The sequence below is a fragment of the Acomys russatus genome, chromosome 16 (genome assembly GCF_903995435.1).
Source record: "Acomys russatus chromosome 16, mAcoRus1.1, whole genome shotgun sequence".
In the NCBI taxonomy this organism is placed as follows: domain Eukaryota; kingdom Metazoa; phylum Chordata; class Mammalia; order Rodentia; family Muridae; genus Acomys; species Acomys russatus.
In genome coordinates, this window is record NC_067152.1 from 42,290,308 (window position 1) to 42,347,692 (window position 57,385).

Here is a 57,385-nt window from a genome sequence, read left to right on the forward strand (position 1 = left end):
GCTGTGCCCAGGCTTTGCTCCCACGGCCTTGCAGAGTGCTAGTGCTGCTGAACCCCCGAGGTGGCAAAGGCAAGGCTTTGCAACTCTTCCAGAGCCATGTTCAGCCCCTTCTGGAGGAGGCAGAGGTATCCTTTAAGCTGATGCTCACCGGTGAGTACTGTCCCCAGGGGTGGAGGGAGCATTTCCTGCCCCCAACCCAAAACCCAAAACCCCGCTCTGAGAACACCAAATCTTCCACCAGAACGGCAGAACCATGCCAGGGAGCTGGTGTGTGTAGAGGAACTGGGCCATTGGGATGCCCTTGTGGTCATGTCTGGTGATGGTCTGGTGCATGAGGTAAGGGCTAAACCAGAAGGATGGCCCAGAGGGCTCAGGATGGCTTCCTGGGCTGAGGCCACTCTGCTTTCATAGGTGGTGAATGGGCTAATGGAACGGACTGACTGGGAGACTGCCATCCAGAAACCCCTGTGTAGCCTCCCTGCAGGCTCTGGCAACGCGCTGGCAGCTTCCTTGAACTACTATGCTGGGTGAGAGCTGAGGGTCGGAGTGGGCATTCACGTCCCCTACCACCAGTGTTTTCTAAGTTCCTGTGGGAAGCCCCACTTTCTTCCGGATTCTCATCCTCAGTTTACTGGTCCTAGCAAGTCTCCATCTGCTGCCACTGGCTCCACTCCCTACGGACAGGACCACTGTTGCATTGCTAACCCTCACTCCTCAAAGAATAAAAAGAGGGTGCACGGCAGCTCCTCCCGTATCCCACCTGACCTTTAACCTTGCAGGTATGAGCAAGTGAGTAATGAAGACCTCCTGACCAACTGCACACTGCTGTTATGCCGTCGGCACTTGTCACCCATGAATCTGCTGTCGCTGCACACCGTCTCTGGACGGCACGTCTATTCTGTGCTTAGCCTGTCCTGGGGCTTCGTTGCCGATGTGGACCTGGAGAGCGAGAAGTACAGGCGCTTGGGAGAGATTCGTTTCACGCTGGGAACCCTCTTCCGCCTAGCAACCATGCGTATCTACCAGGGCCAACTGGCCTACCTTCCTGTAGGAAATACTTCCTCAAAGATGCCTGCTTCACCCGTACTGGCGCAGAAGGGCCCTGCGGACACACACCTTGTCCCCCTGGAGGAGCCAGTGCCCTCTCATTGGACTGTGGTGCCAGAACAGGACTTCATCTTGGTGTTGGTGCTGCTGCACACCCACCTGGGCATGGAGATGTTTGCAGCACCCATGGGCCGCTGTGAGGCTGGAGTTATGCATCTGTTCTATGTGCGTGCGGGGGTGTCAAGGGCCATGCTGCTGCGGATCTTCCTGGCTATGCAGAAGGGCAAGCATATGGAATTTGACTGTCCGCACTTGGTGCATGTGCCCGTGGTTGCCTTCCGCCTGGAGCCCAAGAACCAGAGGGGCGCGTTTTCTGTGGATGGGGAGTTTATGGTATGTGAGGCGGTGCAGGGCCAAGTGCACCCAAACTCCTTCCAGATGGTCTGTGGCAGCAGAGAGGGCGCACCCAGATGGAAGCCCTAGCAGAGGCTGCCGCCACCGGAAGCTTTCTGTGCCTTTGTCTACTGTCTACACTGAGATGGGACCCTCTCCTGCACCTGGTATGGGAGGTTATTTTTTAAAACTCATACGGAGGTGGTGGGAACCGCTACAAAGAAAGCGGGAAGGCGGGGCTATGTTTTAGAAAGAAAGGCTCTCTACCCTCTAACAGCCAGAACGAGACCCTGGCCAGGAGCGCCCCCTGGCTGGGCCACTTGCATTTAGAAAACACTCCCCATTGCTCTCAGAGGCCTTCTCTGAGAACCAAATCCAAATAAAAGTGATTTTTCCAGTCTGCTAATCCTGACTGTGAAGGGGGTTTTACCACCTGCAAGGGCTATGGAATCGAGGACTGAGCCCAGGGTCTCTGGTATGCTATAAGCATGTTGCCCTTTAGTTATATCTACATGGCAGAATCATGCTGGTGTTGGGTGCATCAGCTCCCTAGGGACTGCTAATCAGGCACCCTGAGTGGACAGAGCAGGGAAGGCTCCTGAGTTGGAAGCCTTGACACAGATCAGCTGCACCTGCTTCCTCAGAGAAGCTAGAGCCTCCTCCTAGTCACTTACACATAACCCTGCCCTGATTTCCAGAGGCCTCGGGGAGTGTGACAGGCTTCTTCCTGTCCAGTAGGCTCACTGGCTCCCCAGGGGACTGTGGTGGATCTGTACTTTGCCGTTGGAACCTTAGGAGGGAAAGGACAGTGGATTTCAAACTTTAAATTGACAGGCAGCAGTTCTTTAAAAAGGAACTGGGTTACCCTGTGACATCTCCTTCAGGTCCAGCCAGGGCCCTTCCCTTCAACTTAACTGGATTCCAGGCAGGACTAAAGAGGAAGCAGCAGAGAGGGACAGAACACGTGCCACTCCCCAAAACTGGGCAATAATTTCTGCTTGTAGCTCAGAATGCTGACACCGGCTCATCGCCAAGATGCACTAGTATCTGTTTCCCGAGACTCTTGAAGGAACTGGACAGCCAATTGTAGGCGGCTCGTGCCCACTGCCCGGTGTTGCTGAGTCCACTGCTGTCTGAATACTCACCGCTTACCCCAACAGACTGGAGAGGCAGTGGAGGAGGAGACCCACTGCCAGTCTCCTTTGGGGAAATAGTATGGGAGGGTGAGTCCTGGCACACAGAAGGCAACAAGAGCCTGAGTGAATGGCAGAGGCGGGTTTAATGGTCTTGTTCTTGTCTTGTTAATGAGCCAGCCCCCCAAAAAATGCAAGTAAAAAAAGTTTAACCACACAGCACTTTATACAGGCATTATAAGCAGCGGGCACTCACACCTCCACATGAACGACGCCCTGGGACGCACAGCCCCATCAGGCACCCATGGGTCTTGGTGACTGTTGCAGTTTCTGGCTTCCCAAGGCGTTGCCGCCCCAGTGGTCCTGGCGCAGCACAGGTGTGGAGCCCACTTAAGGCTGACAAGACGCATCATGCTTTGGCTTTTTTTTTTTTCTCCTGTTTTTTTGTTTGTCTCTTTTTTTCTAGTAAGAGTTAGTATCTTTGCTTTTGAGATTTATTTTTCCAACCTTAAATATTACATACATACACAGAAATGACATAGCTGCAATGTGCTCAACGGCATTTTCTCTACCTGGAGCTTCACATTATCCACAGCTTAGAAACTTGTAAACCTTTGGGCCTGTGGGGTTGGGGTGGAGCTCCGGCTGCCTTCCAGCCTCCTCCCTCAGCCTGCCCTTACAGAGAGTCTACTATAAGCCAAGGCTGACGGAAGAGACTGAGCCACTGGATGGGAAAGGCCCTTGTTGCTGGCCTGGTTTGTGCAGATGCTCCTGTCACCTCAGTGGGGATAAAATGAGGAGCAGATGACAGTCCACACAGGCAGGTCTGGGCAGAACTGCCAGTGTCACCGCCATCTTGGACTGAAGAGCAAGGCACCTACAGCCGTTTCTTTCCAAGCAGCACACTGTACTCAACTCCGTGTTTATATGCGAGGGCTACGACCTCTCCTGGGTGTCACTCTGAACCTTAGCTTAGTCCTAACCTCTCTTAGAGAGTAAGTTCAACAGGCCTAAGGGCTGTAGCACACTGGCAGGCCAGAGCAGCCACAGCTCCAAGAGATGGAGGTAATGGGGGATAAAGGACCCGGTGTGGCAGCAGGAGGGTCTGGGATGTGGGAGGCTACAGTCAAGCTGAAGAGGAAGGGGACCGGGAGCGTTGCAGGAGCAGCCACACTTCATGCAAGGCACGTCCACCCTCCTGCCATCTGCGGGTTCCTCAACATCCCACCTCTGACCTGAGAAGGGACAGCTAGGAACAAGTGCCGGGACATTCTACCTGGGCAGCAAGAGGAACACCAGTAGAGTTCCCAGAGCCTCAGGGACCTGCCTTTGAAACGTCACTGAGGGACAGAACGCAGCATCTTGGGACACTTCTTGCACGTCAGCATCAAACTTGCCGTAGGGAGGAGAAGGCAATAGAGGCTCCAACTGGGGACAGGAAGGGGCAGGAAGAGGGGCAGGATCTCGGAAAGAGGGAGCAGGCAGCGTTCGCCTCTCCTGTCATGACACTCCTTTTTCAAGCGCTGCCAGCTACTTGCCCTCTGTGCTCTCTGGCATGCCTGCCTCCAGCAGGGCAGCACGGAACTGTGTCAGGACCCCCCGGATGCTCTTGATGAAGCCCTTGGAGAGCGGGAAGAGCGGGAAGCCGATGTCAGGGTAACCGCTCTTCTCAGGCAGGAAGCTGCGGTAGCTCTTCCTCCTCCTCTTTGGTCTAACGCTGGGCGGTACTGATGCATCAGGGGCTGTCTCAGTCTGCTCTGTGTGGTCTCTGCTGGCTGAGGCAGGACCTTGGGCACCACCCTCCGAGTCTGAGCCCTGGGAGGCCTCCCCAGGAGCCATCCCGACATCCTCAGGCTCTTCTGAGAGTTCAGCTGCAGCCAGGGGCTCCAGAGAGCTGCTGTCTTTAGGGACCCCATTGGGCAGTGCCTGGGCCCTCTCGAGCATGGCGTGGGTTTCCAGCCAGGACTCAATTCGGTTCACTAGCCGCCAGCCACCCACACTGAAGTGCTGCCGGATCTCCTGCTCGAAGACCTCAGGAGGCCGTCGTACCAGCTGGGTCATGGATTGCACCACACGGATCAATGCCATCTCGTTGTAGCAGCGACTGTTCTCATAGCCTTCCTGCAGGCCCCGGTCACTATCAAAACCAGCTTCATTGTAGTACGGTTCATTCACCAGGATCAGACCTACCAGAAAGATCCCTTAGTAAGTGGGAAGCCCCAAGGGCAGGTTTGCTATCAGTGTGTGCAGAGGCCCATCATACCTTGGATGGAGATGAGCACCTGGAGAAGACTGGATTTGCTTGTCCACCTCTCTGTCCCCTGAAATACAAACAGAACCTTCAGGTGTGTCCCACACGGACACCAGCCCCACTGTGCTACCATGTTCACTGGGGGATGGGCCTTTCCTCACCTTTCCAATCCAGGTACCCAGGAGGCTGACGCACACCTTCCCATTGTCATACAGGTTCGGGTTCAGGCGGCCGCTGCACTGGGAGAGGTAGCAAAAGTGGGGGGGCACTGCTGGGTAGATGTTAGGCAGCTGGATGTCAAACAGGTAGAGGCCATCTTCATAGGGAGTCCGAGTGGGGCCCTTGATCAGCGCTGAGAAGAGGTCCTGGGGAGGGGATATGGGAACAAGGCTAGCCAGAGCCAGAGCCAGAGCCATAGCCAGCTAACCCAAGCATGTGCACTTGCTTCCAGGGGCAGGGACAGAGCTCCGTAGACTACAGCCTGGATGATGGCACTGACAGGCAGAGGTGAGAGAACTATGGTATCCAGGACACAGGCCCTGTATGTCTATGTGTGTATGCACGTGGGCACACCAGCCAGGGTACTAGGATAGAGCTGACAGTAACTGGGAAAATGGAGAGAAAGAAAGACCTTTCTATGGGGTTCTGAGGTGCCCTGGGTAACATAGTGAAGACTTTGGGAAAAAAGCATTAACAAAACAAAAGGTTGTTTTCTTTTGCTTCTTTTACTTCCTCAGCAGAGCTGCAGCAGGCTGGAACTTCCTAAAGGAATTTTCCCTAAACTAAAGTGAAATAGGTGTTCCTGGGATCCTCAAGCAAGGGCTGGGTATAGCAGCTCCCACCTGTAATCCCAGCACTGGGGAAGCTGAGTCAGGAGGGCCACTCTGAGTTCCTGGCATGCATTTACAAGGGCAGCTGTGTGTCAACAGCAAACTACACAGAAGACCACATGCTGTGGTAACACTCGGAGGGCAGCACTGTGTGTGTGTCAGACAAGGTCCTCTGGAAGGAGCCCATTGAGGGTGAGCTAAGGCCTTGGATTTGGGGATCAGGGAAGGGATAGCAAAAGGCAGCTCTTCCTACTAGGTTTCAACCTTTCAGAGAAGAGCAGACTTAGAATTACACTGGTGCAGTGCTTCTTTTTAAAGGATGGAACACCTGGGTCCCAGAAGGGCTCCATGCTGATACCTCAGGTGACTGACCTGCCATGCCTAGAAACATGGCAAAGTGGGTGCTATTATACCTCAGTGCTCCATGGGATCTGGGATCTGTACCTGTCTCCCCCAGTTCCCAGCCACCCACTTGCCATTCTGTCCTCGAAAGTCTTGACCATGATGCCGTCCGGCAGTGAGGTGGCCAGCAGAGCCATCTCCTTCCGTACTGTGCTGAAAAACTTCTTGGCTTCTGGAGGTTGGAACTCAATCTTCTTGAAAGAGTGGTTTGCTGCAGGGGAGAGAACTGTCAGGCTCTGACCTGAAGCTGTCAGCTCCAACCACAAACCCACAAGGCCCTCAGAGTATGGTCTGGATGGAGTGGCCGCCTGGGAGATTCTAGAGGAGGAGCCCAGGTGTCTCTCATTAGTATCCCCTAGGGCAGGGACGGGGGCGGGGGTGGGGGCGGGGCAGGATAAGCCACTTGGCCTCCAAGTGTGATGGCAAAAACAGGAACTCTGGGGAGGATGGAGAAGGATGGCCATCAGGGGACTCACAGGGAGCAAACTCCAGCACAGAGAACACTTCGCCCTTGGCACTGGTGAAGGTGACACCAGGTCTTCCACCACACTGTTGGCAGAGCACTGGTGTCTCACTGGGCCACTCAGCCTTCACTGGTGACTGAAGCTCAGGCTTATCTTCCTTGCGTTCTGTGTCGGGCACTGCCTCCATCTTCTCCTCCTCAGCAATGGCCACATTGTCTAGGGTCTTCTTGAGGTTCTCCTGTAGCTTCTTGATGTCATCCAGAAACTTCTTCTCCCGGGTCGGCTTCTCAGGCTCCACAGTGGGTGAGGTCGGGGAGCCTGTAAGCAGCTGCTCCACGGTCATGTTCTTGAGGCTTTCTAGGATCTTGATAGCCTCTTTCAGCTCCCGGAAACTCTTGGGAGGACCTTCCTTACCAGCTCGCTCCATCAGCCCTGCCACGGGGGCAGCCATGGCCACAGCTCCCTGGATGGCAGCTGTGGCTGCCTCTTCACTGATAACGACCCCTTTGTCCTCCTCAGGGGCTGCCGGCTGCTCCGTGGGTAGGCTGGCAAGGTCTTCTATCTTGGGGTGCTCATCATCTACCAGCCCGTTGTCTGTCTCCCAGCTGTCACTGTCATCCTCCCACTCGTCTGAAGATGCCCCACTGGTGCTGCCTTCTACTGAATCGTAGTCTGATTCCTCAATCTCGGACTCGATGTTGTATAAGTGCTGGGGACAGAGGAGAGCAGTTCAGACAGAACTCACCCACTGCGGAGCTCCCCTCCTTCCTGTTGTTGGCTCAATGAAGCCTTGGTGATCTCTTCCTCACTTCCCTGTTCTCACCTTTGCATCTGAATTCCTATCTACGCTGCAAGATCCCCAGTTCTCTGCAAGGGGCCCTTTGCCCAACTTGGACCCCAAGGGCTACACGGAGCCCAGTTAATGCCTGTACCACTTCTTCTCAGACTCTGGACATCTGGTCAGCATCTGGCAGCTGGTGTGAGTGAGGGGCAAGGGGGAAAAATCTCAGCAAAGCCATCTCTACCTCAGGGGTGAACAGAAGGTTTTTGTGGGCTGCAGCAGGGAGTGGGAACCCTTAGTGGCAAGCCAATCAGGTACACTAGAAAGTGCCCTTTCTCTGCCCACTTGGCTCACCTTCTTGTGTGCACCAGAAAGGCAGAGTTGGACTATGGGGTCAGCTCAAGTATTGCAGGGGAAGGGGACCAGCTAGGGACAGCAAGAACTGGGCCAGCCTTTTCTTACTCTTCATCTGTCAACAACTGTCCTAGGAAGGGGGGCGGGGGGGGTGAGGGTGGGCAGGAAATACCTGGCATTTCTCAGCACAGTATGTGGAGAACCGAGAGCAATAGAGAGGTTTGGGGACCTCACCCTGAGGGTTAGAAAGCCTGTCTCCTGACCTTGGAGCTTATGTGGGAAAGCTGGAGAGACGCTTTTGGGGGTAGCAACCAGCAAGGAGGCCAGACTGTAAGTGGTGAGTGGTCGGGGCCTTGCCAGCCTTACCTGTGGCAGGATGATGGTTTTCGAGTTGTCGGCCCACACCACTTCCACCTTGCTGCTGACGTCTACTCGGGCCACCTGGCCCACTGATGGCTGAAGTGCAAAGTGGAGAGAGTCAAACAGGTGGCAAGGGATGAAGCTGTGAGCCCTGATGGACATGAGCAGTTGAAGGTTCCGCCCACCCACCTCCCAGGCTTCCCGTCCATCGCGCCCACTCCCAGGACTGGCAGCAGACACTAAGTCGCTTTTCACAAGTCTGCAGCAATTCTTTCCCCACAGGCACTGTTCTGGCCTCCCTGGCTTTAGGAGCCTCACATACCTGGCTTTGCACTCTTCCTAACATGGGTATCCTGCCTCCAGAGTTTCTGCCCTTCTGGCTAGATTCCGTCTTGACCTCTCCCAGCATCCCCAGCTTAGAGAGAGCTAAGGTCTGGGCTCTGCTGCAGTTGGGGGTAGTGGGGTGGGGTGTGTGTGTCTGCAGTGGAGTGCAGTCCCCATCTGGGCTCTGCTGCAGTTGGGGTGGTGGTGTGTGTGGTGTGTGTGTGCGCGCGCGTGTGGGGGTGGAGTGCAGTCCTCATGGGAAATGTAACGGGCATGGTCCAAGTAAGCCTGGGTTCTGGCACACTCAGGTCTTAGCTCCTGAAGCCACTTGGTGGCAGTGACAGGGAGCAGCTGTGCGGAGTATGAATTTGGAGGACACCTACCTCATCCTCCTTGGGCAGAGCCCCATCCTCAGTGTTGCCAATGCGGATGACAATATCAGTTGTGCGGAAGCGAAAGTCAGGGTGGTCAGCAATGTCATAGACACTCACGTCCTCCTCTTCTCCAATGAGCTGTGGCACAAGCCAGGCTGGGATGAGCCAGGGCCCCACTCCTTTCCCCAGAGCCCGCCCAGGAAGCAGGAGCGCATACTCACCTCAACGTCATCCCCACTAGGTCGCAGCCTGAACCACTTCACCATGCAGGTGCGGCCAACATGGTCCCCAGACTGCACCACACCATACACAGCAGGGTCTGGGCAGCTCTGGACTAGGGAAACCAGAAGGGACATGACTAGCTGAAGAGCCCTGGGGTGCTGACCTGCTACCACACTTCAAACCACACAGGCTTCCCCTGGCCTGGGCTGTTAAAAGACCTTCCAAAGGCCACTCTGAGATCAACACTACCTCGCTTGTCCACCACGAAGTCTCCAGGGCAGAACTCGTTGTTGTCCAGGTGGTGCACGGGGAAGAGGTCATTGGAACGGATATTGCATTCCACAGAGCCATCCTGCCACATCACATCAGCTGAGGTCATCGTGGTCACCACCTCCACGGCCACCCTGCCAAGGACAGGCCCATGAGGCAGGCCACACAAATACGCTCCATCCCTTCCAGGCCTACCTGACTCTCAGGTATGGTCCAAGGAAGGCAGGTTAGGTTAGCGGCCATCCTAACACCATACTTTCCCCATCCACCACGGCCTAGGCTAGCCGTGGGGAGGGGAGCTCCATAAGCACGAGGTACACAGAGCCTGGGAGCTCCTGAGTGCACACAGGAGCCCAGTGCTGGGCTCCCTCCCTGCCCCTAGCTGGGCACTGTAGGATGAGGAAGGCACTCGGACGTTACCTGTCTCCAGGCTTGAAGTCACGGGTGATCTTATTCTTCTTCCTCTTGTGTTTTCGCTTCAAGTTTTTGATGGACAAGGGGATGCTCTTTTTACGACTAGTGCCACTGCCGCTCTGGGAGGAGGTGGTAGAGCTGGCAGAGGAGGTCACTGAGCTGGTGTCATCTGTATCATCCGCAGCCTCATCATCTGCATCCTGCTCTGCTGAGTGCAGCCCATCGTCTCCACCCTCCTTTAGCAGGAAGGGGGGCAGGGGCTCTCCTGTCTCCTGAGGCTCCTCTGACCCCTCGTCCTGCATCTCCACCGGGCTGGCTGACCCATCAGGTTGCTCATCGGGGCTGGCAGATCCTCCTTCACTCCTGGCTCTGGCTTCCCCTTTCTTGTCTGGGTCCTCCATGGAATGGTCCCTAGGACACTGGGTATCTGGGGCGCAGGACATGATCCTCACAACCTGCCTCTTTAGCAGGCGCTTCACCTACAAGAGCAGAGCAAAGAAGAGGGAGTTGTGGAGTGAGGCAGACAGGGGCCTGCCTTGGCCCCAGGCACTTCTGTCTTGGGGAGCAGAACTAGACACACCTAAGTGGCCAGCAAGGGTCATCAGGGATGCTCCCCAAGGCCTAAAGCCCAGACCCACCTTGCTGGCTCATGGCCTTGAGTGCCCACACCCATCCACCTCAAGGACATACCTTCTTGGCCATAGAGCCCTCCCCCTGGGCGCAGTTTTTTTCTGGACATTCCCAGGCAATCTTGGCCGGCTCTACCTTGGCTGGGAAGACATACAGACAGCGCTCCCCAAGCTGCCGCTGAGCATGGTCAAAGCATCCGAGACGCTTCACCCTGGAGAGAAAGAATGGGAGCTTGGCTGTGCTTCTGAGAGGTTGTGGGATGCTTGGGCCTCCTGTGCATTTACAGCCACACCAAGACATACTCACCTGCCTAGGTTTTCCTGAGTGATGACAGAAGGTGGGGGGCTGACGCTGTCCGTGCCCCCAGGGCAGAAACTCTTGGTGATCCATGTGACTTTCAACTCTACAACCTGTACCTAAGGACAGTGGGTGGGGCACTTTAACTAGCTGTCCAGAGCTACCTAGAGCTGACCCCACACACTAAATAAATAATAGTATATGAATGAGCAAACAGCAGGAACTGGACTGTCAAGGTCTGCTGTGCCACATACAGATAAACTGTGGCCATCCACCCAACAGGAGTCAGAAAGTGAGCAGGATGAGGGGAAGGCTCTGCTAATCAGTCACCCCATGACTAGAACTTGGGCTGCCTTATGCTCAGGCCCTTTCAGGTTGTCACGGTTTGGGTACTGGGAACAGGCTGGAGGGCAGCGGCTTAGCGCTCTGCCCTCAGCCCAGTGTGTCCTTACCTCCTCCACTACTACACGGAACTTGCTCTTGGTGCTGAGTACAGGCTTGACCCCCGAGAGCCACTGGACACTGGAGAAGATCTTGGCAGGGCCAATAAGCACTTGGCCTGGGTAGAAGCCATAGGAGTCATCAAAGAAGAGACCCTGCAGGGTGTGGGGCAGAGGCAAATGCTCGTGAATAGGCCTCCTTGGCAGTGGTGGTCTGTGCCTGGCCTGCCTTAGGAACTCACAGAACATAGCCTCAGGCTTGCTGCAGCAGTCTACAGAGAATATACTTCCCAAGCTTGGTGCAAACCACACAGCTGCAGACTGTTCTGGGCCCCAACAGGCCTCACTCAATGCAACCCTGGGGTCAGGGCCACACACATGTGACCACATACCCCTTGCCAGACTACTTCCATGTGCTACATACACTACTGGTACGTCCTGCTGCACTAGGAGCCTCTGTACCTGAAGGGAGAGAGAGGCCAACAGCATGGTGGCACAGCAGCTTTCCTAGCTCCAGAACTGGTACTTTGTGTTAGAGGTTAGCCTGAACTACAGAATAAGACTCTGCCCCAAAATCACCTCTAATTCCAGACCCGGGGGATCTGACACCCTCGCCTTGCCTTCACATGCTCCTATAAACACATGGCGTATATGTCTTTCTCTTTGATTCTCTCATAAAATAAATCTTAAAACACCCCTCCCCCACACAACCATCCAAATAAGACTAACACAACTCAAATAAAATCCTGCCTCCGGCTGCTCTGCTACACACCAGTCCCCTGCCCTATCATCTGGTCTAGCCTCTGGACAGTCCTCATCTGGTCTAGCCTCTGGACAGTCCTCATCTGGTCTGGCCTCTGGACAGTCCTCATCTGGTCTAGCCTCTGGACAGTCCTCATCTGGTCTAGCCTCTGGACAGTCCTCATCTGGTCTAGCCTCTGGACAGTCCTCATCTGGTCTGGCCTCTGGACAGTCCTCATCTGGTCTGGCCTCTGGACAGTCCTCATCTGGTCTAGCCTCTGGACAGTCCTCATCTGGTCTAGCCTCTGGATAATCCTCATCTGGTCTAGCCTCTGGACAGTCCTCATCTGGTCTGGCCTCTGGACAGTCCTCATCTGGTCTAGCCTCTGGACAGTCCTCATCTGGTCTGGCCTCTGGACAGTCCTCATCTGGTCTAGCCTCTGGACAGTCCTCATCTGGTCTAGCCTCTGGACAGTCCTCATCTGGTCTAGCCTCTGGACAGTCCTCATCTGGTCTGGCCTCTGGACAGTCCTCATCTGGTCTGGCCTCTGGACAGTCCTCATCTGGTCTAGCCTCTGGACAGTCCTCATCTGGTCTAGCCTCTGGACAGTCCTCATCTGGTCTAGCCTCTGGACAGTCCTCATCTGGTCTAGCCTCTGGACAGTCCTCATCTGGTCTAGCCTCTGGACAGTCCTCATCTGGTCTAGCCTCTGGACAGTCCTCATCTGGTCTAGCCTCTGGACAGTCCTCATCTGGTCTAGCCTCTGGACAGTCCTCATCTGGTCTAGCCTCTGGACAGTCCTCATCTGGTCTGGCCTCTGGACAGTCCTCATCTGGTCTAGCCTCTGGACAGTCCTCATCTGGTCTAGCCTCTGGACAGTCCTCATCTGGTCTGGCCTCTGGACAGTCCTCATCTGGTCTAGCCTCTGGACAGTCCTCATGCCTAAGCAGCTGAGAAGCAGAGAATGGGACGCCCTTCAGGCAGAGCACGTGTACCGAGTCGCTGACATGTGGGCAGACATCGTAGAGCTTGGCACCATCTTCTGTGTTCATGGAGCACCTGCAACAGTAGACAGAGCTTGGTCCCCACCAGGGCACCCTGAATGCCAAGACTAAAACATGCTCTAAAACTCTCCATGTATCTTCCATCTACAGCTGAGCCTCTGCCATGGGACAGGACCCCTGCCTGAGTGGCCACCTGCATTAACACATCCAGAACAGAGCAGGACCCTCAGACAGCCCACAGCCTGAGCTGTAGCAGGACAGAGACAGGGCTAGCCTTGGGATACAGGTGCTGAATGCCAGCAGCATCCTTCACTGTCCTGGACCACATTGACCTCACAACCTTCAAGAAGCTCCCTTGCACCCACTGTGGAGCAGGCAGCTGCCCCACTGCCACCTACCTGGCACCGTTAGACAACTTGAGGATGATCTGGTTCTTCAAGTCGTACACCTTCCCCAGCCAGCACTCATAGGCGATGTAGTCTCCATACATGAAGGGCTGCGGACCAAGGACACGAGTGAGGGCAGACACCACAGGGCCTGCGGCTCAAGCAATAAGGTGTCACCACTTATTCCCTCATCTATGATCTGTATCCGCATTTTAGAAAACACAAATCTAGTGAGCAGGGTGGCCAGGCTTTATGTGTACCTTGCTTTCAAATGGCTCAGGAGATGAAAGACTAGAGGAGGGTGTTGGATGAAGATGACAGGATGAGTGCAGAGGTCAAGAGATGCAGAACTGCACAGGAACTTAACACTTTTGGGTAAGTTAAAGTTATTTATGAAATAAATTACTTAAAAGAAAACTTTAGTTATTATTTACGCTTATTCTTATGTGTATGTACTTTGCTGCATGTGTGTGTGTGTCATGTGTGTGCTTGCCTGATGCTCTCAGGGGTCAAAGGACAGAGCCTCTGGAACCACAGGTCCTTAGTAACAAATGCACTCTAGCCTGCTGAGCCATCTCTCCAGACTGTCTATCATTTCAGTTCCAGGGAGTCCAAATCCCTCTTCTGGTGTCAGACATGTGAGCGGTGCAAAGACTGTATATGCATGGAAACAAACAGGCCTGTGCTCCGTGAGGAAACAAGTAGCCACATTTGTCAGTGATCTGTGTTGATGCCGAGGAAGAGCACACTCGGACTTTGTGTCTAGCAGCTGATTTGCAAGGGCAACACTGAGGCTGCAAGAGCAGACTGGCCACAGTGACCAAGCACTGAGCATGTGACCCCATCAAGACTACACTAGGCAGGAGTAGCACAGATACCAAACAGCCAAGATGAGAGAGGCCACTCACCCAGATGTGCTGGAGGTCCTTGCTGTTGACAGGGTAGATGATGCAATTGGTGCCAATGAGCTTGACAGCACAGTCAATGTTGACGTCTATCACGGTGCCACACTGACTGTCCTGGGGAGGGAAGAAATACCCCACAAGGCTGCCACAGAAGACCCCACTCACCCACCCATACATTCCCTAGTGCCCTCCACTCCCCAACCAGGCAGCTCTCTTCCAAGCAAGAGTGGGAGCAGACAGGCTCAAGACCCAGGATGACATGGGGACCAGACTCACAGTTGAACGCATGTGGCGGACCACATCCCGGGGTACCACAGAACGGTCCTCTAGTTTCAGCTGTAAAGAAAATGTGAGTGAGAGGCATGGAGGCAGCAGATCTGAAGGCAGAATGCTTCCCCCCAAGTGCCCCCAGTGCTCCTGCAGCCATGCCTCCCAAAGGCAAACAAAGTAGACTTTTTTTTTTTTAAATCCCTATCCTGGCCTCTTGCTTGTCCCTTCCTCTACACAGGAAATATTCTTGTGCACTGGAAAGGATAGCTATACCACACAAGGTCTCACTCTAGTACAGGGTTTAGCTCATGCTACAAAAGCTAACACCTTGAAGAGTTAAAATCCTTTTCTGAATGCCTGCCCTCTGACCCTGACTGATCAGTGCTCAGGGGCGGGTGGGGGGCTGATTTGACACTGGGCAGTGGCCGTCATGCTGAAGCCAGCTATCACTGGACACCACCCTTCTAATCTGGGTTATCCCGCCTGCACAGCTGTAACCTGCCCCTTATCTGTGGTGCTGCAGAGCCTGTCCTGATCCATGTGAAGCAACGGCTTCCATGCTGCTGGGTGGCCCCAAAAGCCTGGGCAGAGCTGGTTCTCTGTTCTTGTGTCTCCAAATCTGGACTGCTTTTCTGCCATTTCTTAAGCAACCCATAAGTGGTTGCTCCCTCTCTGCTGCTTAAAGATACATACCAGGGAGAGCTATCCCCTCAAATTCCACCCAAGTCAATACCCTCAGCAAAGGCCTCAGCTGTGGAAGGTGACTACCAGAGGAACAAATAGAAATGCTGAAAAGGAAGATTCTAGTACAAGGTCACTGAAGCTTTGGTAAGGACAACCAAAAACAAGCTCCAGAAGTAGGATATGAAGCAATAACCCACATCACCAAGCAGAAACGCAGAAATTCCCACAGGGACCCAGGACCTGGTCCTAGGATCTCATGTAAAATGACAACAGCCTTGTGATTGGTGTCAGCCTGGTGTTTACATGTTCGCATGGTACCTCAGCAGCAAACTCTGGGGCCTGTGACAGGATTGAGGCCACAAAGAAAGCACTGGATGGCACCCAAAACCACTACACTCACCCACAGCTGCCTGACTTCCTACCCCCAGGGACATGGGCTGAGGTCCTGAAAGGCTCTTCCTTTCTCTGCTTCAAGGCTATTAGGGGTACGTGGAGAGGAGGCCAATGCCTTTTTCTAACTGTAAATGTGCTTTGTGCCTGTCCCACTCTTAGCATAACCTTAACTGCTTCCTTAGCTTTAGACTTCAACAAGCCACCAAGTAGGAGCCTAAGTCATCACAGAAACCAGAAGCTGCATATGGGACACCCAAGAGGGAGAAAGTCTTTGAGGAGAACCTTGAGCTGAGCCTGCAGATCACATCCCTGCTGGTCTGACAGGTCCAGGCACTGCCAGAGGAGGAAGGGGGGCAAACACGTGTATGTGTACACAGGCACACACAGGCCTTGAGTGGCACAACCTCATACAGGGCATGGAAATGAAGGCCCAGCTCTATGGCTGTACCAGGAGGATCCTACGCTAAGAGGTGATCTCCCCCTATGCCTCCTGGATCAGAGCGTGGTTCTGCACCTGGAAGCTGTCTTCAGGACCTCTTCTGGTCCTACCATGACAACAAGCTCCATCCCCCAGAGACCTGCTGGCACTGGGAGAAGGAGGGTGGGAGTTATGATGTGGCAATCCCCTGGCTTTGCCAGTCTGGAAGGAGGACAAGCAAGGCTTCCCATCATCCTTTGTGACTTTCTCTCTGCACTCCTTTGTCTCTCTCCAGCACTTTCTGTAGCTTGGTGCTGCCACAGCACACAGTTCTGCCCTAATGCCCCTTTCCTTTCCTTCCTTGCCCTAGCATGGGCTGTCTGCTCCTCAGAGCCCTCAAAGTCTACTCTTAGTTAGGACCTGCTGTGGCCCTGGAGGGCTTCCTCTGCTCCACTTGCTCTAGGTCCCAGGCTGGTTTCTCAATACTGCACGTGTCACTAGCCAGGACGTGTCCCACAACTTCATGAAGTACATGCTACCACCATGCTGAACAAAACCATCACAGAGAAAGCTGCATGTTCAAGGTCACACAACTCACAGAGCCTGGACCAGAACTTGGCAGCCTGGCTCCTGTCCTTTCTTTCCATCACAGATGCTGCATGCTAAGAGCTGCAGAGATCAGACAGGGTAAAGCATACTTCTAGTGGGTTCACACACTCTCAGGGCTTTGCAGTTAGAGAAGCATCTGAGGCACTTGGAAGGCAGCTGTGGTGGGTCTGACTACAGATGTCACAGCCTCCCCTAAGGCTCACCCAGGGCCACAGGCAGTGTGCTTGCTCTCCAATGCCCCTTCCATCTCAAAAGGCCAAGTACTTAAGTCACAGGTGCCAGACATCACCAGGAAGTGAGCAGAGAGTACTGCACCTGCTCGAGTTGAAAAGGAGTTTCTACCGTACTAGAGGTATGAAATAAAACTTCCAATGACACTGTCAGAGGTGGCCAGCCAGTGCCTACCATTTCCTGGAAAGCACAGGTGAACAGAAGTTTTGGAACAGCAGAGAGAAGTTGTGACACCAAATGCTAGTCTCTTCGTGGGAGGAGCCATGGATGGTGTGAAATACGCGCTGGTCATTTTGGGTACATATAACAGAATGGGGCAAGGGCAGTCTGCTGCCTTTTCTGGAGACACCTCAGGGCCATGCTGTGAAGGAAAGAAATTCGGCTTTAAGGTGTCCATTGTCTAGACAACACTGACGCTGTCTAACAACATCTGTGTCCAGCCTCTGCTCTGCCTGGCTCCAGCTCCAGGGCAACGAGGGAAGCAGAGCAGACTCAGGCCAGGCCGTGTGCAGAGCCATAATGTAACGTGGGGGTTATACAAGGTCGCTGATCACATACTTGTGTGAGTTAAGGCAGTGAGTGTCCAGAGATAACAGCCGTATAGATGCTGGGCTTAAGGGGGCCTTAGGAGGGATCCTGAGCAAGGCAGAGTCCCTGTAGGCCCTGAGCCAAGGTAACATACTGGGATCATCTGCCTACTAGCAAGGGAAGGAGCTGGCTCTGCGATTTTTAGCCATTGTGTCCTCTCCTAGGGACGTCTGGAAATGGCTGGTGACTGTCACACATGGCAGAAGCTGCTGAGACCAAGGTGCAGTTGCACACCTTATGATAAACAGCACAGCTCCTGCCACAAGGATACAAGAATGATCAGCCTGCATATACAGAGTCCAGGCTGAGACAACCCGCCCCACCACACACACACACACACACACACACACACACACACACACACACACACACACACAGAGCTTCAGACACTGAGAAACAAGGTAAGTCAAAGGTCATCTCTACCTCTACTGTACCCACTTCTTGTGCCCAATCCTCACCCTCATTTAAGACAGGATCTTAAGGTATAGCTCAGGGTAGCTTCAAATTCAGAGGTTTATCTGCCTCTGGGATTAAAGCTCTGTGTTACATGCCCCACCCCACCCCACCCCACCCTCCTCTCTCTTGTTTTTAGAGACAGGGTTTCTCTGTGTAACCCTGGCTGTCCTAGTACTCACAAAGATCCTCCTGTCTCTGCCTCCTGAGTACTGGAATCAAAGCCATGTGCTACTACAGCCCAGCTAAATAAAAATTTTAAAATGTAAGACTTTAGTATATGTGTATCTGTGTTTCGGTGCACACATGTGTGGAGGACTCACAGAGGCCTGGCAGAGGGTACTCAATCACTTGGAACTGGAATTACAGGCAATTGTGAACTGTTTGCTATATGTGCTAGGAACCAAATTTTGGTTTTCTGGAAGAGCAGCCATCATTCTTAGCAGCTGAGCCTTCTCCCCAGCCTATTTTACTTAAAAACAAAAACAAAAACAAAAACAAACAAACAAACAAAAACAAGTAAGAGCCAGGCGTGGTGGCACACACCTTTAATCCCAGCACTTGGGAGGCAGAGGCAGGCAGATCGCTGTGAGTTTGAGGCCAGCCTGGTCTACAAAGTGAGTCTAGGACAACCAAGGCTACACAGAGAAACCCTGTCTTGAAAAACAAAACAAAACAAAAAACATTAAAAATGAAAATTCATAGGCTCCCTAGCACTCCCATGGCAGTCATAACCATCTATAATTCCAGTTCCAGGGATCCAATATCATCTCTGGCTTTCTGGGCAGGACATTACACCTAAGTGGCACACACATATACATGCAGGCAAAACAACCTGCACATAAAATAATAATACATAAAGTGGAAAATGACATGAGGCCATCTGACATTGACTTCTGGCCTCTGCAGGCACAAGCAGGAGTGAGTGCACCCACATACACAACTGTACAAAGGATGAGCGAGAGGCTGCTGGCGGCAGTCCCAGGGAAGAAGCGCTGCTGCAGTGAGCAGGCTCTGTCCTCACTGTGGAGGGACGGACGAGGCCACCTTGCGGAGCTGTGTCACTGAGCTGTGCTACTCCCAGTCTAGTCATTCATTTGTAAAACTCACCTTGGCGGACCAGGCATACTAAAACTTTCCTGTACAAACACTTCTAAGACTAAGCAACTGAAACATATGGATGTCAAAGTAAGACAGTTCTAACTAATGGGGTTCCACATGCAAGAAGAAGCTGCCAGAAGGCCACAGGAAGAATTACTTTAAATTTTATTTTTAATTACGTGCATATAAGCACATCTGTGCGTGGGCATGTGCACATGACTACAGGTGTCCACAGTGTCCCTGGAGCTATAGTTACAGGCAATTGTAAGTCACCTGACACCAGCCCTGGGAACCAGGCTTGGATCCTTTGCAAGAGCCCTCTCTTCAGCCCAACACAAAGGGTCTTAATAGGCCTAAGTATGTATGTCTCATAAAAAGGAGCCAGGCCAAAATGAGAGATGTGGCTGGGCTTCAATCTCAGGAGGAAATTTGTATTTCCTGGGAGCAGTGGTGTATCCAGGGCCAGGGTTCTTAGTTACTTGGAAGTAGGAATGCCCAGCGGCAGTCAGGCTTGATAACCGAGAATTCAAGGATCAGGCCAACAAAACAAAACAAAAAACAAACAAACAAACAAAAAACAACAAAAAAGAATCAGCTGCCTGCCAGCCCCTCACTACACCCCTGGTGAGTGGAGAAACAGGGACAGTTTATAGTGAAGCCCTGTTTTTGTTTTGTTGTTTTTTGTTTGCTTTGGTTTGGTTTTTTGAGACAGGGTTTCTCTGTGTAGCCTTGGCTGTCCTGGACTCACTTTGTAGACCAGGCTGGCCTCGAACTCACAGTGATCTGCCTGCCTCTGCCTCCCGACTGCTGGGATTAAATGCGTGCACCACCACGCGTGGCTGTTTTGTTGTTTTTTGAGATAAAGAGTTTCTCTGTGTAGCCCTGGCTGTCCTGGAACTCGCTTTGTAGACCAGGCTGTCTTCAACTCGGATCGGCCTGCCTCTGCCTCCAGTGTGCTGGGACTAAAGGTATGTGCCACCACTGCCAGGCTCTCTTTTAGACTTGTGCTGCCCCCTGCTGATGGAGCTAGGCCACATAGGTACTGAAGCTATTCACTGGGCCAGGACTCCAACCAATACCTTAAGGGAACATCATGCCAGACTAGATTTAGTCCTAATGTGGCCTCCACAGTCGAGCTGGGTCTGAGTCACAGAGACACAGATGAAGAGAGAAGCAAGGACTAGGGATGTATTCTAAAGGTAGAACACTTGCCTTGCAGGATCCCCCCTAGCAATCTGTCCCCCAAAAGTGAAGTAAGACAGTGGTCAGCTGTGGCTGAAGAGGTGGTCTTGCTCAGCCTCCTGTGGGCCCTGGCAAGGTACCTGAGTCTGGGTCTGCTGTTGCCCGCCTGTAGCACCACTCCACAGCACACTGCCCTGTCACAACGCAGGGCGAGTTCAGCCTCACCCGTACTAACTAGGGGCCTGGGAAGCTCCTTGTGCTAGATGGCAGGGTTTGCTCCTCTGTGGACATTGGAAATGGCAGACTCTCTTCACAGCATTGGTTTTCAATCCTGTGAGGGCCATAGATCAACTTAGTGGGTCACAGCCAGCATCCTGTCCGTGTGCATTACATCCACACAGGAAGGATAGAGGCCATTTTGAGGAAGTCCTTTGGGTTGTATGTAATGAACACACACATGTCCTGTGTCACACAATAAACTGTTTACTGTGGGTCGCTATCAAAGTTTGGGAAGCCTGAAGATCCTCCTCCAAGTCTCTGCCCAGACCCCACAGGGAGAGCCACCCTTTTACCAGCAACAGAACACCCTCAACTGTAGCACCTACTTGCCCACACCTAGACATTTTCTATAGAAACTCACAGTTTTTGCCTTCCTTGAACTGTCCCTCCATCAGCTAGAGCAACAAATGAAGGAGAGGCAGGAAATAGGCTTCCTGTTTGCGGGAGCCAGGCCCCTCTTCCAGTGTCTTCCCAACTCCATGCTAGAACAGTCATGCAAGTGGTCAGCAATTCCAGCTTGTGCCAGCCAGAGTAAGCACTTTCTAGGAGCAGTTGGCCTGGGAACTCAGCTCAGCACCTCCACATGAGGATGGAAGACTTGACCAACAAGACACACTTGGCCAGAGGAACTAAAGTGCTTGGGGAAAGGGAAGAAGGAAAGAATAAATGCTGGTGAAGTGTGGTGATATGCACCTTTAAACCTAGCACTTTGGAAGCGGAAACAGAAGGATTTCTGTGAGTTTGAGGCCAGACTGGTCTATATTTTGAGTTCCAGGCCAACTGAGACACCATAGTGAGATCCTGCCTCAAAAAAATAAGCAAGTAGTTGGGCGTGGTGGCGCACGCCTTTAATGCCAGCACTCAGGAGGCAGAGGCAGGTAGACTGCTGTGAGTTTGAGGCCAGCCTGGTCTACAAAGTGAATCCAGGACAGCCAAGGTTACACAGAGAAACCTTGTCTTGAAAAACAAAACAAAAAAAGTAAATAAGCAAACAAATAGTTTTAAAAGTACTTGAATTATTATTATTAATGTTGGCATCTTTGGCTAGAATATTGCAAACACACAATTCAGGAACCATCCCTCAGATGCTCTGTGAAGGCATAAGCTGGGGTCCACTGCGTCGGTCCATAGTTTTTTAAGGTGTCCTATAGTTCAGGGTGACACAAGAAGATCACTTGCAGAGCCGACCACGCACAAAGCCCTGAGTCAGATCCCCCATAGAAGGAAGGAGGAACAAAAGAGTGGATTAGGCTCAGACAGCATCTGATGGAGACCAGTGAAATTCCACCTGAACCTTTCTTAGGACTGAGCCACTGCTAAGCTGGGTAACACGGCAGACTCCCGTTCCACATGGCAGGAGGAGCTAGGCTGTATAGAACCTACGTCCCTGAGATATGGGAATAGGACAGGCACAGCACCCCAGGGCACTCCCTTTCCCCTAGGAACCTCTGTTCTCATACTCTGAGACAGCCTACAGTCAGGAGCTGGGCAGCAGGCCGTGGCACGGACACAATGGCATCACTGCCTGGGATCTGCAACAGTCAGTTACCAGCCTGGCAGGGATAGCGAGGGGTGCAGCCTGTGAAGGAGACAGAGAGAAGACTGAAACCAGCCACTTGCTAAGTGAGAGGATGAGAAGAGGTAAGCCTGGAAGGCGGCTGGTCTCTATGATGTAGTGTTTGAAATGACTGGGGACTTGGTGACAGAGTTGGAAGCAAAGAATATGCCATCAGGAGGAGCAGGTCTCTCTCTCGAAGAAGCACACTGAGTGGTCTGTGTGGGGGTGCATTCCTACAGAACCTCAAAGCCAGTCACTGTGGCCCGCAGGGACAAGAGCTCCGAGGCAGTCTTCTGAGAAGCTCAACTGGAGAAGCCACATGCACATGAAAATGACATTTACAAAGGATAGAAGGAGATGCGGAAATTAACACAGTTGTATCATGACTTACTAACTGAAAGGATTTAGGCCTGTCTATCAGGGAAGACTCATGAGTAGGCTCAGGAATGTGTACTACTGAGCCTTCTGGCTCATGTGGTCAACATTTTCTACCCACCCCTGTCCCCATCAGAGTGACGGGCTACGGCTGGAGGTTCAATCAGAATGCACAGGGATATGATGTGAGCCTGTCTTCAGAGGTCACTGCTAAGAACTCTCAGCAGTATCACAAAGGGATCTTGGCTACAGGTAGGAACAACAACACTCAAGCTGGAGGGAAAAGGACCACATTTGGTCTGATCCCACTCAGAAACAGGAGGAGCAGGGCTCGGCTGAGCCACAATGAAGTAAGCCTCACAGCCAGGCCCACTGCAGGGACAGGACAGCAGTCTTGTGGTACCCTATAGGGACAGGTACAGTACAGACAAGGGCATCAAGAGCAGAACCAAGGATGATGCTTCCTATACAATTACACACGAAACACCCTTTCCCTGGGAGCGCACAGCCTTTAGAGGACTCTCTGGTCTCATGAGACCTGACAGAGGATACAGGTCCTGAGGGCACAGCTGGGCTTCGAGATGCTGCTTTTTTTTTTTTTTTTTTTTTTTTGGTTTTTCGAGACAGGGTCTCTCTGTCTCTCTGTGTAGCCTTGGCCATCCTGGACTCACTTTGTAGACCAGGCTGGCCTCGAACTCACAGCGATTCGCCTGCCTCTGCCTCCCGAGTGCGAGATGCTGCATTTTACATTAAGCAACCACAAGGTGGTGCGTGCATGGTCACATGCTGCTGAACTGAAGGTGGAAACAAACAAGGCACCCCTTAAAATGAGAAAGGAGTCTTGCAATAAACTGAGCACTGACACAGCAACGTCATGGAGCAGTGAAGAGTGGAGGCAGCCAACAGAGCTCTCAGGAGGAAGAGGCTGTTTAGGGTGGCTGCTGATCAGAATCCCCAGGGAGTGCTTTAAAAATAATTCTATAGCTAGAGAGATGGCTCAGTGGTTAAGAGATCTGGCTGCTCTTCCAGAGGACCCTGTTCAGTTTCCAGAACCTACATGGTAACTGACAGCAGCCTGTAACTCCAGCTCCATTGGATCTAACACCCTCTTCTGGCCTCCTTGGACACCAGACACACATACCATGCAAGCCACCCATACACATAAAAATTAAAAAGGCCAGGCAAAGTGGTGGCACACGCCTTTAATGCCAGTACTCGGAAGGCAGAGGCAGATGGTCAGCCTACAAAGGACAGCCAAGGCTACACAGAGAAACTATGTCTTGAAAAACAAAACAAAAGTTCCTAGCTGCTAAGGCTACCAAGTGAGACTCTGTTTCAAAAAGAAAGAAAAGAAAAACATGAAAGAAAAAAAAACTAAATAGAGTTCTGATTTTTCACTTCAAACCTACTGAATGAGTGTGGATGAAGACAGCAATGTTTATCTATTTTTCCAGGCCTGGGAACTGAATCCAAAGCCTCATGGGTGCCAGGCAATCACTCCACCTGACATACAAACTGGAAATACATTTCTTTTCTTTTGTTTCTTTCAGGCCTCACTACATAGCCCAGTGCAACCTCACCTTTTTTCTTTTTGTTGTTTTGGTTTTTCAAGACAGGGTTTCTCTGTGTAGCCTTGGCTGACCTAGACTCACTTTGTAGACCAGGTTGGCCTCAAGCTCACAGTGATCCACCTGCCTCTGCCTCCCGAGTACTGGGATTAAAGGTGTGCGCCACCACCTTGAACTCACGATCTTTCTTCCTCAGGATGCTGAGTGCTGGGATCACAGGTGTGCGCTATCACTGGAACATTTGTTTTTAAGACTGGACTGTAGATCAAGGTGTTAAAACACCGTGCACTACTCAGAATTCCCTAACAACCCTTTCTGTGGTTCAGCACTGGGGACAGACACACTGGCACCAAGTCCTCAAAAGGATCTGGCCTGAGCTTTGAGAGAACGATCAGGTGGGCCAGACTCCAAGCTGGGCCAGTGCTAGGGGGATGGGAAGTGCTAAGAAAGACAGAGACAGAGGTAAGGACTGGACCCAGCCAGCTGTTACCATGGAAGCAGAGATCAGATTCTGCCAGCATGCAGAGGATACTGTTTTGATAGCCTCAAGACTTCCAGGTGGAAGGAAGGGCAGCTTCCTGCACAAAAGTGCAGTTTTAGAGGTAGGTCATGAGTAAGCTATGTCCATGATGGGAAGATGTGGTCTCAATCGCTGGGACAGCCCTTCGGACCTCCTTGCAGGTTCCTCCTGCTTTATCTCCTACCTGTATAAGGTGACCTTTCGGCAGTATCAAGCCCATCACCCTACCCGAGAGGCTATAGCACAGAGTCTCAACTCACCCCGGCAGCGCGGTGGTTTGCTGTGGCCATGCTCCCCCAAAGCTGTGAAATGACAGCTAACCAATAGCCACTCTACAAAGCGCATTACCCTGCCTCGCTAGGCAGACTTGCCCGAGAAAGGATTCACTCAGCACTGCTATTTTTAAAAATGCAAATATGGTAGGAAAAGGCAGTAAAAATAATCCATGAAAGCCTTGAGCCGAGGCTGTGAGGGACAGAGGCAGGTTCGCACTGAAGGCCGATGGGCTGACCAGCCTTTCTATGGCAGTCTCATTTCCTGAATGGTCTTCTTTTTGTTTGGGATCATTTCTGGTGGCCAAACAAGACCCCACTAGAACTTTCCAGTGACATGCAGCTGAGCAAACTCACACATAGGCAGGACTCATGACCTCCCAGAATGACTGTGCATCAGCAGTGCTGGTTCACAGCCCTGTGTCCTGCTGGGGCCCGTTTCTAGAAGAAAGCAGAAGCTTAGGAAAGGCGTAGAAAGCCAAGAATGAGACGTAAGACCTGAGGATGAGAGCAGGCTGTGACAGTGCTGTCCCCTGCCTAGGGACAGGGTGGCCTTACTGAGCTGACAGAGGTTCCTGGCCACTTATTCTCCTGGGCTCTCAACACTGACCTCTAACCTGTGCCTTCCCTCCCTCCAGCTCCCCACACTACTGTTATTTGGTCAGAACAGGACAAGAACCTTTTAAACCAGTGTTTCTAACTTGTGGGTCGTGACTCCTTTAGGTGTTGACGGACTCTTTCATAGGGGTTACATATCGGATAGCCATATATAGGTATTCACATTAGGATTAATAATAGTAGAAAGATTTAGTTATGAAGTAGCAACAAAAGTAATTGTATAATAATTTAGTACAACATGAGGTATTGTACTAAAGGGTCACAGCATTAGGAAGGTTCAGAACCACAGTTCTAAAACTTTCCAACAAATTAAATGGAAATGTACAGCAATGGCAAGGCTGGGAAAACTGTAAAGACTGGCCATCACCCACCTGAAAGCAGGTGGAGAGAGAATTCCCATGGGTGCTGTGGGCTTCCTCCAGCAGGCCCCTTTCCCCTTGATGGAACAACACGATAAAAACAGTGACAGCCGACACTCTAGGCTTCTGGCCGACCCACAGTATTATACCTCTTATCCGCACTACAGCCAGCAATATCCAAGCTTGAGTGCCCACCTTCTATTCCCACAGGCCAGAGTCAGCCTCACTGCAGAGACACGCGGGGCTCAAACTCCTGGAACGAAGGTAGACTCCTTCTTTCAGAGTAAATGCTTTGGCTGTCCTCTCTCCTACCTGGGCTAGCTCTGTGTGCCTTATTCCTGGGCCCTGAGGAGAGGAGGGTATAGGATGTGTGCTGAAGCAGGCCTGGAGGAGCACCAGCCTGACTGTATGTCTGCAGTGGCCCTGCACCCAAGGACCACAGAGGCCATCTCAAGGCCTCTTCTACCTCTGTTAAGGAGGGTGATGGCCCACCCTGCAGATCTGTCTGCTATGCTAAGCCAGGCAGTGGTACAAGCACAGAGATTCCATCTCTTGCTCTCCCATGTACCCACCCCTGCCCAAGCATTCCAGTGTGAACGGCCCAGGAAGGCAGATGATATGCAGAAGCCCAGCTTACACCAAGGCGCAGGGACAGGGCATGAGCAGGAGGCAACTAAAATTAAGATGGTGGTCTCCAAGTCTAAGCTCTGAGCTCACCTCTCCTCCCCTAAGGGCTGGGTAGAAACGTCTAGATTCCGCTGGCTTGCTTTCTCTCATTTACTATGCTGTTCACTTGCTCCACGGCAGACTGTCCACTCATTCATTCTTTCACTCACTCACTCACTCACTCACTCACTCAATCAATCAATCAATCGTCACTCTACTGGGTGCCTATGGGTTCAACAGACCCTGTCCTAGCTGCTATGAAACACTGGGAGACTATCCTGGGCAAGCACGGAGGAGGGAAACAACCACTCTCCACATCCAACATGTCCAGACACACCTTGTTAGAAGGACTTCCCTGACAGCCCTGTCTGGAAGCACTCTCCAGACCTTTGCTTTCCTTTTCTCCACATCACATTATGGCCTCTGAGTCCCTATACCTCTGTCTGCTTCTGAGTCCAAGTGTGAACCCCATATGTGTATGCACTGTCCCCACAGCATCCGCAAACAAGTTCCTCCAACACCGGATGATGTACTTAGGAGGCAGCAGGAGACACACTGCAGGGCAAGGCCCAGAGAGAGAGCAGTGTCAGAGTGGTAAGCAGTGCTGAGTGCTGCTCACAGACCCAATGACACAGAATGGGTACACTCAAGCCACTACAAAGCTACCACAGGAAAGAGGGATGGGGTAATGCTCCTTGGAGGACTAGGGCCAAAAAAGAGGGGGAAAGGAGGAAGAAGGTGAGGAAATGCAGGCAGAGGAAGGTCTCTACTTGAGACACTAAAATCAAGGGCACAGGCCGGGAGAAGTGGCTCACTGGTTAAAGTCAGAGAATGCACTGAGCGGCTCACAAATGCATGTAATTTCAGCTTCAGGAGATCCAGTGCCCTCTTTGGGACTTTGTGGGCACCTGTGCCCGCCCATGTGCCTGCCCACTTACCCACACCCACATATCTACATAATTAGATATAAAATTGGAAAGGCCAAGTGGTTAGGCAGGAAGCTGCAGGGGAAGCTGGGATAGCTGAGCAGTAGCTCTGGGGGCAAGTCTAGAACAGTGTCTACAAAGAACCCGTGCACAGGAACAAACTGCTGTCCATGCCAGGTTTTAAGGCAGAAAATACTCCCTTTGGGAAGCTGGGTTTCCAGGATTCTCATAGCTGAGAAAGGCCATGGCCAGAGTAGCACCTGCTGCTATCAGCCAGGAGGCCACAGTGGCTTTACACTAGAACTTTAAAGGCAGTTATCAGGTCCCTGAAAGTCCCCCAGTAGCAGGCACATGCACCTTCACAGCACCTCTGACCAATAACCTGCCCAGTTCTTTTTTTCTTTTTCTTTCTTTTTTTTTAACCTGCCCAGTTCTTTATCTTCTGCATTAGTTACCTTTCCATTGTCGTGACAAAACATTATGACCACGGTAACTTATAGAAGTGTTTAATTGGGCTCAGTTCTAGAGGGCTAGCATCCATGACAGCGGAACAAAAGCATGTCTGCAGGAACAGCTGAGAGCTCACATCTTGATCCATAAGCAGAGAGAGCATACTGGAAATGAGGTGAGTCCTTTGAAATCTCCTCCCCAGAGATACACCTCCTCCAACAAGACCACACCTCCTAACCCTTCCCAAACAGTTCCACCACTGGAGTCCAAGTATCTAAACACAGGAGCGTAGGTTGGCCATTCTCATTCAAACCACATCTTCCAATCCCACCCTGGCCGCTTATTGGACTATTGTAACTGTATGACCCGTGTCTGTGGTATGGACCCTGTGGATGGAGATGTGCCTGGATACTTAAAACAACCATTTAAGCCAGGCAGTGGTGGTGCATGCCTTTAATGCCAGTCCTTGGGAGGCAAGCCAGCCTGGTCTACAAAGCAAGTTCCAGGACTGCTAGAGCTATACAGAGAAAGCCTGTCTCGGAAAACCAAAACCAAACCAACATAAAAACACAGTGATTTAAATCTGAGGGTTAAATTCAAGAATCTATATAGAATTACAATTTAGAAAGAGACTTTAAATTCTAAGAGTCAACCATGATTCTTAACTCCACAGGTGCAGTATAGTCTCCAGAAGGGCTGACCTGTCTGCCTACCCACTGGCAGAATAACACATACGGCACCATTCTAGCACACAGGTGAGCCAGCTGAACACTCCAGCCAGGTGAACATGGCGGGGGCCACTGGACAGACAGGATCTATAGGGGGACAGAAAAGCCAACACTTAGAAAAAAATGGGAAAACTATCTTACTAATATCTTTATCTTCCTCACATTGATTTAATTTGTGGGAAGGGAGAGTAATGTGTGCCCATGTATGGGCATGCATGTATGTGTGTACACACGTGTGTGGAAGCCAAAGCTTAACCTTCAACATTTATATCTTAGAAGCTGTTGTCCACTCTGGTTTCTGAAAGAGGGTCTTTCAATGAGACCGCTCTCAATCTCACCATAGGCAAAGCCAACTAGCCACCAAGCCTCACGGATCCTCTTGTGTCTACCTCTGCAGTGCCTGGATTCCAGGAACTCATCACCACGTCCCCTTCACATGGGACTGAACTGGGGGTAAGTAGTTATCTCCTCAGTCCCGCTTGTTTTTTAAGACAGGCCTTGCTATGCAGTCCAGGCTGGCCTAGAACTCTCAACCCTCCTGACAATTTCTAGACTGAAGGGATTACAGGCATGTAACCCTGGCTATATTCACTCACTAGATTTCCTTTCTTTTTTTATTTTGTTTTTTTGAGACAGGGTTTCTCTGTGTTAGCCTTGGCTATCCTGGACTCGCTTTGTAGACGAAGCTGGCCTCGAACTCACAGCGATCCATCTGCCTCTGCTTCCCAGGTGCTGGGATTAAAGACGTGCGCCACTGCACCCATCTCTTTCTTTTAAAAAGATTTATAAACCGGGCATGGTGGCGCATGCCTTTAATCCCAGCACTCGGGAGGCAGAGGCAGGCAGATCGCTCTGAGTTCAAGGCCAGCCTGGTCTACAAAGTGAGTCCAGGACAGCCAAGATTACACAGAGAAGCCCTGTCTCGGGGGAAAAAAAAAAAAAAAAAAAAACACAAATAAAGAGATTTATATCTTATGAATACGGTATTCTGCCTGCATGTACACCTGCAAGCCAGAAGAGGGCACATTAGATAGTGTGAGCCATGTGGTTGCTGGGAGTTGTACTCAGAACCTCTGGAGGAGTAGCCAGTGCACTTAACCTCTGAGCCATCTCGTCAGGCCCATTCCCAGTATTTTCAAACTACAGCCTAGATGTATAAATGACAGCGGACAGTGGTTCTCAGCTTAGCCTCAGCTGTTGGTGGCTGGGGACTGCCTCAGCGTCTAACATCCTATTTTTGTGCTAAGATCAGAGTCTCTGGAGGGAAGCCTAGGTGTTGAGTTTTCTTGTTCTGTATTTTGAGATAGGTGTGTGTGTGTGTGTGTGTGTGTGTGTGTGTGTGTGTGTGTGTCTGACAGTCCTGGAACTCGCTCTGTAGATCAGGCTGGCCTAGAACTCACAGAGATCTGCCTATCTCTGCCTCCCAAGTATTGGTATTAAAGGCATGCACTACCACCACTTAAAAAAAACATTTTTATTTTATGTGTATGGGTGTTTTGCCTACCTGTATGGTCTATTTGCCACATGCATGTCTGGTGTCCACAGAGACCAGAAGAGGGTGACATATCTCTTTGAACTTAAGTGGGTGCTGGGATTTGAATCTAGGTCCTCAGTGCTCCTAACTGCTGTGTCATCTCCCCAGCCCAAAAAACCATGGTTTTAGTTGATACCTATGTATCAGTCTGTACGTGTACTTCATGTGTTCAGGTGAGTCATTCTGGCAGGCACGGAGAGTCAACACTTTACACACTTATAAAACTAAATCAGAATCTTAAATGCTAAACTAAAAACAATCCTTAACAAAGTCACCACACATAAATAGCAGCACACGTGCTCTGAGCAGACAGCTGCCCTGCTTGTACTGGCTGCAGATGGATGATCTGTCAGGCACTAGCAGCCAAGAGACCCACTGGGGAAATTCAGGGCTTCCACCCAAAGCACACAGGCAGGGCCCTCTTTCCCATGACTGTCAAGTGCCAAAGGACCCAGGAGCGCTGCAGTTCCTTAAGTGCTACGCTCCTTCCTGCCAAGCACAAACTGCTCATCCTAGCACACAAAGATGGTCACACTCCAAACTACAAGAGGCCAACGAGCCCAGGTGTATGATCTCTGCCTTTGACAAACAACACTGGGCATGGCACACTACATGGAGTGACAGTACACTGGAAAGCTTGCACATCGTCCAAGAAGAAAGACCCAGGGAAGGGATATAGCTCAAGATTTAGAAGAAGAACTCTGCTGCTAGAAAGATGTTGAGACCTGAGGCAGGTGCAGTGGCGTTTACCTAAAATCCCAGCACTCAGGGAAGCAGAGGTCAGCCTGATCTGCAGAGTGAGCTCCAGGACAGGCAAGGCTCAACAGAGAAACCTTGTCTCAAAAAACAAAAAGAAAGATATGAGACTTAATGCTTTCAGTTGCTAAGGGCCTCACACGCTCAACAGTATTTATAAGTAGGAATGGGGCTTAACTGCCAAAAGGACAAAGGCTCCTGCGCACAAGTGGTCTGCTTGAAGGACAGACAGGGTCCCAACTCAGGCCTAGCAAGCGGGCCAATAAAATCAGGCCAATTCAAAAACAGACAAATGCGGGAGCTAGAGGGGTGGCTCAGTGTCTAGAGCACAAGCTGATGTTGCAGAGAACCTGGATTCAGTTCCCAGCACCTTCATCGTGACTGAGGACCATCTGTTAACTCCAGTCCCAGGGAATCCAACACTCTGTTCTGCTTTCCCTGGGTACCAGCATCCATGTGATACAAGACACGCATGCAAGCAAACCTTCTACACAAAACGATCTTTTCAAAAAGCTAAGAACAGCCAGGTGGCAGCGGCACACACTTTAATCCCAGCACTGACAAAGTAGAAGCCGGCTTCTCTCTGCATTCCAGACCAGCCTGGCCTAAAGAGTGAGTTCTAGGACAGCCAGGGCTGTTGCACAGAGAAACCTTGTCTCTAAAAACAAAGCAAAGCAAAAACCAATCTACTTAAATAGTCATGCATTCAACAAAGATACACAAATAGCCAATGAACAATAGAGCCAGACGCCTCTTGTCTTGTGGTCTTGACTACGCACAATTTATCCTACACACAAATGATCCTCCTGCCTCAGCCTTCCAAGTAGCTGGAGCTCTCAGGCCACACCACTGCAAATCTCTTGCCTTTATTTCTTTATGCACAAAGCAGGTCACCATTTTGGATCTGGGTATAAAGCTGGGTCCGGTTCAGACAGCAGTTTTGATTGGCTCTTTGGTTCCCATCTGCTTGGCAGCATATCCTGTCCCTCAGAGCTGTTTAGGCAGGTCACTTCCTTTCGTCCCTGAAAGTTGGTTCTTTCTGTCAGCCTGCTAAACTGGACCCAGTTTAATACTGCAGGGCTTTGCTGTTTCAGGAGTCCTGAGATCTCTCTTGGGGTGGAGCTTTTTGTTTTTTTACATTTTCTTTTCTTTTTTTTAAATTAGTATATATATTTTATTAATTTATTCACATTACATCTCAATTGTTATCCCATCCTTTGTATCCTCCCATTCCTCCCTCCCTCCGGCTTTTCCCCTACTCCCCTCCCCTGTCTGTGACTGAGGGGGACCTCCTCCCTCTGTATATGCTCATAGGTTGGGGTGGAGTTTTATCAGTAGCCTAAGGTATGTCAAGAGTCAAGGCTATTTGAATTAGAATGGGAGAGTATTTTAAAAAGCTTAAGGAGGAGGGGGAAAAAAAGCTTGAAGGGGGCCTAGGAGTGGTGGCACAGGCCTGCAATCCCAGCACGGGAGGCAGAGGCAGGCAGATGGTCACTGTGAGTTCGAGACCAGCCTACAAAGTAAGTCCAGGACAGGCAGGGCTACACAGAGAAACCCTGTCTCAAACACACACACACACACACACACCCACACAAAAACAAAACAAAACAAACAAACAAACAAACAAAAAAAAAAAAACAAGCCCCAACACCTTAAAGATGGGCTGGAAAGATGGCTCAGCCATTAAAGGCTAGGCTCACAAACAAAAACTATTTAAAAAAAAAAAAACCCTTCAGGGACCATGTATTCCTTTTTTTCTTTTTGGGAGGCAGAGGTAGGCAGATCTCTGAGTCCAAGGCCAGACTGGTCTACAATGTGAATCCAGATCTACAGAGAAAGGCTGTCTTACAAATAAGCAAACTAGCGCGCGCGTGTGCACACACACACACACACACACACACACACACACACACACCCCTTCAATCATACTAAGAAGCCTTCCAATCACAGTGGGGAGAAGCAAGCAGGGTTAACTGTCCCATAACGTCAGCTGCTGCTGGGCTAAGAAAGAGCTTTCTGAACAGAAATATTTATATTCTTATAAAAGATTAACCATCCAGAAATATAAAAGCAGTTAACCTCAGTGGTTGCATTACAGGAAAGTTTGTTTTGTTTTTTTGTTTTTGTTTTTTTGAGACAAGGTTTCTCTGTGTAGCCTTTAGACCAGGCTAGCCTTGAACTCAGAGATTAACCTGCCTCTGCCTTCCAAGTGCTAGGATTAAAGGCTTGTGCCACCACGGTCCAGCATTCCAAGAAACTTTTAAGCTCAAATTTTAAAGACTCTTTGATTTTTTTTTCCTGGGGGTGGGTATGGATTAGGCATCCCTGTTTCAAACCTTTGAAATGCTATGCAATCTGAAACAGGAACACTACTTCAAAAAGATGTCAATTTAGACTCATCAGTTTTAAGAGCACAGTACTGGCTGCTCTTTCAGAGTTCATGAGTTTGATTCCCAGTCCCACATGGTAGCTTAAGACCCTTGGTAATTCCAGTCCCAGGAGGCAAGACCTGCTGGCACCAGGTGCACAGACACATGTAAGCAAAACACTCAAGAGACATAAAAAAATTTTAATTGAAAATATATACATATATAAAGTTATGCTGCCATAGTGGCACACCCCCTTAATCCCCCCAAAACTCTAATGTTGGCCTCTAGCCTCCCCACACATGTGGGACACCCAAGCACCCACACATTATGCATATATACATATATGCACCCACACCAAAAAAACCCACAGAATCTCACCAAAGTGGCCTATGTGCACACTGCTCTTCTAGTGGACCATGGACATCAGAGCCTGGATCCCTGTCACTCTTCCAGATTCTCACAACAGGTAACCATATATTTACAGTGAATATTTGGTGGGTTTTTAAAAAGATTTACTTATTTTTTAAAGATTTATTTATTTATCATATATACACCAAAAGAGGGCACCAGATCTCATTATAGATGGTTGTGAGCCATCATGTGGTTGCTGGGAATTGAACTCAGGACCTTTTGAAGAGCAGCCAGTGCTCTTAACGTCTGAGACATCTCTCCAGCCCTAAAGATTTATTATTTATGTGAGGGGATACACATAGAAGCCAGAAAATAGAATCAGATCTCCCTGTAGCTGGAGTCACAGGCTAAAGTCTACTTTCTCTAAAAGCTAAAAGCACTTTGAGAGGTTTAAGGGTTTGTTTGACAGAGGCCAAGTGCCTCTGTCCCAGCTCCCACATGGAGGATCACAACTATCTGTAACTCCAGCTCCAGGGATCTGACTTCTGGAGAGCACCTGGCACACATGGTACACAGACCCAAAACACACATACAAATAAAATAATAGTAAAAAATTTTATTCCGTGATTGTGGAGAAAATACCTCCAGCCTGCCTAGAACAGAACAGGTCATGAGGAATGGCAGTTTTCAGTATCTGTGGCCCAAACCAGCATGTCTTAGCAGCACTGTCCTCCCATCCAACCTCTAACTCAGTTCTCAAAAAATAGTCCTAGGACTGAGACCCTTAGAAAGCCTGAAGTCAGCTGGGCTTGGTGGTGCACGCCTTTAATTCCAGCACTTGGGAGGCAGAGGCAGGCAGATCTCTGTGAATTTGAGGCCAGCCTGGTCTACAAAGTGAGTCCAGGGCAGCCAAGGCTAAACAGAGAAACCCTGTCTCGAAAAACCAAAAAAGAAAGAAAGTCTGAAGTCAAAACTTCTCCCCAACAAACTCCATCACGAACTCACTCCCTAAATTTCTCAAAGTGTTTTGCTTTTGTGAGACACGGTTTCTCTGTGTAATAGCCCTGGCTGTCTTGGATGTGCTTTGTAGACCAGGCTGGCCTGGAACATGTAGAGATCCACCTGCCTCTGCCTCCCAAGTACTGGGATTAAAGAGATGCACCACCATGCTCTCAAAGTGTTTTTACTTTTAGAGAACCTTTGTATAAAGCAGATTTTAGCCTGTGACTCCAGCTACAGGCAAAAGTTTTATTTACCCTTTTCATTCTCATCATCTCACAGATCTACACGTGATGATGTCATTGCTCTCACAGCTGATGAAATGTGTGCCTGATACTCCTGTGGTCTAAAATTTTTAAAAAATATTTACTATGTATACAGTGTTTTGCCTACATATACAACTGCACTCCTGAAGAGAGCACCAGATATTATTGTAGATGGTTGTGAGCCACCATGTGGTTGCTGGGAATTGAACTCAGAACCTTTGGAAGAGCAGTCAGTGCTCTTAACTTCTGAGCCATCTCTCCAGCCCTGTGGTCTAAAATTTATCTTAATGTCTTTGATGCCAAAGCATTAAGAGATGCAACTCATAAATAAAACTTTACTGATGTTCACAATAACTTTTAGGTTAGACAAATTCTTTTTTGTTTTGTTTGGTTTTTGGTTTTGAAGACATGGTTTCTGTGTGTAGCCGACGTATCCTGGAACTCACTCTGTAGACCAGGCTGGCCTCGAACTCAGAGGTCCGCCTGCCTCTGCCTCCCAAGTGCTAAGACCACAGGTGTGTGTCACCATTGCACAGCAGCTGGTTAGAGGAATTCTGACACTTAAGTTTGTTTTGTTTTTGGAGATAGGGTCTGGCCTAAGCTGGCCTCAAACTCTCCATCCTCCTGCCTCAGTCTCCCTCATACTGGGGTTTCAGGCGTGCACCATCTTGCTCAGCCCTAAGTTTGGAAGAGCTGAAGTGAACCATTTTTCCAGCACCATCTCTCTCCATGCACCCCTGCTCCAGCTGCCCTCCCAGCTGCTATCTCTTCCATGCGCTTGTCAAGGGCTAAAGTTGTCTCCATGACAGTTCTTCCTACCCCAAGCTCCTGCATCACTGAATGTGAGCTACACCCTTCCCATGTACTCAGCTCTTGCGCCTTAAGTGCAGGTATGCACTCTATCCCTTAGTAAATCTCCCTAAGCTAATGATATGTAGTGAGACCTTGTTTCAACAAACAAAAACTTTAACAAATAAAGTTTTATTGGGACTCAGCCTGACCGCTCATTTGATTATCATCCCTTAGTGCTTTGTGCAGAATTGAGGAGCTGTGATGGAGACAGTGAAACCAACCCCCAAGCCTAACACATTCGTCATCAGCCCCTTCCAGGAAGCTTGCTGGTCCCTGGTCTAGAGGTGTAGAGTGCCTTCTGCCTGCAGCATCTGGCCTGAAGCAAGAGACATTAGCTAGTGTCATCAGCCCTGCACTTTAGCAGCACAAACAAGCCTGGGTTCTGGACTGCCTTGGGCTAGCTAGCTATCCTTGGGCAAGTTACAACACTCTGAGTTTTCACTATCTCTAAAATGGGGCACCAACTACGTTGGAAGAGTAAGACGCATGCCGAAAGTATGTGGCCCCTAGCAGCAGCTCACTGAGCCAGGCTGCATAGAAGAGTAAGCCAGTATACCAACTATCATTTCCTCATGGGGTGCTTCACTCAGAAACCTTGTATTCTCACCCTAAATGAGCAAGCAGTATGTACCAATGACCAGCAGCAGCAACAGCAGGGGGAGGAGAGAGATGTGGTTCTCATTACATCTAACTAGTCAATAGCCAGACTTCGGTGACCACCTTTTGATGATTTCTGGTTTATTAACACACACCCCTCTCTGTCTGTCTCTCTCCTCTCCTCCTTCTCTCCCACCCCTCTGTTTGTGAGTGAGTGAAAAATACTCGAAGTCAACCCCATATGAAAACTTGGGGTAGAGGGATTTCAAAGTGACCCTCTGGATCCACAGCGCTTTGAAGGCTCTGCACTGTGTTTCAGAGGGCAGTCCTGGCTGGTAGAACTTTTTAGGCCGACAGTCTCCCAATCCGGCCAATTGAGCAATCTGTCTGGAGCTGGTCTACACTGTGCTCATCCCCGCTTCACTTCCTCCACGGACACCCTGATCACTGTGATGGCTACAGCCATTTTAACACAGTCTTACTTTTCTCCCAAGTGGCAAGTCTGCCATAATCACTGAAACTGCAGGCAACACACAAGACCTGAGTTGTCAACAAAGGAGCTACACTGGGGCTAGAGAGATGGCTCAATGGTTAAGAGCACTGGCTGCTCTTCCAGAGAACTTGTGTTCAATTCCCAGCCCCACATGGCAGCTCACAACTGTCTGTAGCTCGAGCTCCAGGGGATCTGGCATCTTCACAGACATACACGCAGCGCAGGCAAAACACCACTGTACATAAAATAAAAATAAATAAATCTTAAAAACAAAACAAGCCAAACAGTAGTGGTGCATGCCTTTAATCCCAGCACTCAGGAGGCAGAAACAGGAGGATCTCTGTGAGTTCTGTTCTACAAACTTAGTCCAGGACAGTCAAGGCCACACAGAGAGACCCTGTCTCAAAAAAACCAAACCAAACAAAAGCCACCACCACAATAAAAGAACTACACTGATCGCCAAGGAAGCACGTGCGTTACTCTGCTGGGAGCTTTTAGGACTTTAAGCTACTACAAGCGTAATAGCTCCAGGTTTGCTCCCTGTCACTCTAAGCAGCGATGCCGAGAGATCTGGAAGGTAATGCAGAGCAATGACAAACAGGTGACTTTCCCCTGGATGTGGCATCCTCAGTTCTCACCCTGTTTGTCCTGGGAAGCCTTGTGACCAGGAATGTGCAGTTTCAGATAGGACATAACTAGCTGAAGCTAGCTCTGCCCTAGCCCTCTACACACGTACTCTGCCTGCAAACCTTGTGATAGAAGCTGCCAGAATAGTAAATTGCAATATGGTGTCTTCTGACTAATATGCTCCTAGTATTGGGATACTCATGTGGGCTGGTCCTGGAGTAATTCTTTATAGCGCTTTCAAAGGAGCCCAGCTTGGTCAATCTGCCAACCAAAAGTAGAGAAGGGCTGGTGTGAGGGGCAGACAGGAGACCCACAGCTCCAGGACCATGAGGCATCTGAAGATGGAGGCTATTTGCAGAGATAGGTCACCAGTACAGTGCTTAGTTAGTTTGCGCCAGGCCCTGGATTCAATTCTCAGCACCACAGAAAGAGAAGGAAAATAAGACTACAAGTGCTGAATATGCTTTCATAAGAAAGTAGGAAGCATGGTTCCCAAGAGTCTTCACACCTCACTCCTCTGCTATCCTTGCTTCACAAGAAGGAACGCTGTGAGCCTGAGACACTGGAGGCACTTGTGAATTGGGGAAAGGCTGGGTCTGAGAGTGTAAGTAGTCAGTGGCAGGTCAACCTAATGCTGTTTGGGCTGCAGGAGGGCCTCAAGACAGGGGTACCCAGGAAGGCTGTGGGGAAGAAAAGGAAGCCAGGCCTGGTACTGTGGGTCCATAGTACCAACTACTCCAGACACTGAGAGAGCTCAGGGGCAGAATCTACAGTCAGCTTGGGCCAGCTTGGGCATGTAGTAGACCCTGTCTCAGAACAAGAGCACTCACCTACCACGCATGGGGCCACGGGGCGAATCCCAGGTAAATAAGGAAGGGGAGAAAAAGAAAAGCAAGCACAGGAAATAAAGAACGGTTTGACATGACACTGATGGTACAGGGGTAAAAATCTGGGCCAAGTGGAACTTTATACTGATGGCAATGTTAGGTTGCAAGCTTTAGTAGCGGGACTACACTCCCACTGTGTCTGTGCCTCACTCAGAAGTGGCTCCCAAGAATGCATTTTCATACACACAGATGAGGCCAGATGGCAGAGTGACAACAGCTGCTGACTCACGGTGGCTGGCAATTAGTAATCAGTGGTCTAGTCTTTCAGTTCTTCGGAATGTCTGAAATGTTTTCATATTAAAAAGATGGGGGGGGGGGGTTAGCCCCACAGACTTGGGGTTGGGGAGGGCTGTCATATCACAAGACTTCACACCAAAGTCTGAGGTGCTAGGTGGCTTGACAGGATGTACAGCAGGCAGCTAGGAAAGCGATGAAGGTGTGGCACTCATTAAGGTGCATGTATCAAGTGCACTCAGAACCCAGGAAGGGAAAGAAAACGAAGGGGGGGGGGGAGGAAAAAGGAAAGAAAACTTTGGTAAGTCAGATATAATGGGAGCCCATAGAAAGTCTCAGGCATGGTCAAGGAGCTGCTGAGATGGCTCAAGGGGTTAAGGTGCTTGCTGCCAAGCCTCACAACCTAGAATTTGATCCCTGGGACTTACAAGGTAGACGAGAACCAACTCTCCCAAATTGTCCTCTGACCTCCAAGTGTGTTTCATGGCACACAAGTGCCCACACACATATAAACACAAAATAAATGTTAAAAATAAGGGAGCTGAGTTGACTACATTAAATAATATCAACAGGCCCAAAGGAGGACAATGACCATGACAGGCAGCCAATGTGATGACCAAGAATTCCCTAGTCACCTATGATCTAGAGGGAGCCATCACATCCAGCGTGACAGGCCAGATGGAAGGCCAAAGGTGAGAGGTCAGTCATGAGGAAATGGAAGGCAGACAACCAATTCCACCAGGATAGGCCTGGGATGCCCCAGAAGCAGGGAGAGAGGTTTTCTTCCCTGGTAGAAGATGATGTCATCAACCTTCAGGGCCCTCAGAGTCCCTTCGGACATTAAGCAGACAAATACACACATGCCAAGCCCGATGCTCTAGGAGACACACAGTTGTGTGCCTGTGAACCTCCCACCTGGCCTTCAGTGGCCAGCAAAGGCACCGGGTGAGAAGGCCAGCAAAGCTGCCTCAGCAACTCTGCACATCCCAGGCGCAGCGCTCACAAAAGGCTGAGAAATGAGAAAGGCGGAAAGACTGGCGGTCTTACTGCAGTATGCAAATAGAGGACGCTTTCTTTGAGGGAGCCTGCAGGAAATCTCTGTCAGGGTAGGGCTGGTTGGGTAGGGCTGAATGGCTCTCCCCAACCCCTCAGCATGACTCAGTATCTGAATTTTAAAAAACCAACAACTTTAAATTGCCATCGCGTCAGACTCTTCCCCAGATGTGGCTGTTATCAGGTTGAACCAGCGGTGACACAGCAAGTCTCTCAGTGCCTTGACCAGCTGGAGAGTAGTAAACACTACTGCTGCTGCAGTCTTTTGAAACAGGCAAACAAACTGAAAATGCCCCAATTATATACACAATCAACCAGATTTAACCCCTAAAGGGTAGCCACTTCGTATTTACTGCTGATGGGGTGCTTGTATGGGGTGGTATGTTTGTGCACTGTATGTGAGAGGCCAGACGGAAGGTCAAAGGTAGGAGGCTCATTAAACCATGGAAACCTGCTCTAAATTATCCTCCCCTGGAAGTACACCACACACTTTTGTTTAGGACTCTGGGCAACCTGGACACATGTGACCAAGGAAGCCTTCATTCAACAATCACCCTGAGTTGAAGGGCAAATAACCTTGGAACAGATAAATTCGGACAGCCATTAATGTGATTCAATTTTATTCTGAGCTACAAAAAATTCCAGTAAGCACTTGGCTCTCCCTGTCTATAACCACAAATCAGGTGGTTCCTACCAGACCCCTGAGCTGGCAGAGATGTCAAGTACAGAGATGAGTTCTGAATGGGCACTGCCAGAGGAGATGCCAGGGCTACAGCACTCAATTCTTCACTGCTTCTCTCCCTGCACCCCCCCCCCCCCACACACACACTAGAAGGTAGAGCCTGAGGAAGGAGCTACAGTCACAAGTACCAAATTCCTATTGAGTAAGGTCAGTACCAGTGCCCTAAGCTATTTCCTCACTGTAGATTGTCAGGTTCAATTAGTGGTCCCAAGAAACAGGCTAGTCACAGGGCAAGGGTGACTATGGACCAAACAGGAGCTCAGATAATGCTGTCCTGGGAGAAACCCACAGCAATTGCCCTGACTCCCACTCTGAGGGGACCACCAGGGGCAGCTGACAGGATCACGTGTCCATGGTCATTGACATTACACATGATAACTGCACTTCTTCTTAAAGGTCCCGGGGTTTCCATGAGGCCCAATGATGTGTAAGATAAAGACAAAGCTCTTTATGATCAAACAGAAAAACGCAAAAGAAAAAAAGCAAGGACATCAGTGAAGCAGGGAAGGCACAAAAACACCTTCCACGTCCTGAAGCAGAAGGCAGAACACAGGGCCAAGGGAAAAAAGAAGCTCAGGCAGAGCTCAGTCTCTCCAAGGAATCCTTCTTGGCCCCGATTGATGAGTCAGCAGTCTCAGCAGCAGGTTAAAGTAGAGACAGCAGAGAGATGGCAGTGAAGCTCCATTGTTGATAGTTTTCAGGAGACACAGCAGTCCCCCTGCTCGCTCCAGGAGGTGGCACTTGGTCGGTGCTGAGTTAGGCTGGTACTGTATCATTCAACACTCTAGGGAATCGAGGGACCCAGAAATACAATGTCCTGCTGACAGTTCTGAGGATGGCTGAGGTGCCAGGGAAGGCGCAGTGCGCAGAACAGCCTGTGGACTGGCTCCGTCACTGGGGGCCACTCCCTATCCCACTCAGGCTTTCCATACTCAGCCACTGCATGGCTGTGCCAACTCCAGTTTGTGGTTCCTGAATGTACAGAAAGGAGATGAATCCTGAGTCTTTATAGTTTTCAGGTTGCTCCACTTCAGCAGTGTGATGCTGGGCAGCCCCTTAGCCTGGCTCCTCTCACTTTTCTCCTCTGAATCACAGTGTCAGTAACAGCTTCTCCATCAGATAGTTGCCATTAGTACAGCATCGAGTGTCTGGCATACAACAAATGGGAATTTTGGGCTGTGATCCTAAGAGGAAAACATCATTCTAATCCTTGGGGTTCATCCTATCACCTGTCTTTTGGGAATTTCAAAAGAGCTCGTCCAGCCAAGTGTGATGCAGCACACCTTTAATCACCAGCATTGTCTGGTCTGCACGCTCACACACTGAGGTTAAGGCTAACCAGAGCTGCACAGTGACTGCTGCTGCTGCTGCTGCTGCCCTCCAGATCTGGAGAACCAGAGTCAGCTGTGTTCTACCTGCTCTTGGAGGCTGGCAGGTGCTGCTTTAATTGCACATTACTAAATTTCTTATAAACCCACCAAGTCATGAGATTTCATGGGCACCGCTAGAAAGCGCCCCCAAAGCCAACCCTATCAGACATTCCTGCACACTGCTAGGAAAAGCTCCTCAAGTCACATATGCCACCATCATTCCCACCACACGACACAGCAGTTCCCATGCCACCAAAACTAGCTTTCCAGGGTGCCTCTTGGTTGTGGTACCATCCTGTGACCGAGAAGAGATATTGCAAGTATTAAAACCAAGTGGCCACCCAAGCACAAGCAGGACTATAATCTGACCACTCCACCAGTACAGGCTCATTTCCAGAGCTACAGAGACATATATCACCTTGCAGTGGAGAGTGATGAGGCAACGACTCAGCCAAGGTCAATCAGAGCAGGTGCTAGTCAGAGGTGCACCCAAAGGGTCTGACTTCCAACTGCAACACAAACACACATCCCTCATCTGGTCAAAGTGCCCTTGAGTCAGGCAATTACCACACAGAGCCACAATTGTGGCCTCAAGGCCAAGGAGTTAGTTAAAAGAGAAAAATCAAGGTACAAAATCACAGGACAGCTGTTACGAGTCTCAAAGCTGTGATTCTATCTGAATAAAATGCAATTTAGAAGCACTTAGTGTTGCACCTTGCTTTAACCTTATATAACTTCTTCCTGTTACATCACTAAAAACAATCGCTTTTAATGGGCCCCCGCACCCGGACAAGTGAGACAAACTTCTTGGGCTATGATGCTACACCTAAATAGCTTTCCCTGTGGAAATGCTGGCCTGAGTAACCAAAAATAAACTGCAAAGCCAATTCCAGAGGGACCTGTCATCAGGGCGCTTCTCACACCCCACACACAGCCTCACAAAAGCAGTGTAAATCGCAAGCAGCTTGAATTCAGAGACACTGTGTCTCAAATCTGGGAGACACTAAGTGTTCTGGCAACTTAAAAGACAACACACAAGAGGTGGGGAAGCAGCAGTGGGGTGTGCTGGCATACACCTGCCTGCACTCCCAGCACCTGGCAGGTGGAGACAGAAGGATCAGAAGTAGTTAGTGTTGGGGCTGAAGAGGTGGCTCAGTGGTTAAGAGAACTGGCGGCTCTATCAGAGGACCCAGGTTCAATTCCCAGCATCCACATAGCAGTTCACACAACTGTCTGTAACTCCTGTTCCAAGGGATCTGACACCTTCACACAGACATACATGCAGGCAAAACACCAATGCACTGCCCCCCAAAAGTACAGAGTTTCCTCCTCTACAAGGTGAGCTTGAGGGCAGCATGGGTGACATGAGACCCTATTAAGGAAGGGAGGGAGGGAGGGAAGGAGGAAGGGAGGGAGGGAGGGAAAAGAAGGAAGGAAGGAAGGAAGGAAGGAAGGAAGGAAGGAAGGGGAAAAACAAAAAATCCCAAGCAAGCAGCAAGCACCAGAAGGAATCCTGAACTGACTGACAGTCAGCAGTACTGCTCTCTGACCCAGCATGACAGGTGGCAGTGAGGAAGGCCACCCTATCTAGCCAGGGCTCAGGGCAGCTAAAGGGGCTGTTGGCCATTGGCTTTATTTCAGAACAGTGCTGGGAAAAGGAAGCCTCAATACAGAACAGAACACTCAGCTAGGTGAGAAGTTCTGAGCCAAGGAATGGGCCATAGGTTGAGGTAGGGAAACTGGGGAGAAGAAAACCTGGAAAAGCCTCTCTCTGGTTGTCCTAGAACTCACTATACAGACCAAGCTGGCCTTGAACTCAGAGATGGTAAAGAGTGCTAGGATGGAAAGTGTGTGCCACAATGCCTAGCCAATCTTCAAGTTCTAAGGAAGCTTAATCTTAGCTGCAGGGAGCTTCAGGAACACAACCACAAATTCCATTCTTTGTGGAAGAAGCAACTTGATTTCTGATGCTCATTTTCATGGAAGACACAAGAAGGGAGTAGGGCTTGCTGCCCATCTCTTCATCTTTCTTTATAAATATGTTCACTAAAAACTTACATTTAGAGACAGGTATTAGGGCTGGCGAAATGGCTCAGCAGTTAAGAGGACCCCACCTTCAGTTCCCGGCACCACGTCAGGGAGCCTGCAACTCCAGCTCCCACACCCTCTGCCAGCTTTTGCACTCAAATGTACTCACACGCACACACTCCTACCCCCCCCCACACCCTGCCCCCACACAGAGGCACAATTAAAAATAAAAACCAGTCTTTTTAAAGAGAGGGAGGTATTAAGCTAAACATGGCAGTACACATTGAAATCCCAGCTATTTGGGATGCGGAGGCAGGTGTTTCAGGTCAGCATAGCTACACTAAAGAGTCTCAGGCAGCCTGGGTGACAGTGAAATCCAGGGAGGGACACGAGTATTAAGCCCTCATTCATATTCTCTGACTGAACATGTAAACTACAGAAACACTCCAGAATGTGAGGAATGCTCCATCAAATACACAGTTAAAGCTATTCTACTGTCAACTTTTTCCAGAACCACTGTGGAACTCACTCTGTAGGCCAGGTTAAACTCAAATACAGAGATCAGCCTGCTGAGATTAACGGCATGTACGTACCATCACCTTAAAAAAAAAAAAAAAAAAAAAAAAAAAGCCAGGCAGTGGTGGTACACACCTTTAATCCCAGAACACAAGAGGCAGAACTCTAAGAGTTACTGGATGATGAATTACAAGCTGTAAATTGAAATAAATCTTTCTAAATTAATTCCTTCCCAGCCAGGTGGTGGTGCACGCCTTTAATCCCAGCACTTGGGAAGCAAAGGCAGGCAGACCTCTGTGAGTTTGGTCTACAGAGCAAGTCCAGTACAGCCAAGGCTACAGAGAGAGATCCTGTCTCGAAAAACCAAAAACAACAAACAAAACAAAACAAACAAACAAAAACCCAAGCAAATAAAATAAAATATAAAATTTCTTCCCAAGTTGCTTTTGGTCATGGTGTCTTATCACAGCTATAGAAACAAACTAAGACGCTGGCTGATGCTGCCTGTGGTAGCACATGCCTTTGGTCCCAGACCCTACCCAGTCTCAACAACAACAACAACAAAAAGGTTTCTAAAAACAGTCGCTATAGCTGGGTATGATGGTGTATGTATGTCTTTAATTCCAGCACTCGGGAGGCAAGGTCAGGGAGATCAGGAATTGAGACCAGCCTGGTCTGCAAAAGAGAGAGAGAGGTAGAGAGGGAGGGAAGGAGAGAGAGAGAGAGAGAGGGTGAGGGAGGGAGGGAGGAAAGGAGGGAGAGACCCCCCCATGATGAGCAGGAAGCAGACACCAGCCCTCAAACCTTTCCCTAAATGAGGTGGGGGAGGGGAGGGCAAACTCCCTAAACAAAGTGCTGCAAGGTCCCAGGACCCACCTCTGCCATGTACCCACAGCTCAAGTTGACAAACAACTGCTGCTTGTAAATGTACAACCTCACCAAAACATGAACTATCTAGTCCTTAGCAACAGAACTGGGTCCTGTCACCTTCAGTGGCACCATTCCTTGGAATCTCTTTGCTGGAAGCTACAAAAATTGCAACAGAAGAAGTGCTACCAGGGACAAGATGGCTCCAAGGCACTCAAACCAAGTTACAGGAGGGAACTGTCAAAACCTACCCAAACAGGCCTTTCTCAAGTTATTCTTCTATGTAATGCCAAAATAAGTTTTTTGGGTCAAATTTTGGTCAAATGTTGTTACATGTTGTGGGGGAGGCGGAGGGAACATAGCCGTAAACAAAGTTAGCCACCAATGTCAAGATGAACAGGAACAACTGACAAAAATGGCAAAGAGGCCCAGTTCCCTCAGCCAGACTGGGACTCAACCCGCTGGAGAAGCTGGTGAGGGAACACATTTCCTGAACCTTACAGAAAACTGCTGGCAACACAACGCAGACACAGAATGAAAACAATAACCCTTTTTCCAAACACTGATAATTTCAAATAAGCATTAGATGAAGCTGTAGGCTCTGCGGCAAAATGGAGTGGATTTCCAGATACTTTTGCAAATGAACTCAGTTTCCTTAAGGTTGAAGGCTATTGCCTGATTTCCATTTTTCAGAAGCTGAGACTGTAGGTACACACTGAGTAATGAAAAATAGATGCTGGTATCAGCAATCACTCCTGCCCAAAGAACTAGATCGCAGCCTGTCCTCAGCACTGGGCCCCTGCCATCCTCTATCTGCAGTATCTCCTTCTTGGTATGGCCCGAAGCCATATTCCTCTGCTGTCTTTTTCTCCCAGTGTGAGAAACTGAGATTAACTTTGTTTTGTTTTGGAGACAGGGTAGCTCTCTGCTTGTCCACTATGTAGATCGGGTTGGCTGCATTCTGAGACCCTTCTGCCTCAGCCTCCCTAGAGCTGGGATTAAAGGCGTGAGTCACCAAATGGGGACCCTAAATTGACTTCGAAAGAGCCTCCTGTGATGGGTGTGGCTCTTTAGTCCTCCATATGCTGAGGCTGAGGTGGGAATATCACAATTTTCAGGCAGTCTAGACAACGTGGCAAGATTTACTCTCAAAATTCAGAGTTGTAGCTCCAGAGCTAGTCTTGCATCAAGTCCCTGGGATGCCTCAACAATGCAAAAATTAACGAATTAATGAATACCGCCCCCCCCCCCCCAGCAGGCTTTCCAGGGGCCTAAAACAAGGCAGGGCCTGATTCATACTTAGAAATGTCTCCCGGATGGGGAGGGGCAGGAGGAGAAGAGCTGGGAGATAAAGGTATGTGTGTGAGAAAGATTCACTGATAGAAAATGCACACTCGGGAAAACAAACCTGCAAAGCAACCTTGGTTTAGGTTTAGGACAGTCCTCTTTTGTAGAATGCTCCATTCAAAAGCCTCATTCCAACACTGCGGGAGAGTGTGGTGTTTGCTCAACAGCCCCAGGTTAAGAAAAACCTGACAGCTTTTCCCATTGGTCCCTCTCCTCTACCCACCGTCGCATAGGACACCCCACCCCAGGAGCCCAAGACACCCAGTCACAGCTGCCATCAACTCCTTCAGTACTATTAATATCATGGCTCTGAACTGCTCATCCTTTTCCTCACAAAGTTCTCCGCAGCAATTCAAAGGATGCAGCGAGGTTTAAAAAAAAAAAAAAAAAAAGGACGTCGGGCCGTCGGCATCAGCTCAACTTCTTGGGTTTTCACCTCTATCTTTGTTTTGCGATGCCCACAGCCAAGCCCTCCCCGGCACGGCCTTTCCCTTCTGGATGCACAATGCAGCACGGACCTCCTTTCGGGGTGGGGGTGTCGGCGAGACGCCGCACTGGGGTAACGCCGAAGCCGCCTCAGACGCTGAGGAGGTCCCCACGGGCGTCCGTGCCCGTCCGTCACCCCGAGGCCGAGCATCGCTCGCAAGGCCCCTCCCCTCGCCACGAGCCGGGAGGGAGCCCTGCCGGCGTGCGCGCCCAGGCCGGTGCGATGACGGTGCACCGGGCGCTGAGGCAGCGTGCCCCCTGCCAGCCCTCCCGGCCGCCCCGGCCCGCCTCACCTTCGTCTCCTTCACATGCTGCTTGACGCCCTCCGGGTACCACTGGACGCGCACGTAGCCGCGCCGCAGCGGGCTGGCCCGGCCCTCCTCGTGGCCCGCGCCCCCGGCCTCGGAGCAGCCCGAGCTGCCGCGGCCGTCCTCCTCGCCCTCCGAGTCCGAGTCCTCGCCGTGGATGAGGCGCACCAGCCCGAAGTGCACGGAGCCGCGGTAACGGCCGGACACCAGGTCGTGAGAGAACAGCAGGCGCTGCGAGCCCGCTTCGGGGCCGGAGTCGGAGGACGGCCCTGAGGCCGAGTCCGTGGCGGGAGCGGGCGGCGGGGCGGCGGCGGGGGCTGCGGCCGGGGTCGGGGCGGCGGCGGCCGGGGCCTGGGCGGGAGCGGGAGCGGGAGCGGGCGCTGCGGGATCCGCCATAACTGCTCTGCGCGAGTCTCGGGGCGGCGGCGGCGACAGCGGCGGCGGTAGCGGCGGAGGCAGCCTAGGCACGGGGAGGCGGGGCCGGCGGCGCGGGGGCGTGGCCAAACGCGCTGACGTAACCTGCGTGCTGCCGTCGTTAGGGCGCCGGGATGCTGTTGCTAGGAGCCGCCGCCCGGTCGCTAGGGGACGCTGAAGATGCTTGGGGCGGGGGCGGAAGAACTGCCTCGGGGCGTGGCAGGGCCTCGGGAAAGAGGAGGAAGGGTAGAGGGGCGGGGACTGCACGCAATGCTGACTACAACTTTTTAAAAAAACCATGGGGTTTCATGGCGGCGCACGCCTTTAATCCCAGCACTCAGGAAGCAGAGGCAGGAGGATCTCTGAGCTTGAGGCAGCCTGGTCTGACTCTGCAGAATCAGTCCCAGGACAGCCAGGGCTACACAGAGAAAAACCTGCCTCGAAAAACCAAGATAAATAAAGTTTAAAATTAAATTAACACGGGGCGTGGTAGTGCACGCCTTTAATCCCAGTACCTGGGAAGGCCAGCCTGGTCTACAAAGCAACTCCAGGACAGCCAAGGCTAACACAGAGAAAGCCTGACTAGGAAAAAATACAAAAATAAGCTGGGCGTGGTGGTGCACGCCTTTAATCCCAGCACTCCACTCGGGATGCAGAGGCAGGCGGATCGCTGTGAGTTCGAGGCCAGCCTGGTCTACAAGGTGAGTCCAGGACAGCCAAGGCTACACAGAGAAACCCTGTCTCGAAAAAACAAAAAAATTAATAATAATAGTAATCATAATAATCGATTTAATTAAAAATATTAATTATGATATGTGTGTATATGATGGCCGTCAGAGTACAATTTAGTGGAGTTGGTTCTCTCCACCTTCATATGGGTTCTGAAGATTGAACTCAGGCCATCAGGCTTATGTGGCAAATGCTTTTCCTACTGCACGAGGAAAACTGATTTTCCCCCCTCATTTTCCTATAATATATTTTGTGTTTTAAGACAGGGGTCTTACCTGTATAGTCCTGGCTGGCCTGGACTCCTAGAGATCCACCTATCTGTTGTAAACTCACAATGTAAATCAGACTAGGCTCAAACCCAGAGACCTTTTTTTGGATTCTGCTTCCTGAGTAAGTACTGTGATTAAAGGTCACTCCTAGTCAAGTTTAACAAACTCCCTTGACATCCCAGGCAAGTTGTAGCCCTGCAGAGTAACACCGTCTTTGTCCTCTAAGGTGCCCACGTGTCACTGAAGCACACTTAGGCCCACACTCATCATATCACAATAATTTTCTTTAAAAGGTGTTGTCAGCCTTTAACATGTGCCTAGAGGACAATCTAATTGGACACATAAAACAAATACTCATTAAATAGCTGAAAGAGCAACTCTAAGGCGGCTTGTAAGCAAGGCTGTAATAAATAGGTATAGAGGATGTAGAGTCCCAAGCAGAACTTGATAGGTCATGACCCCTTAGGAATTGGTCTAGAGGTTGTGATGGGAGTACGGAGAAAGATGAAATAGGTCAGCAAGTCAGAAGTACCGGTGGTTTGACTTTAAAGCCCTTTTGGTGAATCCAGAGCTCAGTGAGATTTCCTATGCACAACACAAGGGGGCCTAGAGAGTGAATAAAAGTAGGAACCAAGCCGGGCAGTGGTGGCGCACGCCTTTAATCCAAGCGCTCGGGAGGCAGAGGCTGTGAGTTGGAGGCCAGCCTGGTCTACAAAGTGAGTCCAGGACAGTCAAGGCTACACAGAGAAACCCTGTCTCAAAAAAACAAAAAACAAAAATGAATAAATAAATAAAAATAAAAGTAGGAACCAGGTGGATCTCTGTGAGTTCAAAGCTAGCCTGGTTTACATAGTAAGCTCCTGGACAGTCAAGGCTACATATCCTGTTTTGAAGAAAACAAAAACAAAACAAAGCCGGGCGTGGTGGCACAGGCCTTTAATCCTAGAACTCAGGATTAATTCTGAACTTAAAAATTAAAAGGGATTGGGAGCCAGGCATGGTGGCACATACTTTTAATCCCAGCACTCGGGAAGCAGAGTGAGTTCTAGGCCATCCTGGTCTACAAAGTGAGTCCAGGACAGGTAGGGCTACACAGAGAAACCCTGTCTGGGGGGCAGTGGGCAATAAATAAATAAAAATTTAAATGTACAAAACAAACAAACAATGAAACAAAAAGTAGGAGCTGTGATTCCAGATCTTGGCTGTCTATTACTGATCTATAAAGACAAGCAACTGAACTTCTCTTTCGGAAACAGTTACTTTGGAGAAGGGCAGTGAGGCAGACAAGACACACATTTGGAAGTCAAAGCACAACCTGCAGGGGCCGCTTTCTCCTCCTTCCATTCTGTTTGGGAAGGGCTGGGGGAGGGGGGAATGTGTGTGTGTGGGGTGTCACACTCAGATCATCAGACTGCAAGTGTTCTTACCCTGGGAGCCTTCTTGCCAGCCCCCCCTTTTTTTAAATTAAAATTATCACATTTGTTCTTTATTTGGTGTGTGTGTGTGTGTGTGTGTGTGTGTGTGTGTGAGAGAGAGAGAGAGAGAGAGAGAGAGAGAGAGAGAGAGAGAGAGAGAGAGAGAGAGAGAGAGAGAGAGAGAGAGAGAGAGAGAGATATCTTGGTGTAGTAAAGGCCTATGCATGCCACAGCACTTCTGTAAAAGTCAGAGGACAACTGAGAGAGTAAACCAGTTTGGGTTAACTTCTTTTCACCTCAGTTTTTTTGTATGTAAATTAGCAATGTCTGCATCAATACAGGGCTGAGGTTGAATGATGTAGAACAGAGCCTGGCACATAGCTCTCTCAATAACATTTAGTCATTACTGTAAACCCCCTGCCTAGACTAAACTACAGACTGGCTGAAGTGTTGTTCATCTACCCTATGGTCAGCTCCTTTTTACCACCGTAAAATATAAATAGTAATTCTATTAATTTGGTGTGTCACCCTGGTAAGGTCCTAACGTTTTAGACACGTTCTCAGACAAAGTACTTCTAATGGGTTGTTTAAAAGAAATTAAGAGTGCTCAAGATCTGCCCCCAACCATTCCCAGTCAAAAGCATTTTCCACACATTTCTCCTGGAGACCATCAGGAACAATTAGTCAGGTGGTCTGCTATTGTTGTACTTAGGTTCCTCAAAAGGGAAAAAAGGCAGAACCCTGCACTTTGGGTAATTTTCAGAATACTGGGGATATAGAACTACACTTAGGGGAAAATTAACATGCACAGGGCCTGAAGAGATGGCTCAGCAATTAGGAGCACTGGCTGCTCTCCCAGAGGACCCAGGTTCAATTCCCAGTTGGGGGTTCACAACTTCACTTCCAGGGGATCCGATGTTGTCTTCTGGCCTCTTCCAGCACTGCAGACATGCAGTGCGCACAGAGATGCATGCAGGCAAAACACCCATACACACACAGTACAATTAAATTTACACCTACCATGGTGAAATACACCTTCAACCCCAGCACTCGGGAGCTGAAGCCAAGGCAGATTTCTATGAGTTTGACTCCAGCCTGGTCTAAAAATCAAATCAAAATAAATTAATTTACAAAAATTAAAAAAGAACCTGCACGGAGCCAGGTACATAAGATGCCCTGGGCCAGCTGCATGTGGTGGCACACACCTTTAATCCCAGCACTCAAGAGGCAGAGGCAGACAGAGCACTGTGAGTTCAAGGCCAGCCTGGTCTACAAGGTGAGCCCAAGACAGCCAAGGCTACACAGAGAAACCCTGTCTCAACAAACAAACAAACAAAAAACAAAACAAAACAAAACAAAAAAGTCTTGGACTGTGGAAGAATGCTAAGTGAATGTATCAACCATCAATAAAGTGCTGTTTAGCCAATCAGCTGGGCAGAAGGACAGGAAGTGGAAGGTGGGACTTCCTGGAAGGGAGGAGAAAAGTTTGACGGTTGGTGGACGGACGACAGTGGGAACTGGATGTGGACCGGCCCAGGGGTCATAGTGGCAAGTGTTTGGAATATATGTATGTTATAAGGTTTAGAGTAGTTTGTTTAGTTTACAAGTAGATTAGAATCAGTTCAGACTCTGCCTGGCAAAGTGCTGGCAGCTTTAAAGTACCTTTTAGTCTCTCTGTGTCAGTTATTTGCTCTGTAGGCCAAACATATACAAAATACTGTAACACTGGACCAAATACTTAAGTAGCATTGGTGTGATTTTGGACTTAGGCAGTTTGGCCATGGACCCAAAATTTGGAAGAAAAACATACACACATCCCTGGGGCAAAAAGCTGAAGGAAAACTGGGATATGATTTAGAGGCAAAGCTGATTCTCAAGTCAGGGTCTTTCCATCAGTGTAGTACCACCATAAGAAGTTAACGGTATGGGCTGGGCGTGGTGGTACACGCCTTTATCCCAGCACTCGGGAGGTGGAGGCAGGCCGATCGCTGTGAGTTTAAGGCCAGCTTGGTCTACAAAGCGAGTCTCCTGGTGACTCACACCTCTAATCCCAAGCACCCAGGAGGAGGCAGAGACAGGAGGATCTCTTTGAGTTTGAGGCCAACCTGGTCTACATAGTGGTTTCTAGGACAACTTGGACTACAAAGAGAGATGCTGTCTCAAACAAACAAACAAAGCATAAGCAAACAAAGTTAATGCTAGGAAGAGCTGGAGATGAAGCTTAGATGGCAGAATGTTTGCCTCACGAGCAGGAAGCCCTAGGTCCCACCATCACTGAATAAAACAGTCAGGGTAGCACACACCCAGCTGTAATCCTCTTCAGCAGCTTCCCTTTCTTCTCCTTCTCGTGAGAGTTGGGCGTGTCCTACTTTGTCAGATCTTCTTTGATTCATCACCTTTTCTGCCACTCAATTAGACATCACTTTCAAACATGGGTGCTTCCTTCTACAAACTAACTTTACTTTCATTTTGGGATTAAAGGCATGTACCACCACGGCTGGACCTAAGCTTTTCTTTACCTCATACTTGCTTTAAACCAAGCTGGCCTTGAACTCAGATCTGTTTGCCTCTATCTCCTGGATTAAAGGCGTGTTTATATTCCAGCCTGATCACATAGACCTAGAAGATCTCTGGGTTTTTTGTTTGTTTGTTTGTTTGATTGGTTTTTTGAGACAGGGTTTCTCTGTGTAGCCTTGGCTGTCCTAAACTCTTGCTGAAAAATAAAATAAAAGGCTCCTGTAAAAGTAACTTTATTCTCTTGGCTCAATTGTTGTCTGGGAGGCTTACTACCTCTTTCTGCTGACCTAAGCCTGCCTAATCCTGGAAACTTCTTCTACCCCTCCGTACAATCTAACCTAGCAAGAAAGAGGGCACAAATGCGTTTGCATGTGTGTGGCCAAGCAAGCGCTGGTGTTAGTTTTCTATATTACTCATCGAGCCAGGGTCTCTCAGTCAAACCCGGAGCTTGCTAGTGTGACTAGTTTGCTAGCGTGACTAGTTTGCTAGCCAGCTTGGTAACTGGGGTCTCTGTCTTCTACGGTTAGAATCACAGGTGGACTGCTCTGCACACATAGCATTTACCTCAGTCTTCACGCTTGGGCAGCAAGCACTTTTAACCACCGAGTCGCCTCCCAGTACTCTGTTTAGGATCATCTGAGCCTAGACCATTGTGGTGGCTCATGCCTGCAATCTCAGCACTCAGGAGGATGAAGCAGGATGCTCACAGGAAGTCTAAGCCGTGCCTGGGCTACAGTGTGAGACTAGGATCTAGGCCAGCCTGGGCTACAGTGTGAGACTAGGATCTAGGCCAGCCTGGGCTACAGTGTGAGTCTACTGCGCGCACAAACACACACACACACACAAACACACACATATACACATACACATATACACACAAACACACACAGCAGGGCAGAGGGCATCAGGAGCGACTTTGTTAGTGGGACCCGAGATCTCTGTTTCCCATTCTTGGTGGCATTTGATGCTATTGTCTGTTGTGTCCCTTGGGTTCTGGAACATGGCCTCGTTGTCTCCACCTCAAGACCTTACTGTTCTTCCTATTAATGGCTCCTTCCTGATCAGTGCACACTCCCAAAGCACAGCTGTCAGCATAGCTAGCATACCCCCCCCCCACTTAGCATATTTCAAGGTTCATCTGAGTTGAAACTTACATCTGCAGTCCTCTTCATGGCTGGGAAGCAGCCCATCATATGCTCAATCTGTTTATCCACACATCCCTGCAAGGGGACACTAACGTTCCTAAAGGCTTTATTATGTGTGGCAATTTTCAGGGGAGAGCAAAATTGAGCAGAAAACACTCAAGTTCGCCCTCTCTCCCTCCCCAAGATCTCTTTCAGGACCACACCCCCCAACCAGAGTGGCCCATTTATAATCCTCACATAGGAACACACTGTTATCCACAGCCATGTTAGCATTCACCCTCGTCATTAGTCGTTACTTCTACGCATCTGGATGCATATAGAATGGAATTACAGGGCTGTGTGGGTAGTCTTCTGGCCCTGTGCTCTGGGCCATCAACTTTTAACAGACAGACAGGAGAGAATCTGGGCTGGGGAATGTGACACGGTGGTAGAATACTTGCTTGACTAGCATGCTTGAGGCCTTGGTTTCAATTCCCAGCATGGGTGCAGGGGTGGGGGGGGGGGGGGGGGGGGGGGAGGGGAAGGGCAGAGGAAGGAAGGAAGGAAGGAAGGAAGGAAGGAAGGAAGGAAGGCTGGAATTACAGACAGGGAGTGAGGAGGAAGAACCCAGAGACAATGGAGTTGCAAGAGAGAGACGTGGTCAGCGTTGCCCAAGGTCCTGCTTTCTGGAGTGCCCTGGAAACAGAGAGCCTCAGCTAAGCTGGCAGTCCCCAGGCCCTCTCAAAGGCATCCTTGTTAGAGGAGTCACTTTATAGCCCTACCCTATAGTGCTTCGCACCCTGAGAACTGGGTAGAGTCCACTGGATTTAGCCACTGGAGGAGTTGGCTGGGCATGCTGGGAGGTGTGTAAGTCCATTTTCCACTGCTATAGTGAAATGCCTCCATCTGGGTACTTTACAATGCAATACAGTTTTGGGGGAATGAAAGCCTAGGATCTCAGAGCCCTGTGTGCTCAGTTTCAGGAAAGGCCTTGTGACATATGACATCCCATAATGGCGGGAGCATGTGTGTGAAAAGATATCGTATGTCAAGCTAGCAGGCCAGAAGGAGATTAGCAGACACATTCTTCATAACAACCCTCTCGATAGAAACAACCAGGGTCCCACGGGAATCACACTAACGCTTTTTGAAAGCAGTGGGTTCAATTGCTTTCCACAAGGACACACCCCTTCAAGGGTCCACACCCCGCCCCCCCCCCCCCCCCCACTGCCACCGCGAAAGACCAACCTCTCAGTTTGTGTGCTCCTGAGGGGCCACACTAATGACATCCATGTCGCCTGAGCACTGGTTAAAGCAGGAGGAGCGAGGAGGCATCAAGAACAAAGACCTCACCTGAGCCTTCCCTCCATCCCCTGAGCCTGGGCGAGCCTCTGCCTTAATCAGCCACATGCAGGCAGAGCAGACAGAAACAGGCCATGACTAGGAAGGGACAGCATCCCCGGGGAAAGCAGGGTACAGAGCCTTGTGAAACCGTCCCATCTCTGACATTCTGCTTTTCTCTAGGGATTCTGGGAGGTGGGCTCCTTATTTCCTCCTGCTCAGCTCTGGCCAGTAGGGGCTGAGACAATGACTCCCCACAAGGAAGATAAACAGGCCCAGAGGCTGTGAAGAAGGCAGGACGAACAGTGGTTGTCAGCTCAGGGTGAGCTGTTGGTGGCAGGGGACTTCCTCAGCATCTAACATCCTGTTCTAGAATGCGAAGACAAGAGTCTCTAGAGGGTGGTAACCCAGGTGTTGGATTTTTTAAATTTCCAGACAGGGTTTCTCTGTGTTGCCCTGGCTGTCTTGAAACTCACTCTATAGACCAGGCTGGCCTCAAACTCACAGAGACCCATAAGCCTCTGCCTCCCACGTGCTGGGATAAAAGGCATGTGCCACTAACAACTGGCTAGAATTGTAAGGAATTATTTGTTTTTATTTTGTGTGTTTGGGTGTTTTGTCTGCATGTGTGGTCTGTGCGGCCACAGAGGGAAAAAAGTGGGTGAGGGATCCCCTTGAATTAGACTTATAGATGGTTGTGGGACTAGAACCCAGTTCCTCTGGAAGAGCAGCCAGTTCTCTTACAAGCTGAGCCATCTCTTCAGCACTCCCGCCACACAAATCTCAGGTGATTCCAACCTGAAGCCAGGAGTGAGGACCACTGGCTGGAATGAGGAGAATAGATAGGTGACAGGAAGCACAGGGCCTAGGGCACTTTAAAGGTGTTTGGAGACCAAGGCCTTCAGAGCCTTCTGCAGCTTAGCATACCATCTCCTCTGATCCTGGTGTGGCATGGAGTCCTCCCCGGCTCCCTCACTCCCCTGTCAAGACAGGAAACCCAGGTGAGCTTTTGGATGAACAGTAATGGTATACAGCAAACATGCCCCCAAGGAGCAAGGGCCTCTTGCACTGGCTTCTTTTTGTCAATGCGATACAAACCTAGGCACATCTGGAAAGAGGAAAGCTCAGTTGAGGAACTGCCTCCACCAGGTTGCAAGTGAGCATGTCTTCAGGCACTTTCTGAGTGCTGATTGCTGTGGGATGGTCTGGTTCTCTGTGGGCGGGGCCACCCCTGGACCAGTGGTCCTTGGGTTGTGTAAGAAAGCAAGCTAGAGCCTCAAGTGGTGGTGGTGCACGCCTTTAATCCCAGCAGCTGAGAGGCAGAGGCAGGCGGATCTCTGCGAGTTCAAGGCCAGTCTGGTCTATAAAGCAAGTCCAGGACAGCCAAGAATACACAGAGAAACCCTGTCTTGAAAAACAAACAAACAAAAGCACAGAGGGCCTGGGTTCAGTTCACAGCACCCTCAGTGAGGTCCACAACTGACTGCAACTCTAATCCCAAGGGATATGACACTTTCTCCTGGTCTCTGAGGGCACCAGGCATCATGCGTGTGTGGCACTTACATACATGCAGGCAATGCACTCATACGCATACATTTTTGAAACCCAAATTAAAAAAAAAAAAAAGAGTGGCAGTTCTATACAAAAGCTAAGGTCAGGCCAATGACCTCCAGAGTTGGGAGTCAACTGGGTATTCTGAAGGCTCTCAACGTCTTCTCATTCCACATGGCTGGGACTAGAAATGAACACCCTTCCTGTTGATAATGAGGGCTTGATGTGTCATTTCAGGGCGTTCTGATCTTTGATTATTGTGCCCATCAATCTGAGAATCTCAGAATCTCTGTCTGTCTGTCTTTTTCTCCCCTACCCCCATCTCTGACATCTGACAGCATCTGGTATAACTAAGACTGCCCTTACACCTTAAACTCACTATGTAGCTGAGGGTGGCCTTGAACTCCTGTGCTGGGATCACAAGACTGTGTTACGGTACCTGGTATATATACAGTGCTGGGCTAGGTAAGCATCCTACCAGCTAAGCCATGTCCCCAGCTCAGTGGTGTGTTTTCTTCCTATGGGTCAGCAGAGACCCTAGCCATCCCCTCCCTTCCCCTCACCTTCCCTCTCTTGCCTGGTGCATGGTGGAATTCCCCGGTTTAACAATGTCTAATATTTTGCCCTTTCCTATTCTCAGAGAGTCACTGTGTTTAGAGGTGCTTTCCAGAAAGCACCCGTCCACGAGGGTGGTCAGTGAAAAGGGATGCGGGCTCACTGTGGAACTGTGGGCAGCAACAGATGGTTGCGAGTGGACACCAGGGGGTGCAATGGAGCAAGCAACTAAGGAAAGACACAGTGGTCTTGGGGAACCCTGCGTGTCAGTGTGGGTGTTTTAGCTGAGGTCCTGACTGTGTTTCCCCACCTGGCTAAGCGTAAGGAAGGCTTTCTGATCACGCATGAGGAGTCTGTTGACAGTCTCCTACAGAGTGCAGGCAGTTGAGGCAACAAATGGGAGCCCCCCCAGAGCATCAGACAACAGAAAGATAGCAAAATGTGTGTGTGGTGGTGTGTCTGTACTGGCCCTGGTTTCCCCAAGGGCGGAGGTTGGAACTGTGGTCCTTCTGAGAGG

General features: G+C 50.1%; 2 protein-coding genes across 2 annotated transcripts; one reads left to right on the forward strand and one right to left on the reverse strand.

Moving 5' to 3' along the window:
* Positions 1-204: 204 nt before the first annotated feature.
* On the forward strand, positions 205-1,550 carry LOC127200693 (sphingosine kinase 1-like). The gene is made up of 3 exons (XM_051159098.1): positions 205-336; positions 412-527; positions 780-1,550. The coding sequence occupies exons 1-3, from the start codon at positions 310-312 to the stop codon at positions 1,528-1,530; spliced, it is 894 nt and encodes a 297-aa protein (XP_051015055.1). The 5' UTR covers positions 205-309; the 3' UTR covers positions 1,531-1,550.
* A 2,341-nt stretch (positions 1,551-3,891) lies between these two features.
* Ube2o (ubiquitin conjugating enzyme E2 O) lies at positions 3,892-47,364 on the reverse strand. Its single transcript, XM_051159099.1, has 18 exons — positions 46,939-47,364; positions 14,300-14,359; positions 14,027-14,137; positions 13,131-13,228; positions 12,724-12,787; positions 10,999-11,142; positions 10,556-10,665; positions 10,310-10,460; positions 9,626-10,098; positions 9,185-9,339; positions 8,935-9,047; positions 8,723-8,851; positions 8,022-8,111; positions 6,533-7,229; positions 6,131-6,267; positions 4,986-5,189; positions 4,837-4,894; positions 3,892-4,759 (listed from the first exon to the last, which is right to left on the reverse strand). Exons 1-18 carry the CDS (start codon positions 47,347-47,349, stop codon positions 4,104-4,106), a joined length of 3,861 nt encoding a protein of 1,286 aa, XP_051015056.1. The 5' UTR covers positions 47,350-47,364; the 3' UTR covers positions 3,892-4,103.
* Positions 47,365-57,385: the final 10,021 nt, after the last annotated feature.

Bases quoted from the DNA above. Each gene is read 5' to 3' on its own strand.
- LOC127200693 (XM_051159098.1), top strand. From the start codon at position 310: ATGTCTGGTGATGGTCTGGTGCATGAG. The intron at 337-411 runs GTAAGGGCTAAA...CTGCTTTCATAG, and splicing joins GTGATGGTCTGGTGCATGAG to GTGGTGAATGGGCTAATGGA. The intron at 528-779 runs GTGAGAGCTGAG...TTAACCTTGCAG, and splicing joins TCCTTGAACTACTATGCTGG to GTATGAGCAAGTGAGTAATG.
- Ube2o (XM_051159099.1), bottom strand. From the start codon at position 47,349: ATGGCGGATCCCGCAGCGCCCGCTCCCGCTCCCGCTCCCGCCCAGGCC. The intron at 13,229-14,026 runs GTGAGTGGCCTC...CTTGGTCCGCAG, and splicing joins AGGACCTCCAGCACATCTGG to CCCTTCATGTATGGAGACTA. The intron at 10,666-10,998 runs GTAAGGACACAC...CACTGTCCTTAG, and splicing joins TCCGTGTAGTAGTGGAGGAG to GTACAGGTTGTAGAGTTGAA.